Source organism: Vicia villosa, linkage group LG2 (genome assembly GCF_029867415.1).
Source record: "Vicia villosa cultivar HV-30 ecotype Madison, WI linkage group LG2, Vvil1.0, whole genome shotgun sequence".
Lineage (NCBI taxonomy): Eukaryota > Viridiplantae > Streptophyta > Magnoliopsida > Fabales > Fabaceae > Vicia > Vicia villosa.
This window is the reverse complement of record NC_081181.1, coordinates 11,441,202-11,513,290: the sequence shown is the minus strand read 5'-3', so window position 1 is coordinate 11,513,290 and position 72,089 is coordinate 11,441,202. Positions and strand designations below refer to the sequence as shown.

The following is a 72,089-nucleotide window of genomic DNA, read 5'->3' as shown; positions in this document are numbered from 1 at the left end:
ATGTATTGCTTTAGTAATTAAAAAACTTAAATGCCCCAGAATTTGGGCCCAATGCTATAACACATGTTACACTTGCTAATGTTCGACCCTGCAAAAGAGAGAAATCAACACCACAATCTCTAAGATTTATGACATCACTATAAGAATTTATTTCATGATGACTATGAATTTACTTCATGGTTATATACATAGCTTCTCAACTCATTAATAAAATACTCAACTCAAATTTTTCTTTGCTATCTTTTTTACACATTCTTATCTCTCTCAATATATTCTTTAAAATTCCATTTCACCCCATCAAATTGGTATATCGAGAAAGATCGATCCAAGGTATTCTAGTGCTTGTAAGTGAATTCAATCATGATGGGTTATGGCAACTTTCTAGCACACCTACCGATTCTTGATGGAAATAATTGGGACAAATGGGTGACTCAAATAAAGGTGATTTTTCATACACAAGATGTTTGTGATATGGTGAAAACTGGTTTGGAAACTTTTCTTTAGGATGTAAGTGTAGCAAAAAGGAAAGTATATAAAGAAGACAAGAAAAGATGTTTGCAATGATCTCTTCCTCATTCATCAAATTGTGGATTCAAAGATGTTTGGAAAATATCTGGTGAAACTAGTTCCAAGATGCATGAAATAAGTTGGAAAGATATTTTTGGTGGTAAAGACAAAGTTAAGAAGGTGAGGTTGCATTCATTAAAAAGGAAACTCAAGCTATTGTAGATAAATAATGATGAGAAAATAGATGACTACATCTAAAGATTACTAACCCTTACAGATCAAATGAAGCAGTATGGTGAATCTCTTAGTGAATTGAAAATCATTGATAAAATCTTGAGAAACTTTCCTCCTTTGTTTGATCGTATAATGGTGACCATCAAAGAGACAATGAACTTGGATAACATGAAGATTGGAGATTTACAAAACACTCTTGAAGCTCATGAAATGAAGGTAGCTGAAAGATAAACTGAAAAACAAGATGAACAAGCACTCCTAGCCAAATTCAAGAAAATAGAGGCAAGCAAGGAAAAATGTAAGAAGAACAAGGGAAATAATTAATACAAAGAAAGATAAAAGGTTGATGACAAGCCTGAAACAACAGAAATGGTGGAGGGCCCGTCAAGAACCAAATCAAGAAGAGGATATTTGACAAAATAAATATACAATGCTACAATTGTGAGTAGATGAGACATTATGCACAAGAGTGTAAGTTAGGTAAAGAAAAGAAGTCTGAGCATGGTGAATAAGAGGCCAAGGTAACTTTAGAAAATTATAGCTCATACTCAGATCCAATTATGCTTATGGCTGCAATTGATATTGAGGTATCAAAATACCAAATTTGGTATCTTGATATTGGTTGCAACAATCACGTGATAGGAAATAAAGAATGGATGGTTTATTTTGATCAAGAAAGAAGACCAATATTAAATTGGTTGATAACAAATCTATCCTAGCAGAAGGTATGGGACATATGGCCATAAAAAGGAAATATGTGAAAGCATCAATGATCAAGGATATGTTATTTGTCTCAGATATGCAATGTAACCTATTAAGTGTGTGACATCTAGTGCATAAGGGATATTCAATGTTCATGGAGAATTAATATGTAAAGTTGTTTAATTCAAAGAAGAGGCTTATCACGATGTTTTAGTTGCGAAGAAACACGACTTTCAACGTATGCATTCAAAATTTAGATGTAAAGTGTTTTTATTTTTTGCAACATCACATGAACAAAAAGCTGAGTTATGGAATAAGAGGTATGGTCATTTTAACTAGAAAAACCTAATTCAACTTAATTCCAAAGGGATGGCGCTAGGAGTCCCTGAGGTACATACCTCTATAAGCTCATGTACTATATGCTTGGTAGGGAAGCAACTTAGACTAGCTTTCAAGTCTTGTTTGTCTATGAGGGCCAAGGAAGTGCTAGGTGTAATTCACTTAGAAATTTATGGATCATTATAAGAACTCAATCATGTTGGAAGCAAATACTTCATCGCATTTGTGGATGAACTTTCTAGGATGTTATGGTTATTTCTGATCAAGGCCAAAAGTGAAGCATTGGATGTTTTCAAAAAATTCAAAGTGATGGTGGAAAGACAATGTGGCAAGTTGGTGAAGATATTGAGAGCTGATGGAAAGACAAATGTGTTTCCAACACAGTTACCTATCCCCACAAGGCAGTAAGCTTCGAAGTTCTTGACCGTACCAATAAAAACAGCAGAGAAAACAATAAAAGAGCTAAACAAGTTTTGGCAACCAACAACCAGCGGAACAATATCCGCAATAGGGGTGGCAATAAAATCCATTAAGGGAATATCCATCCAATCCGTCCAATATTTTATCCATCCAATCCATCCATTAAACAAAAAATTGTTTAATGGATTGGATCCAATCCATCCATTTAATTATATGGATGGATTCAATCCATCCATCTCATTTAATAAATCCAATGGATCATATTTTATTTTTTAAAACTATTTTTGCAACAATTTTTATTTCAATTTAAAATCTCACTATTTTTTCCTTTTTCTTAAAAAGTTTATTTTAAATATATCTCTCACACACTTTCTCCTCTCTTAAATATTTGATTAATCAATTTATTTTATACATTTGATTTTATAAAAGTCTGTAACTTAAAAAAAAGACATGAATATCTAATTAGATATTATTGAATGAGAGAATAAATTTGTCCTACAATGATAACAGTGTTTCTTTCATTTTTTTTCATATGTGATGAAATATTTTAAATCTATATATAGCACAAAACAATATATGTAGAGAGAGATTTGTAATAGCTAATTTACTGAGATGATGGAAAAGCAACTCAAATTCATTACCACCGCAATATATTTATAATTATAAGTTTCGATTTTTTTTTTAATGTTTAAGTTAAATAAGAAACTCATTTTTATGTTTTCGGTTTTGAATCAATTCATTTGTTTTCTGATACATTATTTTAATGAATTTAAACTTTGATAGCCAATAAATTAGACGCGAATGCACTATTTTATCATTACGAGAAATTAAAAAATTATTTAAAAAAAATTATTCTACTGAAGTTAAAAAAAAGTTTTTGTAAAATTTAAAATATAAAATTATTAAAACAATTAATTAAAACTAAATTAATGTTTTGGATGGATGGATATCCATCCATTAAAAAATGTTAATGGATGGATTGGATGGATTTTATTCCTCAATGGATGGATTGGATTGGATATTTTTGGGGAAACTTTGATGGATTGTTAATGGATTAATGGATTGTTTTGATCCATCCATTAATAATCCAATCCATATCCATCCAATCCATCCATTTTGCCACCCCTAATCCGCAACAATCAAGGGCATTCGAATGGAACACCACCTTCGTAAGGCCTAAGTCTCCTGCAAGTTAATTGTGCAAGTAACTGCTCATTTAGGCTATATATTATGTAGCTTATCAACTTATTAATAAATTAATCAACTTAAAAATTGCTCTTTGCTCTCTTTTTGACATATTTATCTCTCTTTCACTCTCTTTTAAAAAATTCTATTTTCTCGAAAATATTCAACATTCAATGATTGAAGTGGTAAGAGAATGTTTACTCCAATATTGCTAATCTAAAACTTAGAACAAGAATGTGTTAAAAGGCATCACAATAAAATTATGGCCCTTAATGATTCCGATTATCAATGAATTTATGATGAAAAGACTTTGAAGTAGCATGTGATAGATTTCTACCACCTACTTTACTCAATTATTATATTTTTTTTACTATTTTGTAGTCTCGTACTATTCAGAATTAACCGCATGACCGATCATGTGTAAGTGCAGGAAGTGCTACAACAATGAGTTTCAAATTTTGGGAGGCTCTTTGAAATGTCCAATTATTTTTATAGATATTTTTTGAAATAAATAAAATGTTATAATAAAAACTCAATAAATAAATAAAATATTGTGATAAAAACTTAATATATATAAAAATTGAGATAGATTAAAACTAAAAAATAATTATAATTTAATATTGATTAATACATGATTGTATTTTTTATGTGTCTTTGTTGATTATCATAATTATATTTATTCTTAAAATTGGACTTATTTTTAAAATTAAAATGAAGTCTCCGCAATTAATTCACTTTCCTGATTGAAAACTAAAATTTTGTTGTTTCTAACCTAGCCGTCACTTTCTTCTTTTTCCTTCCTCTCTCTCAAAGAGGGGGTGATTTAGGATCAATTTTGATCCAAAATTACCCCTCCAAATCGTTTTTGTTTATCTATTACTTAAATAAGTGATTTTCACACCTTTTCTTTTTGTCTTTTTTGTGATTTCGTGGGTCATCGTTTGTTTTGATTTCCCATATTTCTGTGGTGTATTTTGTTTTCTCGTCTTTGTGCGAGTATTTTGTTTTTCCGTTTTTGTGCGGTGTTCATTTGTTTCAGGTTGAAAGATTAGTTTCGATTTAGTGCAGATTCAATCAATGACTTTGGTGCCGTCAATGCTACAGATCCGGAAGCATGAATATTTCGGACATCTCAATACAGTCAATACATTAATATTTGTAGGCATATGCAATTTGCCGTTTTATGCTATTAACATGGATGATGTGGATTTGTTCGCAGATTCATCCTTTTTGTTTTTGGCGATTTTGAATTTGTATTGCAACAATGTACTCTATCGATTTAAATGAATGAATATCATTTATTTTCTGTCAAAAAAATGAAGTCTCGCATTAATTGGATCTGCCCTAATTAAGAAACTGTCAAGACAACTGATTGTTTAGTATGCGAAATTATAAGTTTTTAGTTAAATGATTTTTTTTCATTCTGTTTAAATCATTGGGTTCTTTAAAAATCAATGGGTTACAAACTTACGATGAGAAATTCTATTGATAATTTTGTTCCTACTTATTTTGCTAATCCTAACAAAATCAACCAAGTTGTATTTTTTGTTTATCAAAATAAAAGAAAAAGCGTTTATCATTGGGATTTGATCTTTTCATAAAGAATTCAACCTTATGGTCCTTTATATAAACAATTGTGTACTACCTCAAACAACTCACATTGTCGGCTAAAAGAAGTATAACTCACATTGTCAAAATTGATCAATTTATAAAAAAAGAAATCAACAATTCATAGTTTTGAAAACTCAATAAACAAACACCCATTAAAACAAAAAGCTCTAAGCCTCTCTTTCCGTTGGTATAGTAAAACTTTTGAGTAAATTTTGCTAATTTTCCGACAAATTTGAATATTTTCATAGTGATTGAATTATAGTACTTGATTCTGTATTATTTTTTAAAGAATATTTAAGATGAATCATTCAAGTAAGTGTCCACAATTTATATTTAAAATTGTCACAAGGATACAGATCCTTAAATGATTATAGTGATTGGTGCTGAATTTAGTAGAAAGAATAACAGTTTGATCTCCGCAATTGTGATCGAAAGAAGATGTAACCACTTGATGGCAGAAGTGATCCCGTAAAATCCGTGTAATTTGATGCTAGATCTAACCCGTGAAAAGACACTAAATTATGAAGGTCATAAATAATAACTTTTTAATGAAATTGAGAAATTTATTTTAGATGAAAATTCTACTATTAAAAGTCAATCTAAACTCTTGACCTACATTTAATTAAAAGTCAAATTGTGTAGTAAAATAAGGACCCAATATGTGATAAAGAAGAAAAAGTTTATTAATGTGAGGGATTTGGGTCCCAAGTGAGAAGAAGTTGTAGTGGTGGGGGGCAAGTATTTGAAATTGAAAAGAAAAGTCTTGAACTTATTTCGGTTAATGAATGCTTAAAGATAAAAAAAGAAGGTTAATGAATGCTCAATCACAGGATTAATTTGTTTTATTACCGGTCTAATCATATATCATAATCTTAAACAATCATTTTCAAGCATTGTGCGAGTTGGCTCGTTGGTCAATGAGAGAGTGGTGTTTGGTGAATGAATAGTGAATTCATGGGCCATATATACAGTGGTGGGTCAAGCCAAGGTTGGAATAGAAGACGGTCCAATACGTGTATTTGAAAAAAATCCATCATATTTTGAATAAAATACCGTTTGGAGATGTATCCTTGTATGTTATTTGGATGTATCCGAAGATACGTATCCGAATTATTCTATGTATACAATTGTTTTGTCATTATTCACTAAATTTAATATTTTTTTGGCATATGTTTTAGGTTATTTAAGTTCAACATAACTTAAGTCATTTTAACTTATGAATTAGAAGGAAAACACATATATTAATTGATTCAAACATAATAATCAATTATGAAAAAATTTAGTATTTAATTATGAAAAAAGTCATACAATAAATTGTTCTAAAAATATAAAATGATACAATCAAACAAAAATCTACTAGGTATGTCTAACACACATTGCTTTCTCCACCGCCTATACTGCGAGATATTTTGTGCCTCGACAATCATGCCTTCCACAAGGGTCGATTGGGGAGTTCCATCCTCAAAAAAAGTCCTGCCTCTATACCTGATCTCCCCATCTCCACAATGTATTGCCAGACCGCCGATATGTCCTTAGTGTGGTCATCCATAGTCTTAAGTACCTCTTGATTAGCTGGTCTAGGTGGTCTTTCAAGAGCGTCTGGTGTCATGATAAGGTGTGACACCCTATAGAACCATGTCATGTACCCGTCATCATAAGCCCACCGAAAAGGAGCTGACACACTATGATACTCTTCTAGTACCAAGTGAATCTCGAAATACTCTAGTATCACATTAAGATCTCAATGACAAACATGGGAGAGGCGGATTCTGAGGGTTGTCTCAGAATAATATACAAATAGCCAAACTGGCGCATCACTCACTCGAGCATATAAGGATACATAAGAGATGATCCAAATGCCAGTCATCCGGAGTATAAGGAAATGACATCCAGTAAATGCGTCTCGCGGTGACCCTTGAATGGGCGAAGCATATGTCATATGGTTTATAGAAAGGTGGAAAGATAACGTCTCGAAATGCCACCTCTTTACAAAAGCCGTTTACATACCATGGTTTATGGTCATGTACACACCATAACAAAAACCGACAAGACTAGAATATCGATAACATCAATGAATCAAGCAGGAGTGGGCAATTCCAACTCAAATATCTTCCTACCGTGGTTTACCGATTTCAAAGACGCTCATGTAAAAAAACATCACCATAAACATCGATTTAATTAGTTGAAAATTTATGTATTGCAAAGGATAATAAATATACATCTCCTTCCCAAACATGTCTAGCAACATGATCTGCATAGAGATGAAGTAAAGAGGTGACAAAATAAGCCTCATGGATAACTTTCTAAAGGGGCATCGATAATAGGTTTCTCTTGAGCTTACGAGGCTTCAGGTTCTAGTGCATCATCTGAGGACTCATGGCTCCGGGAAGTAGATGCTTGAGAAAGGTGGCTACAAGAATATGAACTAGATGGTTGAGAACCTCGACATTGTGAACCATCAAACGAGTTATCATTGACTAGTGACCTCGTTGGTTGCGACCCTCTCACATTGTATAGACATGGTTTGGGACACACAATCGAGTCTAATTTTTCCAGGGTTATTTTCAGTCATTACACTTGCATTATAAACAGACATATGGAAAAAAACATGTCAGTACAAATTCACAAAAATCCACAAAATCAACCAAATTTTAGCCTGAGACAAATTCAGAGATACATCTCCTAAAATAGCACTGAGAAAATCCGGAGATGCATCTCTGGACAAAGTTTTGATTCTCATCCATGGCGGAAATGTCATTGTTGTCCTAACCCTCCAAACAAATGTCAATGCATTTCTTTATATGCTACCTATTTCATTTCCAATACTATCTAATCTACCTTAACCAACTAATGTGGCTTAAACAACTAACTATAAATCAAAACATAAAAAGAGAAAGAATTTTGAATAACTTACCAAATCAAATGGATGAGAAAGAAAAGCTTGTACGTATGAGATGCTCGAAAGAAGTAGAAAGAACTCTAACAGTAGAAGCTTTAATGAATGAATGAGAACTTGAATGGATGTGAGTGCTCAATTTTTTTTGAGAACTTTTTAGAAAATGGAAAAGGAGGAAGGGGGAAGGGTCTAACGCGAGGATATGAATCAAAAGCGTCTAGAGATGCATCTGTGGACCACCCACTACTTTTTTAATAAATAATGTTTACGGAGATGCATCTTCATACTTATCTTTTATGTATACAGAGATGCATCTTCAATTTATTTTTTTGCATAATAGGGTGCCTCATCAATTTGCTTTGAGGAATGACTTAAAAAAGTTGCGTATGGAAATGCATCTCCAGACGCTACCGACAGTTGGGACTTTTCAAGGTGGTGAGAGAACACATATAAGGGTGGAAAATAAATTTCTAAAGGGAGTTACTTTTCCCACTCTTAGGGGTGTTCCCCCACCACCGTGAAAAGTCAGAACTGCCTTTAGCATCCAGATATATATCTCCTGACGGACCTTTTTTACACACTCCTCAACGCAAATTGATAAGACACCTATTTTGTTAAAATTTAATTCGAAGATGTTTTTCCTAAATATTCTGGAGACGCATCTTTGTAAACTTCTTTTGTTTCACTTTTTCATAATTATTTAATGAGTTTCTATACGAGACATAATAACAATTGATTACATATTTTAAAAATATATATAAAACACTAAAATTAATTAACATTAACAAGAACACCAAACTATGTCTCGATTTCCCCAACATTGTTAATCCTTCCTCATCCAAATCGTTCCATCCTTAGAACTTTGTTCATTCTTAAAATTCCCATAACCATAACCATGTCGATGAGCACGATCATGGCCATGGCCATGCCAATCACCACCATTGCGATTATTCTCATAGATTGAGATTGACCAAAACCACCATCGTTCACTTTTTTGAACTTCCTATTCTGTTTTTCATTCCCAGAGTTCACAAATAAAATTCTAAATTCCATGATCTCAACCTATTATTAAAGGTTAGGAACATGAACAATTAAAAAGGTTAGGGGAGAATTTTTTTTAGAAGTGCATCTTCGGACATATTTATTTAAAGCAAAATAGGGGTGTATCACTTTTTTTTTTTGAATAAAACACACTTAACGACTTTCATTAATCAAAAGATGTTCAATACAAAGAGGAGTCGAACTCAATAAACTACGTCGAGCCCAAGAATTGGCCGCCCTTGCAAGGGAATGAGCAACCGAATTCGCTTGACGTTTGACAAACTTTACCTCAAAGTTTTTGAAGGACCTCAATAAACTACAAATATAATCAATAATAAGACAAAACTCAGAGTTACCCTTTTTATTTGAGTGGACAGCTTGTGTAACAATTTGGGAATCACTTTCAAAAATTACGAACTCCAAATTCGAGGATATAGCCCCAAGGATGGCCTCTTTAAGGGCCAAGGCTTCAGCTTCAAAGACGAGTAGAGTTCCTGGGTCCCATGCTGTACCTGCATAGATAAAGTTGCCAAAGTGATTACGCACACACCACCCCCTATTAGTAGTGCCGTTGTTATTATTGAAAGCCGCATCAACATTACATTTAAGCCAACCCACGGGAGGTGGACTCCACTCAAGAACATGATTGGAACTAGCATTTCCAGCCATTCTCTCTTGGGCTTGGAACCACTCATTCCAAACGTAATTCGATTTTAAACCCAAAGCTGACGCTTCTTCTTGTTCATTATGCCAAACATAGTCATTCCTGTTTTTCCAAATACCATCTAACATGACTGCGAATCTACCTGCAACTTCCCGGCTTTCCTTCGAGCAGATATCAAAGATAAGAGATTTAATATCTTGAAAGGAATGTAATCGGGAATCGATAAGATGAGACAAACCTGCTGTCCTCCAACACTGATTAGTAACAATACAAGTCAGAAAAAGATGCCATTCATCCTCAGATGTACTATCACAAAACTGACAGGCTGACGGGCACATCACAAAACGTTTCCTGAGTCGCTCTCGAGTAGGAAGGCAATCTCTACAAATTCGCCAAAGAAGGTGTTTGGCTCTAGGAGGTGCTTTGATCTTCCAAATACTTCCCCAATTCTCTGCTCCCCCCCACCTCACCTCCTCTTACCGCGTTACGCCACAAATTATAACCCGTTCTCACACTATAGACACCATCCTTCTCATCCTTCCAAATCATTTTGTCTTCTGCAACTTCTTCAGTCAAAGGGACTGACAGAATTTTCTCCATATCTGACGCATCAAAAAGGTCTCTAATGATATCAACATCCCATTGTTTAACATTTACCTGCATAAGATTATTGACAGACAAATGGTACACCTCCTGTTTTTGCGGTCCTCCCAATTTACCATCACTACTACCACGAAACCACGGTTCCTGCATAATATTTATCTGACTACCATCACCAATACACCACCTGCATCCTAGAGTTAGAACCTCACGGGATTTCCAGATACTTCTCCAGACAAAACTCGGATTATAACCAAGGGAAGAATCAAGAAAAGAATTATTGGGAAAGTACCTTGCTTTGAAAATTCTAGAAACGAGGGTGTCTGGTTTCGAAAGTAAGGACCAACCTTGTTTAGCAACCATAGCCATGTTAAAAGCTTTGAAGTCTCGAAAGCCTATACCGCCTTCTTCCTTAGGACACGCTAACCTATCCCACGCCATCCAACGAATTCCACCACCTTCCTTCCCACCTCCCCACCAAAAAGCATTCAACATCCTTTCAATATCCTATATAACAGCCTCTGAAATGATAGGGGTGTATCACTTACAAGCCTTTGTTTGTGTGATTTTAGAAAATGTAAACTACATATATTCAAATAAACTACATATAAAAGTGGAAAATATAGTTAGTAGATATGGACGAATATCCAATTGCAAGAATATCAATTCAAATCTATGACATTTAATTTATTTAATTTAAAAGATAAACTACTTTTTAAAAAAAAAAAACTTGATATCACACCTTGTGGCAAACTAATCTATGAAGACCAATGCTACTATTCACTAACGAGAATCTATTTAAAGGCAGAGCAAAACTCATATAGACTTACTCCAAAAAAAAATATGTTTGTATGCAGAATATTTGAATCCAAAGCAATAAAGAATTACACCCCCAAGCGTCAAACTTTCGGCAACAGATCAACCTTTTCAATTAGCTTTAGAAGTAGACTGAATATAGAAACTAATTTAATTAAAATTTAATTAATTCTCAAAACATAAAACTTAAATAATAATAAATTTAATCAATCTTTCTCGCTTAATAATATGAATTTAATGGAAATACATCGACAGTGTAAAACAGTTTTACACTGCCAGTGTTTTTAAAGATTGTAATGTACTGACCGTGTAAAATATTTTACAATGACAATGCGCTACCTTTAAGCTCTAATAATATTAATTAAATGAAACACATTAATTAACCGAGTCAATATAATTTTTTTCAACAATTAAATAGATTTTTTTTTAAATGATCACTTTATAAATATAAATATAAATAAACGCGACTTGACAATTCATATTTATTTATTTAAATTAATAAATATTAGTTCACCTCCCACACATCTATCTATAAAATTATTATCAAATTTTGTTTAAAAGAATCTATATTATATTAAAACAATGGGTTTATCTTCATTATCCCTATCCATAAGGGCACTAGTTTTTCGGTTTGATTGAGACACTTAAAATTTCATTATCCACTTTGATGTTATATAAATAAAATAAAATAACAATTATGTTTTCTCTTCAGTACTGAACATTATTCTTTTAATGTTAAATTAACCTTTTAGTAAAAAAAAATGTTAAATTAACCTAGACACCATTGGTTCATTGAACTCTATATTGTTTTTACTAATACTATTTACTGCTTTTTTTAGTTGAAATTACAACTATTTTGTATTTTGGTCTTTAGAAAAATATTCTTTGCGTGACCACTGGCATAAAACTGGGTCAAAATCCTGCCGACTTACTATTCCTGCTTTTAAATGGCAAAGTTTGAAATCAAAGTCATAATTTCCAAGTTAATAGTAATAATTTATATCCACTTGTGTGATGAGAGTGGCAAAAAGGCAGTGTGCTTTAATAAACAAGTTCTGGTGGATATGTGAACTGTGTCTCTGCTGTATTCTCTGCTTATCCCTTTCTGCTTCATGTTGGACAATGACCTTTTTATTAATAAACTATCATTGTTTGCGCAAAGTGTTGGAAATTATGCTAGAATTCACCAAACAGAAAGTAAATTAAGAAAAACAATTAATTGAAATTAATAGGAATGAAATAAATTACTATTGTTGTGAATTTTGTTGTTGTAAGTTCCATCTTACTATAATAATAGAATAAAATATATTATTATAATCTTATAATATCTCTCAAATATTATAAATATCTTATAATATCTCTTAGACTATTATAAATATATAACTTATAATATCTTTTAGACTATTATAAATATATCTTATAATATATATTTTTAGAATATTATAAACATCTTATAATATTTTTTTATATTAATTTATATGATCTCCAAATTAATATAAAATATTTTAACATTAATGAATGAATCAATGAACCGAACCGACTGAACCCGATACCGTAAATCACTCGAACCAGATTACTTTTCGGCTTTCTGAATTCTTGACAATCTCAAAATATATTTTCTTTCTCTTCGTCAACAAAAGTTTTAAGGCATATTCCAACAATTATAATAAATGATAAATATATGGTATTTTTTTCTAAATTTGACAAAGGTCTAAGAAATTTATTGATGTGAGATTAATTTCAAGAACAAAATATAATAAGTTTTTTTCTTGATAAGAAACTCCTAAGGGTAGAAAAGACGAAAGAAACAAAAACACAATGAAATTGGTTATAAATTGTTATTCTTTATTTTCTCTTTGAAAGAAGATTATAAGTGTTACAGAATAACAAATAACTTCGCTCACCCTAATTAGAATTTGCAGTATGCAATGATGAGAGACTAATATGTTATTTATAAGGAAACTAGCACACTAAACTAATGAACCTTTTCACATAAACCCATCACACAAGTAACTTAAACAATTGGACTTAACAAATAGACCCAATTCGATATGTTAACAATCCTAGCATACTTCGACTTCGACTGCAGCATGTGAACAGACTTCAACGACATGCTAAGATCCTGTCAAATTGTCGAACCAAGAAGCTAACTTTCGACCATACTAGAGTTCGATCTAATATCTCACAAATCTCCACCTTGGAACATACTCTATAATATCAATGAAACAAACTAGCTTTCTTCATGCAGCTTTATCAACTATATATAGTGGAAAAACTTGCAACTTGACAATGTCTTGGTGATCATATCAGCAACATTGTGATCTGTCGAAATCTTCAGCACTTGGACTTCTCCACGCTCGATTACTCCTCTGAAGAAATGCCGCCTCACATCGACGTGCTTAGTTCGCTCATGGTACGCTGAATTATTCAACATGTGTATTGGACTTTGACAATCACATTTAACAGTGATAACTCGACCTTGAAGTTTAAGCTCTTTAAAAAAACCTTCAAGCTAAGATGCTTCTTTCACAACTTCATTGAGGATAATATATTTCACTTCAGTGGTTGATAACGCAACAATCTTCTGAATTGTCTCTTTCCAACTGATTGTTGTGCCAAACATAGTGAACACATATCCTGAAATTCATACAACCAGGATAATCAGAGCCGACATACCCTTCGATTACTGATTTACTATCTTCACCACATGCTCCACCATAAATTAGGACTCTATTAAGAGACCTATTTATGTACCTTAGAATCCACTTCAATGCTAGCCAGTGAGCCTTTCCAAGATTCTCCATGTACCTGCTTACAAGACTTAATGCATATGCTATGTCGGGTCTAGTACAAACTATATGCATATGCCTTTCCAGTGAGCCTTGAACTGGGGTTTTGTTGGTGTCACAACAGGCTTTGAATTTGACATACCAAATTTATCGAGAATCTTCTTCAGGTATGTCTCTTGAGATAAGCATAATCTCGACTGCTTTCTATATCTTTAGATGTCAATCCCAAGAATCCTGGATGCAGCTCCCAGATCCTTCATGTCGAACTCCTTATTGAATTTAGCCTTCACCTTAATTATATCCTCAACATTGTTGCTTGCTATGAGAATATCATCCACATAAAGCAACAAAACAACAAATGAATTTCCAGTCATAATCTGAAGTAAACACATTGGTCGAACTGACTTTTAATCAAACCTATGTGTGCCATGAACTTGTCGAATCTCCTATTCCACTGTCGAGGAGATTGTTTCAGTCCATATAAAGATCTATTAAGCTTTACACACATAATCTTCATTTCCCTTTCTGCATACCATTCATGTTGCCTCATTATAATTGTTTCATTTAGATCACCATACAAGAAAGCAGTCTTCACATCCATCTGTTCAAGTTCTAGGTCGAACTTCGCCACCATAACTAATAACATTCTGATGGATCTATGCTTTACAACAGGTGAGAACACATCATTGAAGTCGACACCTTCTTTCTGAGTGAACCCCCTTGCTACCAATCTTGCCTTGTATCTTTTCGACATTACCCATTCAATTCCTTCCTTGATCTTGAAAATCCACTTACAGCTAACTAACCTAGCCCTTTGAGGTTTCTCGATCAGCTCCCAATTGTTATTATCATGAAGAGATTTCATCTCATCATTCATGGATTTCATCTATTCAGTCTTATTTTGACTCCTCATAACTTCTTTATAGTCTTCAGGTTCTTCATCTAGAACCTCACTTGTAGATATTAAGGTATAAGTTATGAGATTTGCATACCTAAGTCTCTGAGGTGGCTTGAAGACTTTTATCGGTCTATCTCTTGCCAACAGGTAGTCATTTACAGTTTCCTCAACTTCCTCAATATCTTTAACATCTTGTGCTTCTTCTTTGACTTCATATGGGATACGCAATTCAGCATCGACATGCTCCACCTCAACAAGAATTTTTCCATATTCCACCTCTTCAGATATTTCTACGCTTTGACCAACGTCATCAATTTCCTTGAAAGTCATTTCAGCTTCATTGAAAACTACATCTCGAATTGTGATACACCTCATGTGATTTGGCTCTAGGCACCATAGCCCATACGCTTTGACTCCTTCAGAATACCCCATGAACATGCATCTCAGAGCTCTAGGTTCAACCTTGTCTTTCCTAATGTGAGCATAGGCTACGCAACCAAATGCTCTAAGTTTGTCGAGATCTAGTGGATGTACCGCCAAAACTTCTTCAGGTGTTTTCATATCTAACACAGTCGAAGGACATATGTTTATTAGATATGTTACTGTCGAAATAGCCTCTGCCTAAAACATCTTCTTTAACCCAACACTAGTCATCATGCATCTAACTCTTTCCAAAATGGTCCGATTAAACCTTTCAGCCAAACCATTTTGTTGGGGAGTATCTGCAGTAGTTATGTGCCTTCCAATACCAGAGGCTGCACAAAAACTGTCGAACGCCTCATTACAAAATTCAAGACCATTGTCGGTTCTCAACCTCTTGACCTTTCTGCCAGTCTGATTTTTGACTAGAGTCTTCCAACTTTTAAAATTCTCAAAAGTTTCATCCACAGTCTTCTGGATGAATACCCATAACTTTCAAGAATAATCATCAACTATGGATAGAAAATACCTTGCTCCTGAATGTGATGGACACCTTGCAGTCCCCTATAGATCATCATGGATGTAGTTAATGGATCCATGAGTTTTTTGTCTGTCTTTATTGAACTTCACTTTGCAAGATTTTCCTAGTACTGTTGGCTGAAGATTTCGTTTGGAAAGAGTATCCTTTGAAGAGTTACAATTCGAAGGAAGATGGATACTGATGGCCATGTTTCGAGAATGTTGGTTTGAGTTGGAGTAAAAGATGGTTAGACTTGGAGCTAATTCGAAGAGGATTATCTTTAAAAGACTTAAACGTTTTTGCGAAATACGTAAAGTACTGAGGCTGAACGTGTCTTCGTGGCATTCTCGATTCTGGTCACGTTGCCACGCGTCGAAAGAGGATTCAGGCGGGATTATTTGAATTTCAAAGTAGTTTGTGTAACCGCACAAAGACAGATGGCATCCCAGGGATTCTTGTGGGCAACATGGCATTAGATTAGTATAGGACCGTTAGGGTCGAAATTAGTATAAATAAGGGTCTTAATGTTAGGATTCCGTGTGTTCATTTTGTACAAATCACTCACAAATCACTCAAGTATCAAGGGTTTAGAGAACGAGTTCGCTGAGAAATGTACGTATGACACCAACATCAATTTAAATACATTTGTATTTTCCTTTATTCAAGTATCTTTTCATTATTACTGCTTTCATTTACTTTCCGTTATTTATATTCCTGCATTTCTTTCATTGCGTCCAAACTTTCATTTCGAAGCACTTTACATTCCTGCATTTTACATTACTGCATGTTATATTTCTGCACTTTAATTTTTCTGCAATTTACATGCTTTTATTTATGTTTCTTCGAAAGTTATATTAACTTGTATAACCAGTATTGTTTCAAGTGAATATTCATAAGATCGAATCACAAAACAAGTTTTCTCCAAGTCAGAACAGGCAAGCATGAATCGAATCATTTCAAAAGACATTTGTTTGACTATGTCCTAGGATCAATCTAGTCGATCCTGCGAGTAACCAAAGTATATTTTATAGTTTGGAGGACTAGCGATTGTTTACCGGAAATCACCGTAAACAAGTACACAGGGTTCACAAAACTTTAGCTTTTCGACTTTGTATCCACCAAGCAGATTTTCCCCCCAATTCGACTAGACCACTTTCGCTGACATGGCTCAATCTCATATGCCAAATTTCTGTTTTCGATAAAGGTTTCGTGTAATATCTGCAGAACCACTTACAGCTTCAGCCTCAAGGTTATACAAGTCTTGTTTCTTCATGCCTCTTAATACTTCCTTCGACACCTTCATGACTCTTATGACACTTTTCTCTCCTTGAAAAACATATCCTTTCTTGTCGAATTCACCAAGAGAAATCAATTTTCTCTTTAAATCAGGAACATAACTGACTTCAGTCAATAACTTCATTGTTTCCTAGCAATACGCAGATCCAACACTTGTAATCTTGCAAGCTTTGTTGTTTCCCAGCAATATAGATCCATCATCTTGATCACATAGTTCCGCGAACAAGTCTTTTTGTGGAGTCATGTGCCAAGTGCAACCTGAATCCATAATCCACTCTTTACTTAAGTCGCTGCTTGAAACCACAAGAACATCAGATGATTCGAAATCGTCTTGAACAATGGTTGTGTTGCCATTATTCTTCCCTCAATGACCTTTCAAGGAACTTTAAGACATTAATTGTAAACATTAGCAAAAACAACATAAAACATAACATCATTCTTTCATTAGTAATGGAAAAGCTTACAAAAGGATTCAACGATCCAAAATTACAAAACAAACGAAAAGCTAAAAACTAGGAGGAAACACTTCGGACGAAGATCCAACTCCTTTCTGCAGCTTCCTGTGGAGCTTCTCCAATTCATCTTCATAAAAGGCCTTTAAATGAGTCTTCTCGACCATCAGCTTATCAGCAACTTCCTTCCATGCGACTGAATCTTCATGACTACCAGAGGAAAATAAATCCTCTTGCTGTCTCTTTCGCTTTTCACCATGTTGTTGAAGTAGCTCTTCTTGATGACGGATCTGATCATCCTTTTCCATCAACCAACCATCTTGGATATCAAGAATTTCATCCTTTTCTTTCAAATGTATCTTCAACTCTTTATTCTCCATTTCCGAAGCATGAAACTTCTTCTCCCAAGCATCTCTTTCCATTCTCATCTTAGCCATGAGCTCTAGATGCTCCTCACTACTTTCAATAGGAGTAGTGAAAGATAATTGTGGAGTAATGAGTAGAGAAGGCTCTTCGAGTAAATAAGGCATCTGAAAGGTGTGAGCTCTAGCTTGAACCCAAATAGTATAGTCTTTGAGAGCAACACATTGTTTCTTTCCTAAATGTCTCTTCCTATCATTATGGTGCCAAGCACGCACAAACCGATTTCTCATATCCGAATTTCCATCCTGATTAAGATAGAAGATTCCTGATACAAGAATACTAGCGGGTCGCTCCTTCATGGGGTAACAAAATTGACGCCTTGCAAGAATGGGGTTGTAGGTAATTCCTCCTTGTATACCAAGAAGAGGTACATTAGGGAATTCTCCACAACTATCAATAATCTCACCAATGTCAAAAGCGGGATTGTACCAATGGATATTCCCATTAGTAAGAGGCATGATCTTCTGAGACCATGAGAGACCATCAGGATTGCTCAAGAAATTCTTAGCCTGAGGTAAGTGCGAAATAAACCACTTATAGAGCAAAGGAGCGCAACAGTTGATAAGTCCACCTTTCTTATCAGTCCTATAGTGAATGGAATGATAAGTATCCCCAAGCAAAGTAGGCACGGGATTCCCAATCATGAAAATCCGAATAGCATTAACATCAACAAAGTTGTCAATGTTGGGAAAGAGTATCAAACCATAGATGAGTAAGGCCAAAAATGTCTCAAAAGCAATCATACTTCCTTTACTAGCCAACATAGAAGCCTTTCCAATCAAGAACTTAGAAGTCAACCCCCCAAATTCCTCCTTTTTTGGTCATATTTGCTTTCACATCTGATATCTTCAACTAAAGAAGCTCTGCTATCTCATCAACCTGAGGTTCTTTCTCCAAACCACTAAACGGTATATCATTCGTAACTGGCAAACCAATCCAATAAGAATACTCCTCCAAAGTGGGCATAAGCTGATAATCCGGAAAGGTAAAACAAGGATAAAGAGGGTCATAAAACTGCACAAGAGTCTCAAGAATCCCCTTTTCCACTTTGGTCTTCAAGATAGAGATCAATTTTCCATAACGGTTTTTGAAGTTGTCAAGATTAGGAACCAAAGTTGCTAGCTCTTTCAATTCCTTTGCACTTGAATTCTTGAAAGTGTACTTCTTGATGCTTCTCTTTTGATCCATAGTACCTGTGATGTTTACAAACAAAGTCTCTAAGTTCCTTGAAAACCATTTGTGAAGAACATTTTTTATGAATGCATGAATGCATGGTTTATGCATCAACCACAATCAAGAGCACACAAGATCACATCAAATCACACAAAGTCACACAGTCCAGGTTCAAAGGTTCGACGTCACGAGCATGAAGCCATGGGTCTACCCATCCCACAAGGTGTGTTATAAGGAATTTTGTACCTGCCAATCGGGTTCTACAAAGGTTCCCAGAGTTTTCAATCTTCTATCGGATATTACCGGCACGCACAATTGCTCAAGGGCGCCAATAATACGCCTAAAAAGACCTCGTCTGAGCGTAGTATCGCATGACAACAAACTCAAATTGGTACTTGATCTTGTTTCTGCACTACATCCTAAAAAGGCTTAGATTGGTTAAAAGGTTCTAGGCCATTCAGCTTCTACGGACACTCACTATTGAAAGTAATAGCGTTATCACGATGGTTCGTAACAACCTCTACTACCTTCCATGACGCCTCCACTGATTGGGGTTCCACCATATGACGCTCATGGTAAGGATTGCTCCTGACATGCGACTATTGGTCTTACCACCTCCTATCTCAAGTTACTCACCAAAGTCCGGGTTAGAACTTTATCTCATCACAGAGGAACCATCGAGCACCAAAAAGAAAAAAAAAACAAACAAAGCACACAACAATATATACAAATAAAAACACACAGATAAACAAAAATAGGCTTAACACACTTAAAACTGGATCCCCAGTGAAGTCGCCATTTTTCTGTAGCGGGGAAAATCTGAGATCGAAGCCATGGAATTGACTCGACTCGATATTTCATTTGAAATCGCCACCGCGCTTTATTGTTTCCAAAGGAAAAGGGAAAAGAACGTAAAACCCAAAGTTGTTTTTTAAAACAAAAGAGAACTCAGGTTTGGGTGTTGATTATACAAGGGGAAGGTTTTAAGCACCCCTCATATTTGTGGTACTCCACAGGAACCTTTTTGAAAATCTGTGTCGTGTGTGCTAGAAAAAGGGTTTGTTTTATTTTTAAAATAAGCTCGGCAAGACGTTAAGCCTTGTGCCTACATACCTCCTCGGTGCAATGGAGAAGTCAGAGCTAATGTAGTTCCGCTTTAAAGGGAAAAACATTTAAAAACGAATAAACACTTTATCATCGTCAGAGAGAAATACTCAGCCATTGATCTTGAGCATGAGAACAAATGAGTTCTTTGCATCGCAAATGAAAGAAGGGCTCCAACTCGGATAAAATCAACGAGTATGCCACTAGCTCTCTCACGCGGAAAAGATCTCATTATATCAATCAATTTCAAAATCGTGGGGTATAACCACTCGTTTCGACAATTAACAGTGTCTAAACTTTTTGAAGAAAAAGGCCACTAAGGGCAAAAGATATTTTTTAAAGAAAGGTTTTGAAAAGGTTGCAAACATAAGAAGGTTTTTGAAAAAGGGAGAAGATTTTGAAAATTTAAGAATGGGAGGAGATGAAGAGGCTATCCTATTGCGTAAAATAAAAGCTAAGGAAAGAAACGGTCTAACCGAAGAAGAAGCTAACACTTGACATTATGAGTCAAGGTAGAGTTCCCATCCTTTGGACTTATCAATACCAAACCAAAATATTACCACTTGGGGATCCAGAGAGACTTATTATCTTAGCACCACTTTGCATTAAGCACATTAAAAATTCTGACGAAAATCGGGCAGAGTAACGGCTGTTTTCGGGTAAAATCCTTATCTCAATGCCTTTGAATTAACCATCAAGGACTTTCAAGGAAATACCTGCATACACAAACAGACAACAATCCAATGCCAGACAGACAGAATAACAGCATAGTAACAACAGAATAAGGGTCCAGAGGCACTAAGTACATAAGTCAGAATCTCCAAAATGCTCGGGATAGTAACCAATAGTCCAAAAGAGAGCCTTAAGAGTTTTTTAGATTTTTGTTGATTATTAGTGTTTTAGCATAAAAGTAAAGTATGGTCCAAGTGGACAAAAGAAAATAGCGGAAACATAAACATAGTGTCCAAGTGGACAAAGAGAAAATAGCGGAAACATAAACATGATGAAATGATAAAGTAAAGCAATAAAGCAAAATATAAAGAGCAATATAATAAATTGCGGAAATTAAAGTTAGTTGTTAGATGTTAAAGATAACCATCTTGAAACTTGTCAAGTATGTTATCAAAGTTAGTAAGAAAGATCGATGGTGAGTGAAGGATGTTCTCGGATTTAAATTCAATGGACATTTATCAGAAGCTTGATAAAATCATAGCGACTACACGATAAACCTCCATAAGTCTTAAATCAACCACATACAATTCTCTTCCATATTTGATCTTTTTTATTCGGGACACGAAATATTGCGCTATGTTAAGCATATCGCCAAGTGATTTATGTAGAAATCACCCTACAACGAGGCCGGTCAAAACTTTATGTGCTAATGCATGCGAGAGAAGCGATATGTAGATCACTCTCCGAAAGCAATACCGCACGAAAAGAAAAATGGTGAGTGATCTAGTCTTTACCAAGAATCCATAAGAATTCTCAAGGTATTAAGACTTTCATCGATCAAAATAAAGAGAAACAAAAGATGGAATCACATTAAAAGCTCCTTTCATCCATAATTTCAATCACATAACTTTGCGGATTTGAATTCACATCCTATCGACGCCCTAAGTCCATTGAAATTAGAGAGAAATTAGGCCTCTAATTTGTGATTCAAAGAAAATATCAAAAGAATGGAGTTGAAGAAGAGTTAGAACCAAAAACAAGTCAAAAATAGCAAAAACAAGCATTCTGCCTCACTGGAAATCGATTTACCTCTGTAGGAAATCGATTTCCTGCCTGCAGAACTCAGATCTGGCGCAAAAAACAGAGTGGAAATCGATTTCCCTCTGTAGGAAATCGATTTCCTGCACACAGTTTTCAAAAAAACAGCATTATGAACTTTGAAACTTGATTTAGGCAAACATACAAACACCTTATGATCACATATCCATTGGAGCACGAATTTTCCACCAAATCACCATCAAATAGGACCAATATAGCATCAAAGATGCATTGAACACAAGCAACAAAGATCTACATCTTAGAATTTAGGAATTTACCAATTCTTGAATCAAATGTTGAAGTAGCTTCAAGAACAAGCACAAAGTGTGTAGATCTTTCACAATTGGAGATGAACAACCAAAGAAAAGAGAGAAATGTAGGAGGTTTAGTTCAAAATTAGTAAGATTCAATGTGAATCTCACTAATTCTTTGAAAATGAACTTTGGGTGAGGTTTTTGGAAAGGGTGAGAAATGAATTTGCAAGCAATTTTTTGGCTCTCCAAGCTTGAGAAATGAGAGAGTAGAGACCTCTATTTATAGGATGAGAGCAAGAGTAGTGGCAATTTGGTCATTTGCTCTTGGTTAATTAACTTGTGTTTAATTGGTACTTAAATGGTATTTAAATGGTAAAAATGGTAAAATGAGGTTTAAGTGGGTTTAATGAAGGGATTAATTTTGGTGAGGTGGAAAATTGGTAAAATGATCGAATAAAAAAGGTGCCAAAATGATGTCAAGCTTCCCTCCTTATATTTTTTTTTGAATTTTGCTCACAGGAAATCGATTTCCCATAGGGGTAAATCGATTTCCACCTTCAATTTTCCAAAAAAAGTTTTCTTGCACTGTTTTGATTTTTGCCCGATCTTTCACCTGTAAAATATAAATAAAAGAGACAAAACACATATTTTTTGGATTTTGGTTAGTATTAAACAAATAAAAATCTAAAAGTGCTTGATGATTCCCCTCAGAGACAATCACAGTATCAAAGATAGAGCCACACAATGGTGCTCCTGATTAATGATTAATATGTAATTGATGTATGTTTTTAGGGTCAAAAATTGGGGTATGACACATATCCAACTGCCTGACCAAGACTTTGTCTTCACTCATCTTAAATGAATATAGAGCTTGCTTCAACTAGAGGCGATTGACCAACGATTTGATCATGTACAAGCTTTCGAGTTTCGACCACAAGCTTGCTGCCGTCGTCTCTTTCAAAACCTATCGAAGAACCTAATCACCAAGTCTCAATAAGATGGCACTGTGGGCTTTCTCTACCATAGTCGTTTTCTCCTTCTCCGCTAATGCAACATCCATGATTGCGGCTCTCTTCAACGCTTCTTGCCAGTCCTGCTGAACAAGTAAGGCTTTCATCTTCAAGCGCCACAGACCGAAATCGTTCACTCCGGTGAACTTTTCAATCTCATACTTAGTGGACGAATTTCTTCTTCACGCTCACCTCAACAATTTGTTGTGAAATCAATGCCAAAATCAAAATAGAATAGGTTTCTTTTCTTGGCAAGAAACCCATAAGGGTAGGAAAGAGAGAAGCAAGAAGAACACAATGAAATTGGTTATAAACTGTTATTCTTTACTTTCTCTTTGAAACAAAATTATAAGTGTTACAGAATAACAAATAACCCTTCCCACCATAATTAGGATTTGCAATATGCAATTATGAGAGACTACTATGCTATTTATAAGAAAACTAACACACTAAACTAATTGGTTTTTTCACACAAACCCATTACACAAACTAACTTAGGATGCTAACTTAAACAATTGGACTTAACAAACAGGCCCAATTCGACATGCTAGCAATCCTAGCATACTTCGACTTCGACTATAGCATGTGAATAGACTTCGACGACATGCTAAAATTCTATCAAATTGTCGAACCAACAAACTAACCTTCAACCATACTAGAGTTCGATCTAATATCTCACAACTTTCATTTTTAAACATCAAATAAGAATAAGAGCACTCTAATTGTATGCTCTATAGAAAGTAACTAAATGTCACACCCAAATATTTTTGTACACAATAATTTTATATAATAATTTTATGGTAATATAAAGTATTTATAATTGATGATAACTAATTTTTAATCACTTTAAACGATATTCCATTAACTAAAGCAAGTCTTAAATTATCTCTGAGTGTTACTCAAAATTTGAAGTGTTAACTAACAATTAATTTGAATGAAATCAATGAACAATGCATAAAATATTTGATTAATGAAAACTCTAATAAAAATACAAACCATAACCACATTAAATCTCAAACTATCTCTAATACATAGCTGTTGAGACTAATATCTCCAATATAGTGTTGCATTTTTATGATTCATGGTCAACATTGAGAGTTCGAGAACACTAACAATTACTTAAAAGAGCTTTCTATCATCTCATATCAAAATGTAATTTAATTGATAATTTTTTTTTAAATAATTACAAAAAGATTTTGCCACCAAAAGAAGTTACAAAGTTGAATCGTATTACTAAATTTTTTCTTTTAAACATTTTACAATTATTTAAAATTGTGCAGAAAGCTTATTAACATGTAGATAAGACTACTCGAGTCTCATTAGACAAACCTTATAGAATTACATCCTCTTATATGATAAAATATAACAACAAAATCATTTGACTGTCTAAAGAAAAAATATTTTGGAGACAACTGATTTAATACTCCAATCTTACATGAATAAGACGTCTCATCTCCTTCTAAAATGATTGATCTAATATTTCTGTCTTATAAGAAAGAAATATTACGTATTCATCCAAAATCGTAAGATATTAGGTATATAATCACATTTCTTACAAGTCTAACATTTTATTAGGGGTGTTAGCAGGTCGGTTTGAGAGAATCCGATGTCAAAACCAATCAAAATTATATGGATTGATTTAGATTTAATTTGCACATTTTTGCGATAAAGTCCAAACCGAACCAAATTGAAAAATAATGAGCTGGTTTGAGTTGGATTGATGGGATAAACTAAAATCAAATGTGTACAAACATTTTTTAAACACAACTAATTTACATCAACTAAATTTTAATAATAATATAAAATTTCTAATTTTTTCGTTTCTCCATATAGATTGTGAATGTCACAAATGAAAATTTATTTTCTTCTTCTTGAGGTTGAATACTTTAGAGAATTTCTTCACCCACCTCCTAACCTTCTTGCCCACCCCTGGTGAATTTACAACATTACCCCTTGTTTCGGAAGTTCATTTCCGAAACGGTAATTTTTTTTGAAAAAAAGGTGTTTTCGGAAATGAACTTCCGAAAACGTGTTTTTTTTAATATAAAATATTGATTTCGGAGATGCACCTCCGAAATAAAGTTACATTTTCAGAAAATGTGGTGTTTCGGAAGTTCATCTCCGAACTCACCCCCATGATGGAATTCGGAAATGAACCTCCGAATTTATGTCTGGACAGAAGAAAAATGAAAAACAACAACGATTCGCTTTATTTAATTGGGTGAAGATTACAACGATAATATTACTGAAAATTAAAGTTACATATTGTTGAACACGGGTAGGTGGGGATGAGTCAACATTTTGATAACGTCGTCCACCGATCTTTGAAGTTTGGCGTCCAACTCGATCGGGCCTTTCGAAGAAAATCGGTCGAACGTTGTCCACATTACCGCTAAATCTTCGTCGTTCTTGATCTCAAAAGGTGTGATCATCAACCCTCCCTCGTCGTTAAGCGATGGCGAGCGGTACTCGAGCTGACAGTTTGAAGAAACTACCTACGACATCAGGAAATAATGATATACTTCTGGCCGATAAGGAAGATGTTTTTATTCTAGATAACCTTCATATGAAGAAGCTTTTTGAGAGCGAGAAAGTTTTTGTATGGTATCCTAAGCATAACATGACACCATTGTTCAAGAGTAAACTATCTGATATTTACAGAAAAGTTGGTGCTAGAAATATCTCTGAGTCACTATCCAAAGAAGAATCATCTGTTGTGAATGATGATGTTGAACTCGAGCATGTTGATCCAAATAATATTCTCAACTTAAGGGGGTTGGTTAAGCTTATTCTTGGTTTTCTTGCATGTTGTAGCCTGAAAATGGAACAAAGTAAGAGACATGAAGCTGTTCAAAGTCTTGTCAACTTGAGTTTCCGCGAGACAAAGGAGCCAATCAATGTAAGCTATAGTTTATCATTATCATCAGGGGACGTCATTACAAAAAAATCAAACAAAGGGGTGCGCTGGGAAAGTCAAAGTTCTATGTTTATAATCCAGAAGATGGATAGTGTTCGCGGCGATGAAATCCAAGAATCTACATATTGATTTTAAAAGCGAAGAAATTGATTTTCTAATGGAATCCAAGAATCTACATATTGAGCATGAAGATGAGATGTTCCTCAACTCTGCCTTCTCTTCTGGCTAACTCTATTGCCGCTGCTTACTGGTTTTTCTGTTTGAATATGCTTTTCGGAAGTTCATCTCCGAAGACACCCCCCATGAGGTGTTTTTGGAGATGCACTTCCGAATTATGGAAATTTTTTTAAAAAAAAAGCGCTTCGGAAGTTCATTTCCGAAGCAGGAGTATTTTGGGATTTTCGCTGGGGGTGACCCCCATAGGGAGGTGGCTAAAGAAATTTTCATACTTTATACTAGTTTCTATGATAATTATGATATACATTATACAAATTAGTTATGGTTGGTTCGGGTAGACAGGCCCGCGGGTAGAGTTTTGGAAATTCGATACCCGAACCAATTAACATCGGGTTTCATTGGTTTGGTTTGGTTTTTGCCCGAACTAAAAAAATGTTTGAATCAAAAGACTGTGATTTGGTTTGAATTTCAGTTTGATTTGAATTTGCCCGAACCAATGAACACCCCTACATTCTATCTATTTATAGAGTATGTGAGACTTAACCACTCACGCTTGAATTTATAATCTCTTTCACAAAAATCATATATCCACCCAAAAGAAATTTGAAACATTATGTGTATAAGTAACTTCTCTTATAAAGCAAACATTTTACACATTTAAACGCATTGTGAAACCTAATCATTCATCTTAAATCCAGCAATCTCCCCGATAAATATGAATCCAACACGATTGAATGTCTGCAAGATCATGTAAACAAAACAAATGATATAACAATAAAACTCTGATTTTATTATTTTCTTTAATAAAAAAAGAAAATATAAATTTTAAAAAATAACTCAAACCCAACTAAGTCGATGACAATAACATGTGTGATATTAAATTTTCGCAATAATCCACTTCACAAAACTTCATACTTCTTAATGCACATAGCAACAAATTACCTTCATATCTTTTTTTTACGTAAACGAAATAGTAAAATAATTACTAAAAATTTAGTTATAATCTTGAGTACCAAGGATCTCGAAATCCTAGTGACAGGCTAGACTAACAATTTTGATTTCTACCATTTATTTTTATTTATGCTATTTTTATAAGATTTAATAAACTTTTTTTTAATTCAAAACCTCATCTATTGAAGAATTTTTTTTTAAATAACCAGGTTTAAAAAAAAAAATCAGTTTTTCAGAAAATTTACCAAAGTGTCTAGGTTTAGCAGTACACCCTGGAGTATGCGCCAAACTAAATGGCGCATTGGTATAAAATTATGGTGAATGCGTCATACGATTTGGCGCAAATGTTTATGAAGAATAGGCATGCCATTTGGTTTGGCGCCTATGTGTTGTTATTTACACATAGGAGCCATTTCAAATGGCTCATATGTGTTAGGTTTTTTTTTTAAAAAAAAAAACCCATTTCATTTCATTTCGCGCAAAATTTTCGATTCCGGTCTTCGATTTTCTCTCCGAATTTTTCAATAAAGTCCGATATGCCGATTTCGTAAAATTGTCATTAACCATAATTATGATATTTAATGTTTGTGTTGTCGATTCCTCCGCTTAATAAAGTAGAGTTCATTGATTAAAAATATGTTACAAAGTCGATACATTATCGTAAAAATATGTTACAAAGTCGATACATTATCGTAAAAATATGTTACAAAGTTGATTAAACATGCGATGAGGTTGTTCCACGACTAGGACATTTCTTTTTATTGTGCCCTAGTTGACGACAAATGCTACATTTTCTTTCCATTTTGTCATGCACGTCCATTTCGGTTCGAATACGAGTACTGTCGGAGCGACCATTTTTCTTTCGTCGCATCGTGTCATTATGCCAAACTACCTCCCCATTATACTCAGGCCAGTAAACCTCCTTCGCTACCACTGGAAATGCCACACTGTATACCTGGAGCAATGTCCCAGCCTTGTAAATTGGAGATAGTAGTGATAATGCGTCTCGGTGCGCAAATGCACATGCTACTATGACATGTGAGCAAGGCATACGAAATGCTTGAAACTTTCCACAGTCGCACCAATGATCATCTAGTAGAACCCGATATTGTTGTCTCGACAATCCTTCATTGTGGTCAATTGTTTCTCGAACACTAAAGGTGCGGTTGAATCGATCGAAAGCAGTTACACGATGACTGTTGGCCTTCGCTGATTGTTCTTTCATAAATTTCATGCAACTCTCGCTGAACAGTTGACCCGATTCTCTAATAGCACTCCGCCTCTTACCTCTTGTTGAGAATAACGAAGCCATCCTAAAGTAGGTTGCCTCCACTAGTGCAGTGATAGGAAGGTTTCGAATTCCCTTAAAAACACCATTCATGGATTCTACTATATTTGTTGTCATGTGGCCCCATCGCACACCGTTGCCGTAAGCCCTGGTCCATTTCTCCCTGGAAAGGTTATCAATCCAACTCCCGCATCCAGATTTGACAATACAATTTCCCTCCGATAATGTTGGAATGTAGGTTGAGTTAATGCATATGAGACCCATTCCCAACCAACACCAAAATGACAACCCATATCAGACTCATTTCCAACCACTTTTTCAACCTCGTAGTCAACCACCTCGCCAAAGCCTTAGACACCCCTCCCACTACCAAGAGGCAGGCTCCTCAAGGTCATTTAGCCAACACAACGAGGCTGGTTCATCAAGAATCCCACTAAGTCCCGACGATGGTCCACCTGATGAATATGACCCCCGCGACCCATTAATATCACAATCAACTCACCACCGTACCCCGTTTGGCTTTGCGACACCAACCAATCAATTTGGCTTTTATCAAGGTAGTTCAAGTGCCGCTGAGTGCTACCAACCGAAATTCGTATCTCAACCTACTCCCCCACCACCATTTAGCTTATTTGAGGGCTTGGGTAACCAACTTTACGACAGTTGGCTTCTAGGACATTATGGTGGCCTTGACGAATTCTTTGACAATGACATCCGGGACAACACAATTCCAGGGCCATCTACACAGACGCAACAAGAACCACCAAGGGGAAGGGGTGGCCCTAGGATTCGCGGCGGCATTACATGTGTTCAACGTGTTACACGTGCACCTAGATGTGGAACGGAAGGGTGTTATGGTGATGACAGACACTAGTGGTTTTTTAAGTTTCCGTTTATCAGTTGTTGTTTCCGTTGTATCTTTCAGTTCAAATTAATAAAGTTATTTACTTCCAGCTTTATTTATTTCAATCGTTGTTTCAATATTTGTTTCCCGTAGTCCAAATGGGTCTCCTATTATTATTTGTATAAAAAAAATCCACCTAGGCGCCATTTCAAATGACTAGCCTAATGTGGGTGACACATTTGCGCCAGATGAAATGGGGTATACACCTCATTTTTACACTAATGCGCCATTCTCCAGGGTGTGGTGCCAAATCTAGAAACTTTGGTAAATTTGTTGAAAAACTGGTTTTTTTTTTTTTTTAAAGTGGTTATTTAATTTTTTTTTTTCACTATTTAAAAGCACTTGCTCTTATATTTGTCCGAAAATTAATGAGACAGTAGTCTTTATTTATTTATTTGGAATTTAAATATGTTTTATCCGCAAGTGATGCAAAAATTGAAGATTGTCTGGACTTAGACTGCGCAGATTGCGCCATGAACGACACTGGTCCATGTGGGAAGAAATTTGGATTTTACAAACTGAGCAAAAAACTTTAAGAACATGGTCCCAAATTTCTCAAAAGCAAACATTATAGTCCAAACCACTGTTTGATATTAAAGGGTCCTACGTGACATTTGCCATCACTGATTTACAATGTTGGTTAAGAAATGACGTGTGAAAAATCTTTTATGAGACAGACACAATGAGACTAGTTGCAGCCAGGGAACATGGATGTGTTTTTTCAAAAAATAGAAGGCCTAACGTGTTTCATTTTCAAATGTTTGCATCAAACTATATGATACCGTTGGTGTAGTCTATTCACGTGAGGTTTTCTCTTGATTTTTGTGGTTTCATTTATTTGATTTTGGCTCCTATAAAGTTTTTTGGACATTGAATTGGTCTCATGTTACACGAATACTTTTGATTTGAATAAACATTACAAGATTTATTACTTATAATTGTCACGAAATCTTTATTCACTGCATGACCATACACAAAGTGTGTTTGTTGAAAAGTCAAACCGGTTTACATGAAGACATTGCATCGATTCTACATTACATAATTACATAAAAACCTTTTGGCTTTATTATTTTTTTAATAAAAAATTGCATTCAAATAGGACCACAGTTGAAAAAATAAACAGAAAAAGGACCGGACATATCCGAAGGCCTGACAATTATAAAATCGGTGCTCTTTTTCTTATAAAATGTTGAAAGTCCAACATATCACCTTATCAACACTATTTTATGTTTTTTTTTTTTTATAAATAATGATATAGAAAGAAAAAAAATACTTTTATAAAAAAAGTTTTTAGACTAAATATAAAATTATGCAGTTTTACACTCTATTCCATACAATTTGAAGTTCTTATATAAATTTTAGAGCTTTTTAAATTGGAAATTGTTTCTACTAATTTCACCCTTAATTTTGTCTAAAAATTTTGCCCTTAATTTTGTCAAAAAATTTTATACCCTATTTTTACTAATTTTACCCTTAATTTTGTCTAAAAATTACTAATTTTGCCCCTAGTATTGTCTAAAAAATTAACTATTAGGTGGGGAGTATACAACGAAAGGAGGGGTTGAGCCCGGGCCTAAAAATTACTAATTTTGCCCCTAGTATTGTCTAAAAAATTAACTATTAGGTGGGGAGTATACAACGAAAGGAGGGGTTGAGCCCGGGCGCATGCACGGGCTCGCTAGACTATAGCTCCGCCCCTGCCTGCTACACTGTTGTCTCGTTGTGATGCCAAATTAGGAAATTGCTCAATTGTGTAAATAAAAGAATAGCATTCTATTATGCATTTTAGACAAACCCTAAACTCTAAACTTTATTATGCTTCACTAGCATGGTCACTCAGAGCATAATTCAGATATACATATCCGAATTTTCGGATATACATTTCCAAAATATTCAAAAAAATTCAAAATGGAATAATTTCGAAGATGCATCTCTGAAATCTGAAAAAATATGAAATTTGTGTCTTCGCAAATGCATCTCCGAAGTGTATTTTAGTAGTTTCAATAAGAATTTTCATCCCAAATGTGTACAAAGAAATTGTCTTATGAAAACTCGGTAAGAATAAGTCTCAACCTTGATAAATTTATTTGAACTTATCTACTCCAATAAAATTTATAAAATTATTTGGGAGACTAACCAGCTTATGATATTTTTCATAATTTTTTTAAAATTTATTTTTTAAAACAACTTTATAAGCGGCAAATAAGCTTATTCAGAAGTTTTTATTTTGATATGCACTTGTGAGGTAGTAAGCAGCAAATAAGCTTAATACCCTCAGCATTTGTGAGGTAAGCAGCAAATAAGCTTAATACCCTCGCTAAAGTCCCAAAATATGTTTATCGTTCCAATAGCCTGACGCCCTCAATGACTATAGTAAAAAACTTGTGCGCCTCTAATTCTGACAAATTTTATGTTAAACAGATTCAAACAATTTTTAAGATTTATTTATTTTATTCATATTATATTAAGATCTAACAAGCACAAAGTGTGATCCTTTATTGCCACATACTCATCAAATAAGATGCATTGCTAACAGGTTTGTTTGCAAACAAGGCAATTTCAGATTTTCTTCATGAAAGTCCAGAATTGATTGAAATGTGATTCTCCATACAATCTATCCAAGATTAACTCGGGTATATGCTGCTGGTCTAAATTAAGCCATAGATTAACTAATCACTCCATCTCTTCACTGTTTCCGCGCCTCGAGTACCTCGGGACTAAAGCTGATTAGTCATGTTTAGGGTCTTTAGGAAGAATGTATAAGTGAAGGCATCTTCTTGAAGCTTCTCAAATCTACATTCATACACAAAAAAGTATAAGTAAAACACACCAAATATTAATCAAGCTTTTAAAACAAACAGCCGTGTTATACTTTACCTTCCCGATTTTGAAAAATGTCCAGCACCAAGCTCACATTTAAACAACAGTAAGTTATCATCAGTTTTCAAATCCCTTAGTTTTGCCACATACTTTGCAGGTTCAGAATACAAAACACGTGGATCTACACAAGGTACAAGCAGAGATGATAAGCTGTAAAATAAAAAATATAACTTTCCACAAATTATTAATAATCATTCAAAAATTAGAATGCTTTGGCATTACAAATTGAAACAGTAGTAATGTGAAATGATCATATATGCTTACCATTTAAACCTGCAGTAACAAGAATGTGTGGGTAATTTTGTGCTTTCACCTGCATAGGAGAAGTAGAAAAACAAAAACAAAGCATGAGACCTAAAAATCATTCCGTAATGGAAGGGAGAAAAAGTATGCTCGGACAAAAAATAAATAGGCAGTGAAGGTTACAAGCCATTAAGTGAAGTCTATTTTCTTACATTATCAACTGGGGAATATGATTTCATGTAGAAGTAGAATTCCTCCTTCCTAGGATCACCCCATTCCTGCAGTAACATAAGGAAACCACCTCAATGGAATTCAAGAACTTTGATAGCACATGTGCATTAAATGAGACATTTGCTTGTTTGTTTTCACAGTGAAAATATCTTTAATGCATCAAGTTGGAAGCAACTATTAGTAATTTCCTGGAAGCCACATTAGAATTGTTTTGGGAAATGAAAAATGGAAGCTGACCGCAGATCCAAATCAGTTAGTACCCAAATTATATGATACAGCAGCAAAAGATTTGGTTTATTTTTTTCCTAATCAATTTGGTAGGGCAAATATAATACGGCAGTAACATGTAACGGATGTAGCTGGTATTTCTTCTAAACTGAAAATCATCAGCAGCGTTGACAGTGAATGAGGCCACCAGTGTCAGGAGAGAAAAAAATAAGGGAGGTTATTGATCAACTAAAAGTAGAAGGGTGGTGTGATATAATACTATATCTATCAGTCAGAAACTGAAACATTTATAGTTGCTACCATCCAATTAACTTGTAATGAAATATTTTTATAAGATCGTATGTAATGGCAGACTAAGAGAAAAAAAATTACCTCCCATTCAGAAGTAGTGAGAGGAATAGTTGGATCAAGCATTGTTGTCACAACATCAACAAAAGGTACTCCAGCAACAGCAGCCTTGAATAAATCAGGTCTCATATTAAGAACTCCACCAATTAGCAAACCCCCAGCACTTCTTCCATTGATGCAAAGTCTTTCCTTGGAACAGAATTTTTTTTCAATTAAATGTTCAGCACATGCAATAAAATCGGTGAAAGTGTTCTTTTTCTTCAACAGCTTCCCATTCTCATACCACTGCCTCCCCATTTCACCACCTCCACGTATATGAGCTATAACATATATAAAACCTCGATCTAGCAATGAAAGCCTTGATGACTTGAAACTGGGATCTATGCATATCTGTTGACAATTTAACGTCACTAAGTTATAAATTCAAGAAGAAACAGGGGACGAGTTCAAGGTATAAAGTATAAACACCAGATTCATGAATGGAAATGCTACTTAGACTCCAAAACCTTTATAACCGGGCTGACTAACAAATGATGCCAATTGCCATATACGATAAAGGGAACATAAATATATAAATAAGAGAATAAATAACCAGATTTGTTTGTTTAATAATTAATGGCAGAAAGGAGTCAGAAACTTATCCTGAAACAGTAAAAAAAGTCCAAGAGTATCTTGCACACAACAAAACAGGATAGGAATGAGAAAGATAATGTAAAAAGTTCGATTAAATTAAGAATTCAAGTGATAAACATTGATGCACCGCATTGGCCAGTACAATATCAAAGCATGGAATTCAAAATTGGCATATTGTTATGTGCAATTTAATTCATATAAACAGCTCCTCTTATTTACCTCATAAGACCCGTAGCCATAAAGTAGTAACGGATCTGATCCATCAAGCTTCACAAGATCTTTTCGGTAAACAAGTGACATGGGAATCATAGTTCCATCCAAAGCGCGTGCCCACTGCCTTTCAGTGACATAATGTGTTGCATCAAAACCTCCAAGAACCTGAAAGCAATCGGAGACAACTAATACTTTTATAGAGAATAATTGAACAAAACTCAAGGAAATGTGCAAAACCTATCATCATCATCATCATCATCATTATAGTTATTATATGGGAAATGCTATCGAGTTCCCTAAGGAAACTCTAAGGGAAAAAATAGCAAGTTATATTTAACTTTTAAATAAATAAATTCTTTATTTAGAATCCTTAAAGAGTGCCCTAAGAGCACTCTGGCACTCTAGCAAGACCCTCATTATATTAAATTACTCCAGAAGTTCTTATAGTTTTACTAATTCTTAAACAAGTCTCTAGAATTGAATTTCATAAGACCTGATGCAAAATTAAAAAGCTTGGAGTTTAACTGCCAATTGAACTTACAGAGTCAATCTTCTTCAAAACAGAAACACCAGACTTCATATCATAGTCATACACAGAGGGAGGCGTCTTCAATGAGCTATATGAAAATCGCAAGATATTTGACGAAAACTCTGATGCTGAAGAATCCACTGAGTATACTGGATCGATAAAACTAACAACCTGGCCATTTTCAAGACTCCTTAGTGGTTCACCAATAGTTGGAAGGTGGTAAACTGTTATTTTTGGTAAACCATTTTCTCTCTCATATGCAACAAGATGATCGTTAAAAAGTTGTATCTCCTGAATCTTCACACTAAAGAAAATTCAATGTAAGTTTAGGTGATAGACAAAGACACACACTCCAAGACTTTTTATTCTTTACATTTTTATTCATGTTAACACTTTTGGAATTAATTAAGGAGAAATAATATACTTACACTTAATTTTACATATACACCGTATAATTATACTAATACAACTTAATTTTTTCTTTTTTTATTATTTTTAGTTGCATTGGAATTTGTGCCATAGTGAAATTGAAATTGAATAAATACGGTGTAAAGCATTTGGTGTATAATTTTGGTGTATGTGTAGCATATCTCTTAATTAAGGATGTTGAATGATGATATACAAAAATAATGCAACAAATAAGTTCACTGTATAAACTGCATAGTATAGACGGAAGTTTTAATCCTCAAAGATATTGTATGGCTTTTGAAAATGGAAGATATATTCCGATTAACAACTATTCTTAAAGTTCCAGTAACCCAACATTTTCGGAAAGCATTTCATTAATATTGTTGTATATCCTTTAACACACAACCTAGTGACCCCACATTCAAAAGCCAAGCACACTGTCATTATAATTTACTCAATATTCTGCCCAAAATAAAGGAAACAGCAAAGCAGTGATACAAAACTTGTGTTACCTTTCTCTGTGGGGAATAAGAACTGTTGTTGAGGAGGTGTTGTTGACAGCACAAGCTACAACCTCTGAATTGAAAAATTGATCACTTCTCCTCTTAATAAAGAAATGATCTCCACGATGGCTGACAGTAGTGTCAATACCATCCACTCGCGGTGTCAGAACTTTAAGACCTTCTTCAGGTTTGGAAACATCAAGATAAAAATTGAACCTTGTAATTTTACTTTCCGATCCAACAAACAAATATTTTTTGCTCTCAGAAGCTTCAAGGTCAAGAGAAAAAGTATCATCCTTTTCCTCGTAAAGACATGTATCTTTTGATTGTTCTGTTCCCAGCACATGAAGCCATGCCTGTATCACTTAAGATGTTAGCATAACAAGAGTTACAAGAGAAATAAGATATTCCATATCCAGCGAAACAATCTTAAACTTAAATACGCATAAGGTAAATGATAATAGTTTAGAAGTGAGGCGAAAAGCAAAAGGAATTTGGTTATGACATACAAAATTAATTGTCAAATAAAACCTTGGATATATTCAAATATCCAGATACCATGCTGAAGTAAGACCTGAGGTGCATTAATTTCAACTTCAGGGAAAAAAAGAAATTTAACGATATCACTTTTTGGAGCCTTTTTTTTCTTTTCTGAAGCTGATATTTTGCTGCTTATGAGAAAAGCATTAAAACAATTTTGTTTGAGATTTTTGCTTATTTCTGAAAAGACTTCCTAATAATGGTAAAACTTGTAGAGCATTTTTTAATTAAGATGTAATTTTTCCTTAAAAAAGCCCAATCAGATAATCAGTCAGAACTTGTGTTGTGTCCAGCTATGAATTAAGCAGAAAACATCCAGTTTCAGTTGCAGATTGAATAATCACAAATCCCGTCTTCTAGTTTTCATCATCTTTATCTGGCTAATTTATCTTCTAATTCAATTCGGCCAGTTTCATTTCTAAAGAAATTTAAAATTGAAAACATTGCCCAAGAGCTTTGGACATGTGGGAAGTTGATAGGATCCTTAATAGACTGTTTGGACTTATGAAATAGAAAAACAAATACAATAAAAGCTATAGTTAAAAGAGTTGATAAGACAGAGGATACAAGATAACCTAATAATTAGAGGAAAAGCAAAATCAGGATAGACTCTTGGTGAAATCATGAAAAGCTTGGGTTGTTGTTCTTGTTTTTAAATAAGAAGTTCCAATTAGATCCAAACAGTTACATATTGTGCCGAAAGAAAAATTCCTCACCTTGTAAGGCCTAAGAATGTTATCCATTGTTATGTAAACTAGAGCACCATCACCAGCCCATTCAAGGTTTGATGTTACATTAACAAGAGGCTCTCCAATTGTAGCTTGAGTCTCAATATCCATGACATAAACAGTATATATTTCATCTCCTTTGGTGTCTTCTGCATATGCTACCAATTTGCTATTTGGGCTAACCTGAAAAGAAATGAATTTGGAAGTCAGGATACAAAGCAGAAGAAAGCACAACAAAAAAACCATGATAATGATATGATCTAACCTTAAAAGAACCAATACTGTAGTATTCATGTTGTTGTGCCTTGATATTCTCATCCAAAATAACATGCTCTGGAGGAGCATCATGTCCTGTAGGCATGGTGTCATGAACAGACGGAACCTTTTGGTTATCGGATATGAGGCGTCTACAACGTTGAACATACTCCTTCCCTTCCAAAGTTTTTGTATAATAGTAATAAGGCCCTTTCCGTACAGGCGCAGACACATCCTCCTCCTTTATCCTTCCCCTTATCTCAGCAAAAAGCTTATCTTCAATTTCCTTAGTTCCTAGAAAATTAAAAATACATATAACACTATCAGAGTAACTTGAATTAACCTCCTTCAAACTACAAAAGCTTCCTTTTGTGTGAGTAGATATAGCATTAGTAGATATAGCTTTAGGATCCTACGAAGCACGAACACCGGAAACACGTCACCGACACTGACACGTCGACACAGGTAATAATTTTAAAAAATGAATAAATTAAATGTAATCAAAAGTATTGGTGTCACAAAACACCGACACTGACACATTTTTCGGTCCTACGAAGTTAGGATTTCCTAATCAGAACTCAGCTGCCTTCTTTTTACAATATCCAAAGATATCAAAGATAGGGCTTAGCGTGTGTTTAGATTGGCGGTGGACAGAATTGAGTTTGGTAGAATTTATTTTAAAATAATTGAGTTTAGCATAATTGATTGGTTTATGTTTGGATACATTTATGTAAAAGTGAGTTGAACAACAAATTTCAGTGTAAAAATCACGTTTAAACTCGGAAGCTACAAATTCTAGATTCAAGTAGAATCAAATCCGGAGGTAGAATCAATTCAACTTTAAAAAATCAAATTCCTCAAAATCACTACAGAATCAATTATTCACCTCTAGAATTGCTTATTTCTAAGTCAAACCAAACACGCCTTAGTGTTTATTTAACAATGCCACATTGCATGATGTAATTCGATCAAACCAGTTCAGTTCATAAAACCAAAACTGGTTACTGTTAGATTCTACTCTTCTAGAAGCTAAACCAGTTCGGTTCAGGGTTTTGAAACCAAACCGGTGCATTGAACTAATAAAACCAAGATCTAACCGTAACAAGCAAAGAAACAGTGAAAGCGATAGAAGATAAGATAATGAGATAGAATTGTACCAGACATGACGGAATCGGCGTAAGCATTCTCCTGACGGAGATAATCAAGCACATCGGGATCGGAGCGGGAATCATCTCGGAGCCAGTAGTAGTTATCGATCCTCACATCATTGAAAAGCTCCATCACGTGCTCTACCTTTTTCGCCACCGGAGGAGGAAGCGGAGAGTGAGACTGTGAGAGTGACTGCGGAGGTGAAGTCATCGTACGGCGGTGGTTGTAGTGGCGAGAGTGTGCGGCGGAAGGGAGGGAAAGAGTGGAGGAGAGGAGAACGGAGAAGGTTAGAGGAATGCAGAAAAAACGGCCAACGTTTAAGCGAAGATTTTGATGTAGCATTTTATTATTTATTAGTAGTATATTTATTTTATTGATTTCAAATAGTTAGTCCACTTTACTTTCTAAAATTTATTTATTTTTCCTAAAAAATTATGACAAAGAATTTGAGATTTTTTCTGTAATCATGAAGAAGGAGAAAAGAAGAGTGGTTTCTTTGGGTACGCCACTCAACTCTGTGCGTTGTGCCACCGTGGCTGCAGTCTAGTTAAGTATGGGGTGAACGGGCAAATTCTCGCGTGTATATATAATAAGGAAGTGGATTTTTTTAGATAATTTAAATATTGTTTTAAAATATGAATGGACTAGATTCGTCAAAATATCATTGTCTTAAATAATCATTTCATCAAATTTATCTCTAAATGATCAGTGTCTCAAATTTTATAGAAAAAAACTTACTACTTCAAAATTAGTCTTTATCAAAAACACATCCACATCTAAATACAAATTACATGTATTATATGTGTCTGATAACTAAGAGGCGAATTAACATTTCGATCTCTAGACAAATCCTTAGACATGATTACTTATATTGTCTTCGTTAATAATAAATGGGTGATCGAATTTCAATTTATGGACAAACTGTTGAAATAAATTGTAAGTATTGATTGGGTATGAATTCGTGACAAATGAGAGAATTTAAATTTCAATATTTGACACAGCTATTGCACCAACACTCTCGTAACTCCTCGTTAAAGGCAACTACTATTTAAATAGAATTATCATTATCCATCTTTTTGGGACAACTCCTATGAAGTGATTGATTTTATGACAAGTGAAAGCATTTTACCCTTGACTTGTCAAACCTCTTTGATTTGAAGATTTCTCCGCACTCGTTTTTTCTTTTTGCTCTTGAGACACTCAAACTTTCATCATTATCGTCAATCTTCAAATCTCTCACCTTTAAAACTTCTTTGGATCTCGCAGTCATTTGAGCTTTATTCAAAGCAATAGTATCTTCTTTACTATAAAGAATAGGCTTAATACATCATTTAGTCCCATAACTTGATTTTAGATTTCACATTGGTCCCTTGTTTAATAAACGTTTGAGTTATATCCTTAAATCAAGTTCCATTAATCACATTGGTCCCTTCCGTTAAACTTTGTTAAAATCCGTTAAGTTTGACTGATGTGGCACACCAGCTGGCATTAATTTGGCTCCCCTGAAATTATTTTTTATTTAAAATGAAATATTTTATTATAATATATGAACATTCTGGTCTTTTCTAAAAAAACCTAGTCGTTCCACCTCTAGTTGCTATGGATAGATTAGGTTCTGGTGTTGCACAAACAACAATCAGTTCTCTTGCTTCTCATCTTCATTACCACCCCGAAGTTCATCCTATTGTTGAAGAGGCTTTAACAGTCGTATGCACAAGCGGAACGATTGAATTTCAAATAGTTTTCTTCAAGCAAATATGGGTTTCTGCCTGGTTTTCATGTTGGAAAAACAAAGTGGATCAAGGATTTACACCTTGACCAATTTAACAGTTTGGTTTTTCAGGTATGTAGAGACAAGAGATTTCCAAGCTCATTCTTAACTTTTTTTACCTGTTGTGTTACTCCATTTTGAAGCATTAAGATTTTAAACTCTTTGGTCTTTTTTATGTAATGCTGGTAGAAGGCATTATTAGTTGATTTTGATTCACTGGGTCTTTTTTATTTTGCAAAAAATTAAATCTTTATCATCTCAATAATGGAAAGTTTGAAACTTTAACTAAAGATACTATTTTTACGGTTCATGTCTGGTGAAAAATGGGATTTTTATCATTTGGGTATAGAGAAGAGACTTAGTTTTGTGTTTGTGAATTTTTGTTAGAGAGAAGCTATAATGGAAGAGGTTGAACAAGCTAGTAGAACAATTGTTGAAAGCTTGTCATAAAATTCTGAGTATGTTATCTCAACTAAGAGATCAAGTTCATCATAACAATTTAATGGTGGAAACTAGTGAAGCTTTCAAGTTCATCTCATCTAGATTAACATGTTTCAGTTCATATTGAAATTTATAATTGGTAGTATTTGAGGTATTTCTGAAGATACAAGCTGAACCTGTATTTTAATTTTTTGGTGCAGAAGAATTGTTACTAAACCTATATTTTAATATTCTGGTGTAGAAGAGTTTTTTTTTTTACAATATTAACATTTTGCGGGGGTTTCTAACCTCCGAAAAATAAACCCCTTGTTAGAAAGTATAGGATAAGTATTCTTAGTATCGTCTCCTCAGGGATTGATGCGATATTATCGCCGTTCTACAGCTCAGTGTATTTTGAGTTAAGGTTTTGGATGTTTTTAATATCATGTAAAATAAATAGCATGAAAAGAAATTAAAGACAATAACTTCGGGTTTAAAAACGGTTTGGTAAAACTGTGTCAAGATTAGTGTTCATTAGTTTGCTTCATATGTACTCTAATGATTATATATATGAACTTATTCATGATTAATACAATCACGTATCCTCTCGATACCGTTTATCTCTAAAGCAACATCGTGATTATTATCATATTCACCGTCAGATGATCTCTCATGCCGACAATCAACATGATAATCTTAAAAGCTTGATACTTGTGATTATCAACTCACAAATCTATCTCTAGAGTTTGTTTATTGATAGATGAATATCTTTTAGGTCTAGCTTTGAAACATATCTCTCAATAATGATCCAAAACAACAAATGAAACATAAATAACAAGATATTCACCATGTATTAATCATTAACCAAGTTCATACATAATAGATCAAAGAAAGTACATATTTACAAACTAACTACCTCTAATCTTGACACAAGATGAAACTTAGCCCTCCATATCCATGGAAGCTTCAACAACAAGCAACAAACCAAGATTTAGTGACATCAAACTCAAGAAGATCAAAGAAAGATGTTTGGAAATCTTGATTTTCTCTTAAAAATAGTTTTTCTCTTCTTCTTTTTGCCCTAACTTTTCTTTCCAAAATGTGTGTTATGATAAGAACTCACTAACCATCCTTAATCATCAATTTTATGTGGCTAGGAACAAAAGTTGAAAAAGTAGGTCCGCTGAGCGGAGTAGTAAAAATATCTGTTTTGTCTTCAAGGTCCGCTGAGCGGAGGTAAATTTTCTGCTCTTCACTGCCCACGTCCGCTTCAGCTCCGCTGAGCGGACTTGCTGATGAATAAAATTGTTGCATCCCTGCCTGGGTCCGCTTGGACTCCGCTGAGCGGACCTCCTTGCACAAATCTTCTTCTTTTTCCAATCCACCCTCATTGCAAGCTTGCTTTGATCATTCTTCTCATTCCATCTTGCCCAAAAATTGTTAAAACCTAAAGAAAACATAACAAGAGTTAATAAATTAACTTAATTTAGAAAATAAACATAAAGTTATTTATTTACATACTATTATATCAAAAAGTAATCAAATTTGGCACAAGAGTTTCAGAAATACCATAAAACTTATATACAAACTATGCACAAATGGGATTCTAACACCCCTCCAATTTAATTTAGAAATTATTTTTTAATAGATATGTTGGCTCAACTTTTTGACAATTGCTTTGCTGTCATGCCAGATCACTAACAATTAACGTTTTTTCTCACTATTTAACGGAATTGATTAAATTGGCTAACGGAATCAATTTTAAGGGACTAAAATGTAACGTTTATTAGATAAAAGATTAAAGTGAAATCTGAAATTAAGTTAAAGGACTTCAGCACTAATTAAGCCTAAAGAATATTATCCTTAAAGTGCTTAAAAGATCTGGGTAATGAGCTCAACAATAGTATAATCGTGTCCTCATCTTTAATTTTCATCTCAATATTATCATTATCATTGATAATCTTGTGAAACTCTATAAACTACTCCATTGTGGATTTATTCTATATCATTTGAAATGAGTAGAGTTGTTGTGTCAGACACAACATGTGAGCCAAAGACTTGGTCATATACAATGACTCGAGTTTTTCTTACATTAAAGTTGTAGTTTTCTCCATGGTGACTTCTCTTAGAAATTTACTCCCTCCGGCCTGAATTATAAGCAAATATTCTCTTTTTAGGTTCATTACGTAATTAATGTATATAATCTACATAAAAGACCAGCTACATTCATTATTCAATAAACCTAAAAAGACAATATTTGCTTATAATGAATGTCAGAGGGAGTATCTCTAAAGCACAAGATAATGGTATTTTTGGTCTTATCCACCACCTCGGTTTTCTCTACTTCTTTAAGCATGTAGACATTGAGGTTTTATCCTTCAATACATTTCTCTTGAGTTAAGGTTACTTGTGTATTCACTTTCCAAAATACAAAATCGTTGTTTTTTACAACCTCTTGATCTATCAATTAGAACTCATGATGCTCACTTGTAAACAAAATCCATTTGCACCTTAGTGGACACCACTTGTTGGAAATTAAAAGGTTCATTCAAACCAAGAAATTTATGTGTGGGAAAAAGGACAATGACAACCAAAATAATTGGTCTTTAGAAAATATAAGTTTTTATGCAATAAGATATCAATATTTAACTTGGCAAAGAAGATAAAGTAAAGACAATAAACACAATAACTTCTTTATCCAATTTAATCAAATGATCTATCTTGGGGAATAGAGTAGCTCTTTTATTCAATATACTTTCAAGAATTATTACAAAAGATTACAAATGAGTTACAAGAAAATAGCCACCAAAGTTTCCAAAAAAAAATCTTATTTTTTACTGAAGTGTTTCTCAATCTCTCTCTTGGTCTATATATGAATCACATAAGCTCAAGATATTTAGAAGTGTTTCTCCAATTAGATACTGATCGTACCTGATCAGAAGAATCGTCAAGGCGCAATATCTGGCTTGAAGAGCAAGATGGGGGGGTACCTGCAAGGTTCTCCGATGCTTAAGTCAGTAGCTATCAGAGAATGAGGTTTAGAGTTAAGAATAGAATACCTGACCCTCTAGTGAAAGAGGGTATTTATAGCCCCCAGCGCTGGGCCAAGGTTCCCTAATTGGGCCAAATCCAACTGGAGGCCCACGTGCTAGGGAACTGCCAGAACGTCCCATGCTAGGGCTGAGTCAGCAGGAGACTCACGTTCTGGATGCACATAGCGTAGGATTCGGAGATGGTTGACCGAATCCTTCGCTGAGACGTGACGCGTGGTCTTCGTGCGTGGATAACTCTCGGCGGTTATCCAGTGAGTGGGCCCAAAGATTTGGGCCTGCTCGGTCGGGGTCTTCGCGAGGGGCAGCCCTTATCGGTTGCTAGTAATCGGGCCCAAGGGAGTTCGGCCTGCTCGGCTGGCAACGAGGGTTGGGCCTGCTCGGCCCAGTCCAGAACAGGCAAGGGTTGGGCCTGCTCGGCCCAGTCCAGAACAGGAGCCCCCCAAGTCGTTAGCCTTATAAGGGTGATGACTTTAACGAGGAGGTTTAGCCGAGCACGGGCAACGATTCCAAGTCCTGGGTTCCTCGAGGGCTTTGTCGTCTGTTGTCCTCGGTTTTTAACTTTATTGGTTGACAGGTGTCAGCTGTACAGGCTGTAATCATTACTGCGCCGTTTCTAGGGATGAAAGTAGACGGCGTCTTTTGGAGTTCTCAAGATCTTTGGGACGCGTGGCAGCTTTTCGTGGAGGGAGCCGTCTTTGGGGTGTAGGCAATGATGGCGTCTCCTAGGCTGCCTAGGCCATCATGACACCCTTTGGCCTTCTTTCCCTATATAAGGAGTGAGGAGGTCACTCATATGGCACTTAACATTTCCCAAGCCTTCAAGATCCGCTCACTGCTCTCCTCCTCGTCTCGTTCATATCTTCTTCGCTTTCTCCAAGTAAGTTCTTCGTCTCCTTCATGTTTTTATTTAAGTTTTATGTATTAGTTTTGAGTGAGGCGAGCACGATCGATGAGCGTGACGAGAAAGGTTTATTAATTAGCCGAGTAAACCTAGAAGATAACCGTTTCTCCCGTGCGTTTGCCGAGTGAGTTTTGAGTGAACGGAGCTAGAACGTTTAAATGAGACGTCCAGCTTTTAGGATTACTAGAGAGTAGTATGAAGGCCACGAGCAGTGGAGGTTGCACGTCTCGGTGAGGGCATGAGTTTGCCGACCTCCGCTGCGTGCGACGTATATGCTCTGAGGACACTTTAGCTCGTCGGCCATTTGACAATTGGGGGAGTTTCCCTCGTCCCTTTTCCTCGCCCTTTCACTTGACTTGCGGTGGAAGGGTGGATTTGACCAGTCGAATTCACGGTTTCCTCTGCTTTTCAGGTAAATGGCCGACGAGAACAAGGATGATGTCGTCTTCGACATTTCAGATGGGGAGGAAGCTGTTGGCGCGCAAGAGGATGCTCCCGTCGTAGAGACCTCCCCTAGGGCACTTGAAGAATGGGTGGTCGTTGCTCCGAGGATGATTGCATCGCGCTTCACGAGTCATCCCAAGGAAGCCTTTAACGTCATCGAGGACCTTGACCAAGACGAGGAGCCTTCTTGGGGCGCCTTTGTGCCCAAATCTCACCAGAGGATCTGCTCGCAATTTCCCGGCCCCCGTTTCGCAATGTATGAGTTCGTCTTTAAGGAGGCTGGTCTCCGTCTCCCCTTCACTCATTTGCAACGGAGTGTCTTCAGTTGGTTGCGCCTCTGCCCGTCTCAGCTTCATCCCAACGCTTTAGCGTTCTTAAGGGCCTTTGAGATCGTGTGCGGGTACTTGGAGGTCGAAGCGACTCTGCCCCTTTTCTTCAGAATTTTTCATTTGCAGAGGTTGCGTGATCGGGACGGCAAGTGGAGTTGGGTGTCGTTTAAGCAGCCGAAGAAGCTGTTCGCCATTTACCAAGACTCTGTCAAGCATTTTAAGAGTCGATATTTTATAATTAAGCCGCTCACTCCTGATGCCGAGAATCATTTGTTCGAGGAGCGCGAGTATATTGAGGATGGGGTGAGGAGAGTGAGCCCAGCTGCCCGGTTCCCGTTAGAGTGGCAACCTGACCATTTCGAGCGTGGGACTGACTATTACATCTTCCGGGACGAGGATCTCAATGAGCGCGATACAGGGGGGTATCAGCGGCTCGCTTCTTTTGTGGACGGGTTTAGACCGACAATATGCACATATCCCAATGGGGATCCCCTATTCGAGGAGGATGGAGGCCCTATGCTGGAGCCTCGGCACATCAACACCAAAGCTGTCCTCGAGTGCGGAAGTTACGGGGACGCTATGATTTTGTTAGGTGAGATAACTATTATTTGTTCAAACAACACCTTTTTGGTTCTAACTCTTTATTTTGCAGGAAAAATGGCCGACTTGCACGACAAAGTTACGAAGATGCAGGCCAAGAACAAGGGGGCCGCCAAAGTGTCTGGGAAACGATCGCGGGTCGAGGAGGTCAAGGCGGCTACCGCGAGTGTCCCTGACAGTGGCTCTCCTTCGTCAGTCGGGACGACCTCGCGTGGTTCTCCAGCTGGAAAGAAACAAAAGAATGACGGGACCGGGGAGCTTCGTCCTCTTATCATTGACAACCCCTCCGAGGAGGACATAGTGCTGCCTTCTTGTACTCTGCATAGGGGAATCTTCTCAAAGAAAAATGTTCTCCTCGAGCGCGAGGAGGTGAGGCACATCGTCAGGCGGGACAGGGTGGCTCGAGACAAGGATTTGTCCGAGGACCTCGAAGGGATGATGAGGGTGGCCGCCTTGGCCTTGGCTCTTAATGCTCAGAAAGTCTGTCCTCAGAAGGACTACGATGCTCTCCAGATCAAGTACGATGAGCTGGAGCACGAGTTTGAACAGTACAAGGACAAGTATGAGGTCCAGAGCAGCATAGTGGAGGATCTCGTTAAAGAGCGTAACAAGGTTGCGGACTTGGAGGCCGAGGGAAAAAGGCTCCGTGAGAGAATTGCTGAGTTGGAGAGGGCTCATCTCCCTGCTGCCGAGGAAGATGAGGACGAGAAAGCCTTGGTGACGCGTTCTCAGCTTCTGGGCAAGGTGAAGGAGCTGGAGATCGACTGTGTCGCTACCTTGGGGGTCGGTTTTAAAGCTGCGGTGGATCAGCTGAGAGTCCTCAACCCGTGTCTGGTGACGAAGGGCATTGGCCCATACCGTAAGGTCGTGGACGGGCGAATTGAACCAAACCCGGAGTTCGAGGACTGGGAATATGAGGAGGAACCCCAGGGCGAGGACGACGGTGCCGAGGACGAAGATGGCGATGTTTGACCAGTCTTTTATTATTGTGGCCTGCGTGCCGATGTTTTATGGCCTGTGTGCCAATATTTTGTGGCCTGCGTGCCAAGGTAGCTAGTTGGGCGATGCCCGAATAATTTTTGTAATATTTGGATATCTCCGGCCAATTTGGTCGGTTTTTAATATTCCGTTTTATGCTCCAATGTTTATTTGTGCTTATCTGATGTATGCTTTATGTTTATGCTCGAATTATGTTTGTGCTCGACCGAGGTTTATGGCCCGGGCGTGTGGGGAACGGTCCGGGTGCGCAGAGCAGGTGTGCGCTATAAGCGAGCTCGAGGCCGCGGTCGGGGCCAGGTGCTCGCGGCGTGAACGATCCCATCGCGAGCTGGGGTTCTGCCGTGCAGGTACTTCCGAGGAGGGTCTGCGTGTAAGGCCCACCGCGTAGTCGGCTTTGCCTCCTGGTAGGGTTATTCGACTGAAGCTGTCGTGGAGCATACGCGCTTGTACCATGGCGCGAGTCCTCGCCCAGCTTTCCTCGTGTTCGTCACGAGCGGCCGGGTAGCGTTAGGTTGTTTCTAACTGTAGTAGCGTCTGAGTTTTTCAGCATTCCAAGGTCGAGCTAGTTTTTCGCCGAGAAGGTTCTCGAGGTAATACGCACCGTTTTCGGTTTTATCGTACACTCGGTACGGACCTTCCTAGTTTGGGGCTAGTTTGCCTTCGCGTGAATCTTTCATGTTCCTACGGAGCACTAAGTCTCCGACTTCGAAGGAGCGCTTGATAACTTTGGTGTCATGTCTTAACGCTATTTGTTGTTTCAATTTCGCTTCTCGCAGGGAGGATCCTGTTCGGATCTCCTCGACCATGTCGAGCTCTTCTCTCATGGCTTCGTCGTTGAGTTCTTCCTCGAGAGGTGACTCAGTCCGACGAGACGGTTCTCGGATCTCCACGGGGATCACGGCTTCGGTGCCATAGGTTAGCCTGAATGGTGTTTCGCCCGTGGTTGAATGTGGGGTCGTCCTGTATGCCCAGAGGACGCTGTGTAGCTCTTCGACCCAAGCTTTTTTCGCTTCGCCCAGCCTTCTCTTCAATCCACGGAGAATGACCCGGTTGGCGGCTTCAGCCTGTCCGTTGGTTTGGGGGTGCTCGACCGAAGTGAAGTGCTGCTTTGTCCCGAGTTTGGCCACGAATTCCTGGAATTTCCTGTCCGTGAACTGGGTGCCGTTGTCGGTTATTATCGCCTGTGGTACCCCTAATCGAGCGAGTATGTTCCTCTTGTAAAATCGGAGTACGTTTTGGGATGTGATTTTAGCGAGCGCTTCAGCTTCTATCCATTTTGTGAAGTAATCTACAGCGACCACCAGGTATTTGTTTTGGTAGGAGCCGACCGGGAAAGGTCCGAGGAGGTCCATTCCCCACGTAGAGAAAGGCCAAGGTGAGGAGAGAGATTTGAGCTCGTTTGGTGGTGCCAGGTGCATGTCGGCGTGACGCTGGCATTTGTCGCATTTCTTGACGTACTCTTTGGCGTCCTGCTGCATGGTCGGCCAATAATAGCCGGCTCTGAGGGTTTTCCTAGCTAGTGACCATCCACCGAGGTGCTGGCCGTTGATTCCATCATGGAGTTCCTGGAGTACCTCTAGTGCTTGCGAGGCATCGATGCATTTAAGGAGGGGGATGGAGAAACCTCGTCGGTACAGCTTGTTTTCGAGGATAGTGTATGAGCACGCTCGTCTCTTAATTATTGAGGCTTCTTTCGCGTCGGGGGGGAGCTCGTCTTTTGTGAGGAAGTTGTACACTGGGGTCATCCAGCATTGGTCGTCCCCGATGGCGAATATCTGTAGAGCTCGCGCGTTTTCGCCTACACTTGGCCTGGGCAGAATTTCTTGGATAACCGATTTGTTTCCCCCTTTCTTTCTCGTGCTCGCAAGTTTGGACAGTATGTCGGCGCGCAAGTTGTGTTCTCGGGGGATATGCTCGACTTCCGCTTTGGCGAATTTTTTCATCTTATCTCTGACGAGCGCGAGATATTCGGCGAGTACGTCGTTTTTGGCTTGGTATTCGCCGCTGATATGAGATGCGACGAGTTGGGAATCAGTGTAGATCTTGACCTCTCGTGCCCCTATGTCCTCAGCGAGTCTCAGTCCCGCGAGGAGGGCTTCATACTCGGCCTGGTTGTTCGACGTGTTGAAGGAGAGGACTAAAGATACTTCTATGATAAGACCTTCGCCGTTTTCCAAGATAATGCCTGCCCCGCTGCCCGAGCTGCTTGAGGCGCCATCTACGTAGATGGTCCGCTTGTCTTTAGTTGCGTTGGGTGAGTCGGCGATAGAGGTCATTTCGGCTACGAAGTCCGCCAGCGCCTGAGCTTTTAACGCCTTCCTGCTCTCATACTGTACGTCGAATTCCGAAAGCTCGAGGGACCATCTTAACATTCTGCCGGCCATGTCTGGTCGGCTGAGGAGTTGTTTGATGGGTTGATCCGTCCGAACGAAGATTGTGTAGCGAGGAAGTAGTATCGTAGCCTCCTGGCCACTATTACTAGGGCCATGGCGACTTTCTCGATCTGTTGGTATCGTACCTCAGGTCCTTGTAGGGCTTTGCTGGTAAAATACACAGGTTTTTGCCCGTCTACGGTTTCTCGGATCAAAGCCGCGCTGACTGCCTCGTTTGAGACGGCCTGGTAAAGGTACAGAGGCTCGTTGTCGTCGGGTCGAGAAAGGACGGGCGGCGAGGAAAGTACTTGCTTGAGGTGTGCCAGTGCTTGCTCGCACTCCTCGGACCACTCAAAGGCTGCTTCTTTGCGTAGCAGTTTAAAGAAAGGGAGGGCGTGCTGGGTGGATTTCGCGACGAAACGTGATAGCGCAGTGAGCATCCCGTTTAATACTTGGATGGATTTTTTATTGTTGGGAGTAGGGAGCTCGGAGAACGCTCGACATTTATCCGGGTTGGCTTCTATTCCCCGTTCGGTCAGATAGAAACCGAGGAATTTTCCTGCTCGGACGCCGAAGGTGCATTTCTCCAGATTGAAGCGCATCTTGCAGGATCTGGCCCGCTCAAATACGCGCTCGAGATGGGAGGTGTGGTCGGTGTCCCCTCGAGACTTGACGATCATATCGTCCATGTACACCTCGAGGGTGTCGCCGATCTCCCCTCGGAACACTTTGTTCATCATTCGTTGATACGTGGAGCCCGCGTTTTTGAGGCCGAAGGGCATTACGTTGTAGTAGTAATTGCCCGACTCGGTCATGAACGCCGTGTACTGCTTGTCGCTCCTCGCCATCGGGATCTGGTTGTAACCTGAATAAGCATCCATAAAAGATAATAATTTATAGCCGGTCGAGTTGTCGACCAGTCTATCAATGTTTGGTAACGGATAGGCGTCTTTTGGACATGCCCGGTTAACATCAGTATAATCAACACACATTCTCCATTTTCCATTAGATTTCTTAACAAGTACAACATTTGAGAGCCAAGTTGAATACTTGGCCTCGGAAATAAAATTTGCCTCTAAGAGGTCTTTTACAGCTTTCTCGGCAGCCTCCGCTTTCTCGGGAGACTGCCGACGCCTTCGTTGAACTACGACCTTTGCGGCTGGATTGATGGAGAGGTGGTGGCAGGCGACCTCAGGGTCGAGTCCGGGCATTTCCGCGGCGCTCCAGGCGACAGATCAGCATTGGCTCGAAGGCAGGCTATGAGCTGCTTCCTCGGAAGGTCTGGGATCCCTTTACCGATTTTCACTGCTTTGTCAGGGTTTTCGCCCAAGGGGACCAGCTCGAAATCTCCGTCCGGAACTGGTCGGAAGGGGTGAGGTGACTTCGACCTCGACTCTTCCCCAGTCTTTTGTTCTTCTTCTGCAAACCGGGCGTCCAGGTCGACTGAGCTGACGTTGGTTGTCTGATGCTGGTCTCCTCGAGGATGCTTGTCTTCGGCCCTTGGCTTTTTGTTGGAGCTGGTCGGCGGAGCGATCAGTTCTAATCCTTTGACGGAGGCGTCGAAGATTCTTCTGGCTGCTTCAATATCGGTGTTGATGGTGGCCACTCGTCCGGTCCTCGTGTAGAACTTCATCTTCAGGTGGACAGTGGAGGGTACGGCGGTCAGTTCGGCCAGAGTGGGGCATCCGATGATGCAGTTGTACAGGGTTTTGCAGTCGATCACCAAGAACCTAGTTTTGACTTGCCTAGAAGCCTCCCCTTCTCCGAAGGTGACAATCAGCTCGACGTAACCCCATGGTTTAGTGGTAGCTCCGTTGAAGCCTTGAAGGTGTTAACCCACGTAGGGAGTGAGGTGTGAGTCGTCCAGCTGGAGTGTCCGGAAGAGATGGGAGTACATGATGTCGACCGAGCTGCCTTCATCGACTAGGACCCGTCGAACATCGAAGTTCGCCATTCTTGCTCGGACGAGCAGAGGAATTGTGGCGTTTGGAGCTCCGCCGGGTAGTTCTTCCAGGTAGAAGGTGATTGGTTCAGATTTCCCTCGGAACTTTCTCAGTGTGGGGCCGAGGTCTGCGTTGGCGCTGAGCAGCTCATCGAACTTTCTCTTCACTGAACTGATGGTGAGAGAGCCCGGATCTCCGCCGTTGGAGACGACCATGGCGAATGGGAATCCTTCCCATTTGCTGAGTGCGGCAGGTGCCCCGACCGATGGTATGAAATCTTCAGGTCGGGTTACTGACAGGGCTACTTGTAGGGGCCTGTTGTCCGGCGAATTCCCTTCGTCAGAGTTTCTGTGGTCGTCCCTTCGGGAAGGTTCCCCTTTCTGTGTGTATTTTGAAAGGCGACCTTCCTTGATCAGTGTTTCAATAGCGTCCTTGAGGTGAATGCAATCCTCGGTCATATGTCCATGGCTCCTGTGGTATTTGCAGTACTTGGACTTGTCAGTTCCTGGCCTCGCGGGGTTTGACTTCGGGGGTCTGATGTTCGACTTTTTGAAGTCAGTGTTTTGGCATTCGGCTAGGATCATTTCCCGTGAGGCGTTCAGCGGGGTATATTCGTTGAAACGACCAGAAGGTCCCCGGCGTTCTTTGATGTCGAGAGACCTGTCGTCTTTCCTTCTCTCGTGCCCGCGCCTCGAAGTTGAGGGCTCATGGTTTGAACTGCGAGCGGCGTCGTTGTCCCGTGACGCTCTCGTGGTAGCAGCCTCTGCTTCCTCATATCTGATGAAGGCCTGAGCCTTGCGAAGGAGGGCGTTCATGGAGTGGACCTCCTCAATCTTGATGGCCTTTTTGAAGTCGCTTCCGGGGAGGAGCCCTCGTTCGAGTATGTACCTCTTCATGTAGTCCGCGGTCTGCACTTGGACAGCTTCTTTGTTGAACCTGTCGAGGTAGTCTCTCAAAGATTCGTTGGTACCTTGGATTACTGCCTCAAGATTTGCTTCTGATTTCGGCTGCCGACGAGACGCGGTGAAGTGGCTTAGGAAAAGATCCTTCAGTTCAGTCCAGGAGTGGATGGAGTTAGGGGGCAGATTCCTGTACCAATTCATCGCGCCTTTCCTTAGTGTGGTTGGAAAGATGCGGCATTTGATGGATCCTCGTACCACATGGTAGTCCATGACAGCTTCGATGCTCCTTATGTGGTCATCGGGGTCGGTGGTCCCGTCATAGTGGTCAAAGGCTGGTGGTTTTTCCATCCCCCGGGGAAGACGAACACGCCGGATTTGCTCGGACAAGGGACTGCGGAAATCCTCTTCGTCGCTAGGTTCAGGGGAGTTTGAATGTCTGCCCCGCTGGGACTTAGTGCGTGCTTTGCCCGAGATTTTGCGGTTGTCTTTTGGAGAATGCTCGCGGACTTTCTGCACGGCTTTGGAGGGGCCTTGGTGCTCCTGCTCGGGTGAGAGACTCTTGGCTTCAGTGGTTTCAGGTTTCTGATTCTTCCGAGTCTTTCGAGGTGGAGAGCGGGAATAAGACCGCTGGCGCCGGTTTCTTCTCGAGGGGGAGCGAGACCTAGATGGACTGCGCTTGCGACTTCTCCTCGGGGGAGACCGCAAAGAGGAATAGGAACGTGACCGATGGCGTCTCCGTTGGGGGGAGCGATATCGTCGCTTCCTTTCCAGGTCGTGGATGCGGTCGCCCTGTTGGCGGATGAGGCGGTTGGTCTTCTGCAGCTCTTTGAGTAGGAGAATGGCAGTCGGATCAGCGCCTTCGGGAATGTTGATCTGTTCCTCCTCGTCCGGGCTACGGCTTCTTCGTCTGCCAGAGGTGTGGGTGAACGAGGAAGCGGGTTGCCCGTCTCGGGTATCAGTTTCATTCACCACTTGGAGCTGGTCTGGTTCAGTCTGGGGCCGGGTCTGCCCGTCTTCCCCGTTCTGAACTTGTCCTTCAGGATGGGTTTGTTCGACGTTCTGGACTTGTTGAAGGCCGTGCACATGTTGAATGTGCTGAATCTGTTGCCTCTGTCCGGCAAAAGCACGTTCCTGCCGACGGCGATTCGTCAGTTCGCGGCTGGAATCTTCAATCAGTTGTTCCAGGACAAAGGGATCAGGACTAGGTATGTTGTTGTTGGCCATGACGATGGTGAAAGGTTATGCTTTGATCTTTGTTAAAGAAGGGGGAGCAAGTTTCCCACAGACGGCGCCACTGATCGTACCTGATCAGAAGAATCGTCAAGGCGCAATATCTGGCTTGAAGAGCAAGATGGGGGGGGTACCTGCAAGGTTCTCCGATGCTTAAGTCAGTAGCTATCAGAGAATGAGGTTTAGAGTTAAGAATAGAATACCTGACCCTCTAGTGAAAGAGGGTATTTATAGCCCCCAGCGCTGGGCCAAGGTTCCCTAATTGGGCCAAATCCAACTGGAGGCCCACGTGCTAGGGAACTGCCAGAACGTCCCATGCTAGGGCTGAGTCAGCAGGAGACTCACGTTCTGGATGCACATAGCGTAGGATTCGGAGATGGTTGACCGAATCCTTCGCTGAGACGTGACGCGTGGTCTTCGTGCGTGGATAACTCTCGGCGGTTATCCAGTGAGTGGGCCCAAAGATTTGGGCCTGCTCGGTCGGGGTCTTCGCGAGGGGCAGCCCTTATCGGTTGCTAGTAATCGGACCCAAGGGAGTTGGGCCTGCTCGGCTGGCAACGAGGGTTGGGCATGCTCGGCCCAGTCCAGAACAGGCAAGGGTTGGGCCTGCTCGGCCCAGTCCAGAACAGATACTCATAAAGGTTTCTCTTAACTCTTGTCTCTTTAAATTATCCCTTATTAAAAAAATTTAGTCAAAATTGAATAACTTTACAAAATGATATATTAATTACTCAAGGTTAAAATATAGTCAAAATCATATAACTTTACAAAATAATATATTTTAAAAATAATTTTTATGAAAAAATATTTAAATAAGTTTTTTTAATTTTGATATAAAAAAGATAACATATCTAAAATAAAATGTTATATGAAAATTATTTGAACTAGTTTTCATTTGAATTTCTTTTTAACAAAAATTTATAATATGTAAAATTATTTATAAAAAAATGATAGAAAAATACACATAATCGTAATACTGTTAATTGTTAAAATATACTAATAATAATAATAATATATATTTATAATTTTGTCTAAAATTAGTTTTTTGAAAAATTAAAAATATTTTTCTCTCTAAAGTCTTAAATATTATCGAAGAAAATATTGAAATAATTTAATATTTTTGAAGACACATAAATTTAAAATTACATAAAAATGGGTGTATGGTTTAATTCATATTTGTTAATTGTACTAAATTAACGTGAATTGTTGGTCTGTAGACTATAGTTCAATCTAAGTATTAATATAAGTAAGTTGTTGATACTTATAAGTTAATATATTTTTTAAAATTATATAAAATGAATTATTATAAATAATATCATCTAATACACAATAATTAAGAAAAATAATTTTAATATTTATATTCAATAAATAACATTCTTTTTTCAAAATTATCATCCAACTATTAAGCAAATGCAACTATTAACATATAGAAAGATTTGATATTTAATAAAAAAATTATAATTTTATTTTAAAATTTGAAACGAAACTTATATAAATAAATAATTTTCTTCTTACAAAAATCTTATATATACAGAGATTTTTAAAATATATATCCTACAAATTATTGTATGATGATAGAGGACAAATAATATAAATATAAATAAAAACTAATTTGTCAAATTAAATTTGGACTATATTTATTCTATGATTTGTGTGATTGTCGTTGTTAAGAAATAGATGAGTTCTGCCAATCTATCCTGATAGCTGTTCAATTACTCCCAATATATTCTTTTGACAAACAATATATTCTTTCTTCAAAGCTATATGTTAACATAATCTATTAAAGTATAGAGTTTTAGTACCATTTGTAGTCTTTATTAGATCAATTTATTTATCTAAACAAGTATGTGACTCCATGGAATACGACTAGCTACTTCCAAATCTGTGTAGAGTTTAGGAAATTATGGCAACTGCTTGTTGTATTAAGATCCAATACATTATTCGTTTCAGTTAATAACAAATAATGGGAAAAAGCATAAAGCATGGGAATCTATTAAACTGCAGTAATAGTGTTATTACTGTATCAGACATGGCTTGTTGCGACTCACCTAGGGGTGGCAAAACGGGACCCGCCGCCCGCCCCGCCTTAAGCCCGCCAAAAAATGAGCGGGGCGGGCATGCTCGCCAAGTAAAATGGGCATAAAAATCATGTCCGCCCCGCCAAGATGGCGGACGGCGGGCTTGCCCGCCAATTTTTATTTATATTTTTTTTCATTTTTTTAATAGATTAATAGGTTTTTTTTACATTTTAATTAAATTTTTCACTTATTTTTTTAAACAATTTTTTTAAGAGCAACTTTTTAACAAATTTTACTTAAAAAAATATTACATATATTTACAAATAAATATATAAAATAAACCATCAAAAATTGAAAATACTAAAATTAACTAAAAAATAGGGAATTTTGGAGGAGGGGCGGGCTTTGGCGGGCGGTGGGCATTGGCGGGGCGGGCTATGGCGGATGCGGGTTTTGGCGGGGCGGACTTTGGTGAGCGGCGGGTCTAAAATTCCAACTCAACCCGCCATTTTTTGGCGGATGCGCGGGTCGGCCCGGCGGGCCACGACCCGTTTTGCCACCCCTAGACTCAACCATACAGTAAACCTAGATTTTATGAAGTGTTTTTTTTTAGAATAATCTTATTGAAAGAATTACAAAAATATGAATTTCGGGCCTCAATAAGGGAAATCTAAAACGAAGAATTTAGAGTATTATTCATTACACTACATGCCTTACTCGCATATCCTAGCAAAATTTTAAAAATATTCTTAGAATTTAGATTTTGAATAACCAAAAAGAAAAGATATCATAAATAAAAAACTAGAGAACAAAATACACAAGGGACCAAGCCAAAACCCCTCAATGACAAAGCCTAATTCTAAGGATATCCTTCTTGTCAAACAAGTAATCTTTATTGATATCTTGATGAACATAATTACACCAAGAGATAGTCTTGCACTTTAAACCAATGCTTGCCAAAGAATCTATACAAAAATTGGTTTCTCTAAAGATATGTGTGATCATGAAATCAATATTTATCTTGTAATCCAAACACAAAAGCCAATGAGACTGAAGCTTTCAAGGCACCAAAGCATGATTTTTAAAGATATTCACTACGTAAATACAGTCCGATTCTAACCAAAGTTTAGCAATTTTTTTGCCATTTCTAAAGCCATTATCGCAACCAAGAATTCACCTTTTTCCGAAGCTTCGCATCCTAAGAAAGCAGAAAAGCTTAGAATGTGATTAGCAGAATGGTCACAAAATATGCCCCCGCACGCAGAAGCCCGCGGATTACCAACAACAACACCATCAATATTACATTTTATCTATCCAGAAATAGGAGGAGACCAAAGAACCTCCAAAGTTGACAAAGACTTTTTAGGATTTATGGTTATGTCAAACCTTTTGAGAAAACGTAAGTTGGAAATTGAGAAATTCGAGTGCATAAATACACAAAAATCTCTCTCTGAAACAAGTCAAATAATATGTCCAGATTTTGAAATCCATATTAACAACATACGAAAATTGAAATCTGGATGCACCTCAATAGACCAACCCCAAATAATCTTATTTGATTAAAATTTAAAAAAACATCAAGGGCGGGCTTGTTTGTTTTAGCTTTAAAAATTGATTTTTTTTTGTATTTTTAAAAATGAATTTTATAAAACAGTTTTTTAAAATATTACAAGTTTTTTTAATATTAGTTTTTTCAAATTTAAAAGACTAATTTTGACATCCTATAACATTAACATACATTATTGAAAATCAAAACATAGTCGAATTGTAATTTTTGCAAAAAGTTGTATCTCAAAATGATTTTTATGAAAAGCTATTAGAAATAGATAATATATCAAAACATAAATTAAGTGGTTTTTTGAAATTTTGATATCCAGAAAAAAAAATCGATAATATATCAAAAATAACATTTCAAGAATAATCAAAACAAATTTTCATTTAAAAGTTTTTATAAAAAAAAAATTATAAATCTTTTTTACAAAAAATTATATACCACTATAAAAACTATTTTTAAGAAAAATCTAAACAAATAGATCCTAAATGAAGTGAATAAATCAATTGTCATCATTTTAGTTCGTTTTTTTTTTACAATAGTTGGATGTAATAACCGAACCAAATCAATCTAAACTAATCACTTTTTATTGATTCAAATTTATTCTCTCTAAAGCCTAATCAAATCAACTCATTATTTCCTATAACTTGTTAAGAGCGTCAATATCGACTAAAAATTTGAGTGGTTTCACGATTTTTAGGGTTTTCAATGACACTATGTCATAGTTGTATATTTCAATTAAAATTATAATGGCCAAAATTTTAATAATTATGACTTAGCCCACTTTTTGATTTTATTCAATAAAGTATTGAATTGGAGTATATTTTAAAATTAGTGGAAGCCAATTTAAAATTTTAAATTAGTGGTATGAATGTTTGAATATAGTGAAATGGTTTAAATAATTGAAAAGTATGAAAAAATATAATTAAGGGTTAAATAGTGTTCACCCCCTGCCAAATAAGCGATATTCGGTTTTCCCCCTTATTAAAAAAAATGTTAGCCTTTGCCCCTTAACAAATAAAGATTCTCCAGAGGGAAACCTTAATGAGGGAGATTCCATCAGAAATGCCTACGTGTAATGGATCTTCTGGCTTATGTGGCATGGTTGTGACACGGTGGCAGTGTCTCCCTCTATAATTTGGGATTTAGGGTTCACGATGTCATCTCATTCTGATTTTCTTCCATTATTGCTCCTTCAATTTCTTCAGGGCCAATCGTGGGTGGGTTTATTCCCAAATTTTAGGGTTACGCTATCTCTTCTTCTTGATTCCAGTTGCTTCATCCTCTCTTCGTGATTCCAGTTGCTTCATCCTCTCTTCGTTCATACTCTCACCTTTAGAAATGGAAACCAGTAAAAGTATCGGTAGCTGCAATTCCTACACCTCCAACGTGAATTTCAAGATCCCCACATGTGGATGCAGTCGTCCCATGAAGATGTGGGTAGCCAAGACGTCCAAGAATCGCGGACGGAAATTCTGGAAGTGCAAGAATGCAGGAGTAAGGTTTTAGGTATTTCATTTTTTTGTTAAATGGGTTTACTGAACATTGAATAAGATTGCTGTTTTGTAATTGTTGCAGATGGAGAATAGTTGTGATTTTTTTATTTGGGATGACGAAATCAGCAGTTCGGAACATTTATGCAAGGACTGTGAATTGGCAAATATGAAGGTTAAGTTGATGGAAGGAATTCTGGAAAAAACCAAATTGAAGCAGGCTGTTTTGAAAAGAAGCATTTCCCATCTGAAAGTGGCATTGTTTATGTCCTGGTTTTTGTTTGGTGTAATGTACACATATATGTAATGAAATGAATTCATATTTGAGACAAAAGATGTAACTGACATTTATATGCAATGTAATGTGTTTTGGTTGTTCAATTAATGTGATTTAGTATGATTCATTAAATTGTTATAATTTGTTGAAAAATTTGGTTGATAATGTAGCATAAAATTATTTAACAGACAAAATGGATAACAAAAGGACAACCATTGTACCAACATTGTACCAAAATACATCATCATTGTACCTCCAAAAAAAGCACATAAACAAAATATTGAAGTTCACTAGCATTATACATAACTAGGACTTATACATAATCATGACTTAATAGTTCTTCTTCAATTTCTTCTTCCCACGCCTTGACTCATCATTGTTATCTTCATCAGTCACCGATATTGGTTGTTCAGAGCTAGCACCTGGGCCAGTTATTGGTTTTTTAAACCAGAACAACTTCTGTCTTTCACTTGTCCTCCTCTTGATTGGCTTGGTAGGTGACATCTTTTTCTTACCTCTCCTTTGTGAGGTTCCATCCACAGCAGAGCATTGGGTAGAGTTAAACTCTGGCAGGCTTGAGATCAAATCATCAGTGATATCTCCAAAAAAATCAGTCTGATGTGCATCAGTTTGAACTCCATCTGTTGCAGCAGTTTGGACTCCATCAGTTGCAGCAGTTTGGGCCACATCAGTTGCACCAGACTCAGCTCCATGAGTTGCATCAGTTTGAACTCCATCTGTTGCAGCAGTTTGGGCTACATCAGTTGCACCAGACTCAGCTCCATGAGTTGCAGCAGTTTGAGCATCCAACTTAACCTTTTTCTACATGAATGAAGAACAGCATTTGTTAATTTCATATACAGGTTGAAAAAACATTTTGAGTTGTGATAGGGACTAGACATACCTTTCTTTTAAGTGCATTAGGATTCTGAGTTGTGCTTTTGCAAGTTTGAGCATTGTGACCAAATTTGTCACAAATGGTGCACCTATAAGACACACCTGGTAATCTCCTTCTTCTAGCACCTTCTTCTCCACACTCCCTAATCCTTAATTTCTTAGGCCTGCCAGGACCTCTCTTGTACATGGGGGGCATTATTGGATCAGCTTCTACCTCAGGCCACATTTCTTCACCATTTATTGGACTTATAGGAAAACTATAACATATGGCATACTTGTCCCTATGATAGCAACTGTCTACAAAATCTTCTGGATTCTGTTGTCTGAAAGATAGAGCAGCAATAGCATGTCTACAAGGGATGCCAACTAGCTCCCAGAAATTACAAGTACAACTTCTCTTAGTGTAGCGGTAAAAATGTGACTCGACGCGTTTTCACGCATTCGAAGTACAACAGAGTCGCCACCGAACTTTATTTATTCCAAGAAGGAAAGGGAAAATATCGATAAAACCCACGAATAAAAAAGAAAGGATAAGATGGTCATCGCAACCAAATTTAGGTTCGGGAGTCGGTTAAGCAAGGGGAAGGTATTAGCACCCCTCACCTCCATCGTACTCGATGGGACCCATTTAGTTATTCTTGTGATTTATTGTTAGCTTGTTATCTATTTGCGTTATTTTATTAGGTTGGAAAGAAGAAAGGAACAAAAAAAGATTTTTTATTATTGTGCTCGCCAAGACGTTTGTATCTTGTGCCTACGTATTCCCTAGTGCAATGGGAAAGTCAGAGCAATCGTAGTTCGGGGTAAAACTACGAAATGTTTTGTTGATTGATTTTAGCGAGAAGTACTCGATCGCTTTCAAATGGAAATACTACGCGCACATGGATATGATATCACTACAAGAATGGATAACTAAATCAAGATAAGACATGATTTTGGCCATCATCGCATTCGAGTGGAAGATGTTAGATCTTCACATGTGGAAGTATGTTCGTATTGAAATTGAATAAGTGTCTCGTTTTATAAAAAAAAGGTTTTAAAATTAAAAGGGTGTGAATGAATTGAAAGTTTGTTTGTTAAGAGAAATCAAACATTTAAACAAAAGCTTAACGGCCATCGCCCAAATGTTTGAAAGAGAAAATTGTACAAGTACGTACAACCTCCTCGTAGGTGATGAAGATGATTTGATGAGTTGAAAGACATTTAATTGGATCCAAGTATTTAAACAAAAGCTTAACGGCCATCGCTTAAAATACTTGAAAGAGTATTTGCTAAATCGGGTTTTTAGAAGTCTTTAATGGAGTTTTAAACATCCAAACAAAGGCTTAACGGCCATCGCCTAAATGTTTAAAGAACAAATTGTACAAGTACGTACAAACTCTTCTTTCCATTATAGACTAAAATAATTTGATTGTTTAAAAGAAAGCATTTTGTTAGAAAGGTGAACTAAATCGAGTTTGAGAAGTCTTTAATGGAGTTTAAACATTCGAACAATGGCTTAACGGCCATCGCCTAAATGTTTAAAGAACAAATTGTACAAGTACGTACAAACTCTTCTTTCCATTATAGATAAAATGATTTGAATGTTAAAAGAAAAGCATTTTTTTGTAAAAAAAAGGTGAATTAAATCGAGTTTGAAAGAGTCTTTTAATGGAGTTTAAACATCCAAACAAAGGCTTAACGGCCATCGCTTAAATGCTTAAAGAACAAATTGTACAAGTACGTACAAACTCTTCTTTCCATTTGAAACTCAAAATTCGATTCGAGTAAAAGATATTTTTTAAATCATTTTGAAAAGTTTTTGATAAATTCTAAACATACATCTAAAGAATATTTTTTTTTGCCCTTTTTTAAAAATCTAGTAAATAAAATAAACAATAAATAATTTTTTGGTGATAATACTCAACCAAGAAAACTATTTTCTAAACAAAGAATGGTAAAAAAAAAAATAATGAGCCAGTGGGGGTGTTAAACCCGGAATAAGGTGCAAGGCCCAACAACCTACATAAAAAAAACATTAGAAGGAAATTATAAAATAAAAAAACAAATGGGCTGGACCGGATCAAATCCGGATCCGAACCCCTTTTCTTTTCCAAAGATGGGTTAATTGAATCCTAGAACTCTTTTCAAACGTGACAGAAACCTCTTCCTCCTCTCTATCATTTCACGATCTGGCTTACGAACAAAAACAAAAGGCCCTCACGATTTCTAATCTCTCACGATTCCTACTCTCAAACTCGTATCACCGATTAACAGAGCAAACAAACAAGAACAACCTACTAGAATCCTAAGCCCCGAATCAAACCCAACCCCGATTTCATTATGTTTCACGATTACAAGGATGACAGTTAGCGATAACAACAACAAAAAAAGCAATATAAAGCAAACCAAGTCGGGCCGCTGATGAAGCGAATCAGGTATGATCTTCTTCGTTCACCTTCGTCTTCTTCTTCTTTCTGCGATTGTTGTTGTCGTTTGCGTGTGGTTTGAAGTTGAAGTGTGTTGGATTTAAGAGTTATGTTTTGAGGTGACTCGGTTGAGTGATTGAGGGTTGTCGCTGAGTGTGATTGGTGTAGGTTCTGAGGGTTTAGCGGTGGTTTGAGTTAGATCAGCATTGAAGATTCGATGAGAGATTATGTTGAAGGCTGAAGGTTTGTGTAGAGTTGTGATGGTGGGAGTGAAGTTTTGAAGTTTGTGTGTATTGATGATGAGTGATGGTAAAGATGAGTGGCTGAGGGTATGAGTGGTTGAGGGTATGAGTGTGTTTGGTTGAAGGTTAAGGAGAGATTTTTGCAGAAGTGTTTTGCAGGGGTTAGAGCGGTTTTTCTTGGTTTGTTTGAGAGGTGATTTTGTGGCCGCCGTTTCTCTGAATCCTTTTTTTTTTGTATGTCATTCTGCTTGGTCTTTTATAGAGACAGATAAAAGGATTTGGGGGGAAAATTGGTTGGAGTTTTTGAACATTTGTGGATACTGATTTCTTGCTTTATCTCTTGCAGGTTGTGGTATGAACATTTTGGTGCAAACTTTGGAGTATTGTGTGCAGCAAATAGCAGGATTTTGCAGGGCATTTGGACTGTTGTATTTGTCATGGCATGGCTTAGTGCAGAATTTTGGAGTGTTTGGACAGCTATCAGAGGCGTGGGATAGAGGAAAAGCTGAAGCTAAAAGATTTTTTGTATTTTTTGACTTTGTTGTATTGTGACAAAAAGAAATGGGCTAACAAAATAAAAGTAATAAAAACAATGGGCCCAAACTATATATATAAAAACTTTTTGTTATATACTCTTTTACTAAATAAATAATAATAATTAAAAGGATAATAATAATAAAATAAAAATTAATCAAACTAAGTCTAAAACTAATTTGTATTTAAAATGATGATGGTAAAAAACTAAAATCTATGGAATGTAAAAAGTAAAAAAAGTTCGATAACAAAGTAACTTGACTAAAAATATGCAAAAAAAAAAAAGTGAAATATAAGCTGTTTTTGTTGACTTTGATGAAAGTCGATATGCAACGATGCGATGAATGAATGATGAATGCGCATGAAACATGAATGTGATTTGACAAAATGAATGAAATATTGTAGGTCAAAAATTGGGGTACGACAGATGCCCCTATTTAAGTTTCTTCTATCGAAGATATGAAGAGACTTAAATACAAAGTACACAATTTTTGTCCTTCATATGCAAATGAAATGCAGTGCATGGACCTTTTTTGTTATTTTGAATGCAATATGATATGAGACATTCTGAATTTTGTGGGGAAAAGGGCTTGAAATAAGTGATCATGCCATAGTCATTCATGAGTAAAACATAGATGAATCTGGCAAGGAGAGTAAACAACAAAGGCAATCAGGGTAAAGCATGATTGAGCTTTGGGAAAAGAATATATGAGATGCCCAAGATAAAACATGAACGAGGATGTATTAAGTGACAATCAAGGTAAAACATGATCGAAGAGCATCAACGGAAAGTCAAGGTAAAACATGACTGAAAGAACGTCAAAAGATAATCAAGGTAAAACATGATTGACGGATATCAAGATAAAACATGATCTAAGATAACCAAGATAAAACAGAACATCAAGATAAAACATGGTAAAAGACGAACCAAGGTAAAACATGATTGACTCAGGTATTAGATGGGAATCAAGATAAAGCATGACTGAAGGAATATCGAATGAAGATCAAGGTAAAACATGACCGAAGAATATCGAATGACAATCAAGGTAAAACATGATTGAAGAACACCAAAGAGAATCAAGGTAAAACATGATTGAAAAATGACAAAGGACAATCAAGGTAAAACATGATTGAAGAGAAGTTTGACAAATGCCACGTAAGTTGGACTTAAACCATAAGGTAAGATGTTAAAACAAACAGACCTAGAAGAATGCATATGAGTATGCATGGTGTATGAAATTTTTCAATGCATGATATATGAATGATGAATGCGATGGGATTAGCTATGATATCTGAGGTAGACTCTTTTGGGAGGGTAGATCGGAACTCTGATTCCTCAACACAAGAACATTGTCATCTCTGTTATATCACACGGATGATCCTTTTTAGAAGGACTGATAAACTGCTTGGGGACCGCTGAAGAAGAATGCCCCTCACTGACTGATTGTTAACTGATCGTTGCTTCAGTTCTTGAAATGAGCGTCGAGAACATTTGCCCCAGTATAAATCTTGAATAACAGGATCTTGGAGTAGCGTGCCCCTGATAGGATCACTGATCAAGTTTCTTGGTTGTTTGAACTTCCTTGAAAGATAAGTACTTGCAAATGAAATGTTCATTCAAAAATGGTAATTTTAATGCAATGTTCAAAGCGTAATTTGAAATCAAGACCATTATTGGAATGATGTTATTGATGTAAAGAAAATGAATCAAAAGTCCAAACACAATTGTTTAGACATTCAAAGCGATGGATAAAGCAAAAGGTATGGTAAAACAAATGAATTGCAAAAATCTTTAGGAGTCAGGTTAACGCAACCTTGTTGTAGTATGCTTTCAAAATAAACCTTGCTTCAATTAGGTCTTTTAAAGGCTGTAACGTGGCTTGGTTCACGGTTTCAGAAACAAAGGATATAGGCTCAAAGTATATTTGTACCCACCCCATTCTTCGTGATGATCTTCCAATCCTACGCTCAGTTAATTCAAACTATACATTCATGTTCCAAGAGGCTTTGGAATTGCACCTATGATAATGATAATGGTTTAAAGACCAAGGGAATCTTTGAGATGACAGTCACTTCTTACTTTTGATAGTCATAACGTTTTATGGTTGTTCAAGGAATTTATTGACTTCTCCTTTTTGCTTTATATCCCTAACTTTTGCCTGAACTGTTTCTTTTTGAGGTTACAGTCAGCGGGATGCCCCAGTTTTTCCTAAGTCTCCTTCGTAGGTTTTGACTTAGCGGGCTTTTTTTTTTGAATTTTTTTTTGTATTGGAAAGATAGTGACTGCCTTGATAATGATTAATGAGAACCATGTTGATCACTTTTGGTTGAAACCCTTATTGAAATGTGTACTTAATGATTTTCTTGAAATTGAATGCAAAACCAAATTAACTGAGAACTACCCTGCCCCAGGTTTAAAATTGCGGGTTTTTTGTTTAAAAATAAACTCCAACTTCGAAGGCTCAGAGGGGTTGACAAAGGATTAACTTCCTTATTTCTCCAGTGTTTGGGGATTAAAACAATGCCTGTACATCATCAGCAAAGTTTTATTTAAAAGCATACAATTCAACAATTTGGGTATTTCGTTGTCATCATCCTCCCTCCAATCTTTGCATAAACAAAAGCTTGATAAAGAAAGTGAACAAGAGATATATTTTTGTTTTTTTAAAGATAAAGCGTAAAGATAAGCACAATGGATGTAAATGAATTGACTCAAATATGTAATGCTCATTTCATTAAAATTAACATTAAAGAACAAACAAAGTTCAAATGCAGTACACGAGATAAAACAAGGAAACTACAAATAGAAGGAAACAAGGCCTAGTGACTAATCATTGACGAGGAGGAGCGATCCTGTCTGAAACACTAGTAACTTGTCATTATTAACCCAGTTGATTGATCTTCTTCTCGTTTAAGCTCTTCCATAGTTTACTCAAACATAATTCCAGTCCCACGTGTTGAGGAACCAGTTTGACAGTGGAAAAACAAGTGTGAAGACGGAGACATATGATATGAATTGACAACTTGAGTGTATGAATATGGATGCATGAAATTTTTGATATTTTTTATGCAAAAATGAATGTCATGTCATGTCATGAATGGTTTACATGTAACAGATTTCAAATCGTATGGAACAGAAATATTCTAATTTCTCAGCACAAAGTGGCACACAATAGGATAGTTCTAAGGTTCTTTCCAACAAGGTTCTAGACACGGTTCTCAGAGTTACGAGCTACTTTTGAAAACTTGATCACCTAGCAAATAACTTCCCACACAACCATGTTTTCAAATGAAGCCTATTCTGAGTGTGGTTTTCGCACTTACCCACGGTAATAGTTACGTTACGCAAGTTGGGTGCGAAACCACCATTTCCTAAAAAGTCATGGTTTAAGGGTTTTTCTAAAGGTCCCTAGAGTTAACGATCCAAATTGAAAATATCATCGCTCGAGTAAATAACTTACTCAACCAAAGACATCTTCTCAAAGGACCTACTCTAGGCGGGGTATTAGTATCTCCCACTTGACACTACGTCAAGCAAGTTTAATACTAACCCACCATCTTATCTTATGTGTTTCTTGAGCTCGGGTGTAGAGCTTTGTCCATAAAGTGCCAATAATCAAAATATTCCAACCATACAATAAGAAATCAAACAATAGAGGCAATAAATAAGCAAATAAATAAAGCTAACAATAATACAAGAGAAAAAAAAAAAACTAAACTAGGGTTGTCTCCTATGGCACTAGTTCCCCAGCAGAGTCGCCACTTTCTGTAGCGGTAAAAATGTGACTCGACGCGTTTTCACGCATTCGAAGTACAACAGAGTCGCCACCGAACTTTATTTATTCCAAGAAGGAAAGGGAAAATATCGATAAAACCCACGAATAAAAAAGAAAGGATAAGATGGTCATCGCAACCAAATTTAGGTTCGGGAGTCGGTTAAGCAAGGGGAAGGTATTAGCACCCCTCACCTCCATCGTACTCGATGGGACCCATTTAGTTATTCTTGTGATTTATTGTTAGCTTGTTATCTATTTGCGTTATTTTATTAGGTTGGAAAGAAGAAAGGAACAAAAAAAGATTTTTTATTATTGTGCTCGCCAAGACGTTTGTATCTTGTGCCTACGTATTCCCTAGTGCAATGGGAAAGTCAGAGCAATCGTAGTTCGGGGTAAAACTACGAAATGTTTTGTTGATTGATTTTAGCGAGAAGTACTCGATCGCTTTCAAATGGAAATACTACGCGCACATGGATATGATATCACTACAAGAATGGATAACTAAATCAAGATAAGACATGATTTTGGCCATCATCGCATTCGAGTGGAAGATGTTAGATCTTCACATGTGGAAGTATGTTCGTATTGAAATTGAATAAGTGTCTCGTTTTATAAAAAAAAGGTTTTAAAATTAAAAGGGTGTGAATGAATTGAAAGTTTGTTTGTTAAGAGAAATCAAACATTTAAACAAAAGCTTAACGGCCATCGCCCAAATGTTTGAAAGAGAAAATTGTACAAGTACGTACAACCTCCTCGTAGGTGATGAAGATGATTTGATGAGTTGAAAGACATTTAATTGGATCCAAGTATTTAAACAAAAGTTTAACGGCCATCGCTTAAAATACTTGAAAGAGTATTTGCTAAATCGGGTTTTTAGAAGTCTTTAATGGAGTTTTAAACATCCAAACAAAGGCTTAACGGCCATCGCCTAAATGTTTAAAGAACAAATTGTACAAGTACGTACAAACTCTTCTTTCCATTATAGACTAAAATAATTTGATTGTTTAAAAGAAAGCATTTTGTTAGAAAGGTGAACTAAATCGAGTTTGAGAAGTCTTTAATGGAGTTTAAACATTCGAACAATGGCTTAACGGCCATCGCCTAAATGTTTAAAGAACAAATTGTACAAGTACGTACAAACTCTTCTTTCCATTATAGATAAAATGATTTGAATGTTAAAAGAAAAGCATTTTTTTGTAAAAAAAAGGTGAATTAAATCGAGTTTGAAAGAGTCTTTTAATGGAGTTTAAACATCCAAACAAAGGCTTAACGGCCATCGCTTAAATGCTTAAAGAACAAATTGTACAAGTACGTACAAACTCTTCTTTCCATTTGAAACTCAAAATTCGATTCGAGTAAAAGATATTTTTTAAATCATTTTGAAAAGTTTTTGATAAATTCTAAACATACATCTAAAGAATATTTTTTTTTGCCCTTTTTTAAAAATCTAGTAAATAAAATAAACAATAAATAATTTTTTGGTGATAATACTCAACCAAGAAAACTATTTTCTAAACAAAGAATGGTAAAAAAAAAAAATAATGAGCCAGTGGGGGTGTTAAACCCGGAATAAGGTGCAAGGCCCAACAACCTACATAAAAAAAACATTAGAAGGAAATTATAAAATAAAAAAACAAATGGGCTGGACCGGATCAAATCCGGATCCGAACCCCTTTTCTTTTCCAAAGATGGGTTAATTGAATCCTAGAACTCTTTTCAAACGTGACAGAAACCTCTTCCTCCTCTCTATCATTTCACGATCTGGCTTACGAACAAAAACAAAAGGCCCTCACGATTTCTAATCTCTCACGATTCCTACTCTCAAACTCGTATCACCGATTAACAGAGCAAACAAACAAGAACAACCTACTAGAATCCTAAGCCCCGAATCAAACCCAACCCCGATTTCATTATGTTTCACGATTACAAGGATGACAGTTAGCGATAACAACAACAAAAAAAGCAATATAAAGCAAACCAAGTCGGGCCGCTGATGAAGCGAATCAGGTATGATCTTCTTCGTTCACCTTCGTCTTCTTCTTCTTTCTGCGATTGTTGTTGTCGTTTGCGTGTGGTTTGAAGTTGAAGTGTGTTGGATTTAAGAGTTATGTTTTGAGGTGACTCGGTTGAGTGATTGAGGGTTGTCGCTGAGTGTGATTGGTGTAGGTTCTGAGGGTTTAGCGGTGGTTTGAGTTAGATCAGCATTGAAGATTCGATGAGAGATTATGTTGAAGGCTGAAGGTTTGTGTAGAGTTGTGATGGTGGGAGTGAAGTTTTGAAGTTTGTGTGTATTGATGATGAGTGATGGTAAAGATGAGTGGCTGAGGGTATGAGTGGTTGAGGGTATGAGTGTGTTTGGTTGAAGGTTAAGGAGAGATTTTTGCAGAAGTGTTTTGCAGGGGTTAGAGCGGTTTTTCTTGGTTTGTTTGAGAGGTGATTTTGTGGCCGCCGTTTCTCTGAATCCTTTTTTTTTGTATGTCATTCTGCTTGGTCTTTTATAGAGACAGATAAAAGGATTTGGGGGGAAAATTGGTTGGAGTTTTTGAACATTTGTGGATACTGATTTCTTGCTTTATCTCTTGCAGGTTGTGGTATGAACATTTTGGTGCAAACTTTGGAGTATTGTGTGCAGCAAATAGCAGGATTTTGCAGGGCATTTGGACTGTTGTATTTGTCATGGCATGGCTTAGTGCAGAATTTTGGAGTGTTTGGACAGCTATCAGAGGCGTGGGATAGAGGAAAAGCTGAAGCTAAAAGATTTTTTGTATTTTTTGACTTTGTTGTATTGTGACAAAAAGAAATGGGCTAACAAAATAAAAGTAATAAAAACAATGGGCCCAAACTATATATATAAAAACTTTTTGTTATATACTCTTTTACTAAATAAATAATAATAATTAAAAGGATAATAATAATAAAATAAAAATTAATCAAACTAAGTCTAAAACTAATTTGTATTTAAAATGATGATGGTAAAAAACTAAAATCTATGGAATGTAAAAAGTAAAAAAAGTTCGATAACAAAGTAACTTGACTAAAAATATGCAAAAAAAAAAATGTGAAATATAAGCTGTTTTTGTTGACTTTGATGAAAGTCGATATGCAACGATGCGATGAATGAATGATGAATGCGCATGAAACATGAATGTGATTTGACAAAATGAATGAAATATTGTAGGTCAAAAATTGGGGTACGACACTTAGCAATGTCAACTACAAACTTCTGACCATTATATGAATGATTCACCTCAAAGGTCTCTTCCATTGCCCAAGTGGGCAACCAGTGCCCACTTAGCATGACTTCTTTATCAAGCCTCTTCCTAGGTATTGGCATTACTTTATGAGGCCATTTTTTTAGTTTGGCTGATGAGGCAGAACATCTATTCATCAAGTACAGCCTAATCCACTCACACATGGTCAAAATAGGTTTGTCTCTTACACTTAAAATGGTAGCATTAAATGATTCAGATATGTTATTCATTAGTACATCACATTTAGGGTAAAAGGAAAAAGCATGCTTACACCATGACTTTGGAGGAACACCCATTAACCATGTCCAGGCATCAAGATCTATCAACTTCAATTCATTCATCTTTTGTAACCAGCCTTGGTAGTAAGTGGCTTTTGCAGCCTCCATCATTAGATCTCTAATGAGTGCACCACCTCCAAATTTTTTCTTGAAATTGGCATATAGATGCCTTAAACAAACCCTGTGCTCAATTCTTTCAAACATCTCTTCAAAGACTGCAACAAGACCCTGCAAGTTGAATTACATTAGTAACACACAACAATAACTTTTACTGGTTTCCATTTCTACAAGTGAGAGTATGAACGAAGAGAGGATGAAGCAACTGGAATCACGAAGAGAGGATGAAGCAACTGGAATCAAGAAGAAGAGATAGCGTAACCCTAAAATTTGGGAATAAACCCACCCACGATTGGCCCTGAAGAAATTGAAGGAGCAAGAATGGAAGAAAATCAGAATGAGATGACATCGTGAACCCTAAATCCCAAATTATAGAGGGAGACACTGCCACCGTGTCACAACCATGCCACATAAGCCAGAAGATCCAATACACGTAGGCATTTCTGATGGAATCTCCCTCATTAAGGTTTCCCTCTGGAGAATCTTTATTTGTTAAGGGGCAAAGGCTAAAATTTTTTTTAATAAGGGGGAAAACCGAATATCGCTTATTTAGCAGGGGGTGAACACTATTTAACCCTATAATTAATTAATTGGAGTCCATTTATACCCCCAATTTGGATGGCATGGATGTAGATTCTCTAATATCCTATCTTACATGGAAAGACTTTTAACATGTTCTCGAAATCTTAGTTGCATGTAACTTGTTCCAACATGTGAGTATTTTTATAGTGTAAGTTTGATCAAACCAAATTCAACAACTTTGAGATTCAAATGTGAGTATTTTTCTCTTCACAAAACATATACTAGTACTTAAGAAATCAATTCCCATGTATCCATAAACAAGTGCTATCACGTTCTTTCGAAGCAAAATTCATATAATCTAACAATATTGAAGTGATGACAGAGCTTTAATGAAGGTTCATGTTTTTTCTAACAAGAAAAATACAATTTAGAGATTCAAACACTACATGCTGGTTCCTCTGACAGTCACCACCATCAACCTCAGACAGAACCGAACCGTCTTGTTACACAGTGAAGACATTACTCATAAGCCACCATGAATATTAAGTGAGTCATGTTTTGAACTAACAATTGGTAGGCGAAGATTTCGCCTTCCAAATCTTCCACAATCCGTTTTTCCCTATCCAACAAGTCAAGCTTAAAGCTCATTTCCTGTGACGGCTTCTACGTTCACGCATCAAACAACTTGTAGTAGGAATTTTCTTGCAGTTATTTTATCATATTATACGCAATCAATGAAGGTAAGCGCTATGCATTCATTCCCTTGCATAGCTTACACAATGGCGGATCGTTAAATGGAAGTACTTCACAAAAATGGCTTGGTAGAAACTTTGAGCTCTTCAATTTTTCAAGAAACTCAATTATTAATAGTAAAAGAAGGAATATTTTCTTGAAGATCTGGAACGTTTGTCAAACACGGCGGTTTGGCTCCTCGATAGTAATAGAAGGCCATGACTTTTGACCACTCATCTGCATTGCGAATTGCTGAGAATCCACAAAAATGGGAATTAGTCAGTAACATGGAGAGAACACAAATAAATGAAAAAGATGAATTTTTTTATTGATTTTTTTCCGGTAACTTAGATAAACACCTTTATCACGGAATAAAATCTTCCCTGCTCTAGTAAAGATAACTTCTGGGAAAGCCGATACTTTAAGTGCTGCAACTAGTTCAGTCTCAACAACAGCATCGATTGCCACACACTTTCATAAGATACATAATAAGATATCAGACAAAGAAAAGCGTCGATGAAATAAAACAGATGAAACAAAAGGAATGATACTTTACTAATTACTTACTCTTGGTGACGGTAATCCACAGTTCCATATGATATGCACAGCCTTCACTAGTTCATCTCTAATTTTTTCATTCTCTTTTGGCCTAAACAAAAATGAGAAAAAGTTAGTTAGGATTGTTTTGGACTTGCTTTATCGTAAACAAGATATAGAACACTCCAACTTCAAAAGCGTAACTGCAACGTCATCGGTACTATAGCAAAATGTCAAGGCTA

General features: G+C 36.9%; 3 protein-coding genes across 3 annotated transcripts in view; all 3 read right to left on the bottom strand.

Moving 5' to 3' along the window:
- Window positions 1-9,088: 9,088 nt before the first annotated feature.
- Window positions 9,089-10,694, bottom strand: LOC131648560 (uncharacterized). The gene is made up of 2 exons (XM_058918311.1): window positions 10,080-10,694; window positions 9,089-9,853 (listed from the first exon to the last, which is right to left on the bottom strand). Exons 1-2 carry the CDS (start codon window positions 10,692-10,694, stop codon window positions 9,089-9,091), a joined length of 1,380 nt encoding a protein of 459 aa, XP_058774294.1.
- A 21,139-nt stretch (window positions 10,695-31,833) lies between these two features.
- Window positions 31,834-38,806, bottom strand: LOC131649151 (uncharacterized). The gene is made up of 11 exons (XM_058918898.1): window positions 38,258-38,806; window positions 37,111-37,394; window positions 36,834-37,028; window positions 35,587-35,933; window positions 34,679-34,970; window positions 34,144-34,302; window positions 33,316-33,681; window positions 32,697-32,762; window positions 32,506-32,554; window positions 32,239-32,362; window positions 31,834-32,154 (listed from the first exon to the last, which is right to left on the bottom strand). The coding sequence occupies exons 1-11, from the start codon at window positions 38,589-38,591 to the stop codon at window positions 32,079-32,081; spliced, it is 2,292 nt and encodes a 763-aa protein (XP_058774881.1). The 5' UTR covers window positions 38,592-38,806; the 3' UTR covers window positions 31,834-32,078.
- A 32,080-nt stretch (window positions 38,807-70,886) lies between these two features.
- Window positions 70,887-72,089, bottom strand: part of LOC131645870 (thioredoxin-like fold domain-containing protein MRL7L, chloroplastic) — a 2,574-nt gene continuing 1,371 nt past the window's right edge. Inside the window, exons 3-5 of the mRNA XM_058916067.1 lie at window positions 71,878-71,959; window positions 71,670-71,781; window positions 70,887-71,562 (exon numbers count right to left, since the gene is read on the bottom strand). Of these exons, the coding sequence (XP_058772050.1) occupies window positions 71,435-71,562; window positions 71,670-71,781; window positions 71,878-71,959 (322 nt within the window). The 3' untranslated portion in view covers window positions 70,887-71,434. The remainder of the gene's footprint in view (window positions 71,563-71,669; window positions 71,782-71,877; window positions 71,960-72,089) is intronic.

Bases quoted from the DNA above. Each gene is read 5' to 3' on its own strand.
- LOC131648560 (XM_058918311.1), bottom strand. From the start codon at position 10,694: ATGTTGAATGCTTTTTGGTGGGGAGGTGGGAAGGAAGGTGGTGGAATT. The intron at 9,854-10,079 runs GTAAGAGGAGGT...GTTACTAATCAG, and splicing joins ATAATTTGTGGCGTAACGCG to TGTTGGAGGACAGCAGGTTT.
- LOC131649151 (XM_058918898.1), bottom strand. From the start codon at position 38,591: ATGCTACATCAAAATCTTCGCTTAAACGTTGGCCGTTTTTTCTGCATT. The intron at 35,934-36,833 runs GTGAGGAATTTT...TAAGTGATACAG, and splicing joins ACATTCTTAGGCCTTACAAG to GCATGGCTTCATGTGCTGGG. The intron at 33,682-34,143 runs GTAAATAAGAGG...AATTGTCAACAG, and splicing joins ATGGCTACGGGTCTTATGAG to ATATGCATAGATCCCAGTTT.